Genomic DNA, 72,089 nt, shown 5'->3' on the forward strand with positions numbered 1-72,089 from the left:
GAGCCTTCCTGGGATTCTCTCTCTCCCCCTTCTTGCTACCCTTGTCACTCTCTCTCTAAATAGAAAGAAAGAAAGAAAGAAAGAAAGAAAGAAAGAAAGAAAGAAAGAAAGAAAGAAAGAAAATACTGTCCTGAATATTCAAAATCTAGATCTTACTACTAACAATGCGTTCACCCAATTATTGAAATACTCCTTCCTATTTTCTCCCCACTACCTTGTGTTGACCTTTCAAAAAGGTCAGTTATGAGGAGATGTGAAATGCATGAGAATATTATTTTTAAAAGAAAAATTTGCTTATGAATGTTCATATATGCTTTTTTAGAGATTATAATACTAACCAATAATGGAAAAAATTTGGTGAAAAAAATGATAAAAATTGCCAATGTACTTTTTTTAAGTTTATGTATGTATTTTAAGAGAGAGAGAGAAAGGGAGAGAGAAAACACTAATGGGGGAGAGGCAGAGTGAGAGGTGAACAGAGAATCTGAAGCGGGCTCTGTGCTAATGGCAGAGAGCTCGATGTGTGTCGAGAACTCATGAATCCTCAGATCATGACCTGAGTGTCCTGAATTGCCTGAGCTGGACTAGGACACTTAACCGACTGAGCCACCCATGCACCCCTGCCAGCACACTCTTATGGCCACCTTTCACCCTATCTGCTTTGAAGAAGAGGCAGCTACCTATATGGTTTTGTTTGATTGACATGAGATCAAAAGACATCAAAATGCCTTTTCCCCTGAAGGTCATGGAAATTTCACTATTAGAGAATCACTCTTTAGCATGGGAGTATCGTGTTTTTATGAATCCCTGGTAAGTTGCATTTATACCCAGAGTGTTAATGTGTTGGGCTAGAGTCACTTTTGCTCTCATCAGCCAAGGCGTTAATCATAGCAGGTTTATTTTATTTCTTTCCAAGTCCTATAGAAAAAGTGGATCCCCTTCACCTTTATTCTCCCTTTGGCCATCATTGTGTAATTTCTCCTACTCACAAGTCAAATTTTTAGTGGAAGTAATTAGCATGCAATGTCTCCTATCCCCCCCCCCCCATTAACCTTTCAACTCTTAGCTCTTAGACTGCCGTCAAAGGACAGTCATTATATCAGAATGACTTCCTGTTGTTTCACCCAGAGTATATTTTCAGTTCAAATCCTGCTTGAACCCTTTTGGATCACTTGTTTTATTTTGTTTCTTGAAATTCTTTCTACTCTTAAGCCTAAGGAAATCTCCCTCTTTCTCTCCTTCTCTATCACTCCCTCCTGCCACCCCTCTGTTCTCTAACAGAGAACAGTTATTCTCTGTTCATTACTGAATATGCCTCAGTTTTTGTGATAGTTAATTTTGTGTGTCAACTTGATGAGGCCAGAGTACTCAGATGGTCACTCAAGCATTATTCTAGATGTTTCTGTGAAGATATTTTCTGGATGAGATCAAAATTTACATCAACAGACTTTGGGTAAAACATTAACTTCCATAATGTGGGTGGGGCTCATCTAATCAGTTGAAGGCCTTAATTTAAAACAACACAACACAAAACAAAACAAAACAAAACAAAACAAAACAAAACAAAACCAAACAACAGAGGTCTCCTAGGGAGAATGGAATTCTGCCAGCACACTGCCTTTGGGCTGTGCCTGAAACTCTTCCCAGGGTCTCTGGGCTGCTGGCCTACCTTCTAAATTTTTGGACTTGTCAGTTCTCATAATAGCATGAGCCAGTTCCTTAAAATAAACTTTGAGATGCATCTATCTATCTATCTATCTATCTAAATTAATCTCACTATTTGTATCGTTCTGCTTATACTTTAAGCTTAACAGAGCTTGCTTAACAGAGTTGCTAATTCAGAAGCTCATAGAGCCAATAACCCTAGTGTGCTCCGTTTTCTCTGGAGAGCCCTGACTAGTACAGACTTACCAAATTCCCCCTCCTTGCCCATCTCTCTTTTTTTTTTTTAATTTTTTTTAATGTTTATTATTCTTGAGAGAGAGAGAGAGAGAGAGAGAGAGAGACAGAGCATGAACGGGGGAGGGGCAGAGAGAGAGGGAGACACAGAATCCGAAGTAGGCTCCAAGCTCTGCTGTCAGCACAGAGCCCGACACGGGGCTGGAAGTCACCAACCATGAGATCACGACCTGAGCTAAAGCTGGACACTCAACCGACTGAGCCACCCAGGTGCCCCTCTCCATCTCTTAAATAGCTGGGACTTCTAAGTCTCTGTCTCTAGCCCCGTTTTCATCTCAATCTCCCTAAGAGAATTTGCACAATGTCAACGCATCCCAAACACAGGTGCCAGTCCATAAGTCTGTTTTGAATTCCAAATTTCAAATTCCAGTTTCCCACCTCCCAACTGGCCGTACCATGTAAGCTGTGCCTCTGGAAATTTGAAGTCTAAGGGTGCAGGTGCACAGTCGTCTTTTCCACCCTCGGCTTGTGCTTTATCATAGAAACTTAATGTCTGTGAATGAAGTCATCAGCCACCTGAGCCAGAAACCTGAATGATCCTTCGGTTCCTTTGAGCACCTGACCTTTTCCACAGCCTCTTCTCTCCCCTCACAAACCAAGTCAGTTGCCGGGTCCTGACGCGGTATACCTAAAACTCTTCCCTTTTCTAAAATTTTACTCTAGGGCCTCACTGCAGGCGGTCCTTACATATACATTAAATCAAAATACAGTCTGAGTCCTGCCTCCCATTCCATCTGGTGGTTGTAGCCTCTCCTTCTCACTCTGCTTCAGAATGTGGAATTGCTTACAATCCCCTGAACTTGCTTGTTGTTTTGTAGGACTCTGACTTCTACGAATAGCAGTCCCGCCTTGCCCAGGGTTCTGCTTTCTCTTTGATAGTTGTATGCAGCCCCCTGCGCATGGGAAGTGGGTGCTCCTCCCTCTGATCCAGTATCACAAGGTCAGTAGTAGCCTAACACTAGTCACAGCACCTGTGGCATTCATCACCCTTCATTTCATCACCTAGGCATTTTATCATCTCACGGCATCACAGGAAGAAGGGTGAGGACAAGAAAATAAGATATTTTGAGAGAGAGAGAGAGAGAGAGCAAAAGACCACAAACACATCACTTTTATTATAATAGACGTTACAACTATTCTCTTATTGGTTATTGTTGTTAATCTGTTACTGTACCTGATTTATAAATTAAACTTTATCATAGGCACGTATGTATAGGAAATAGTGGTACCTATTCGTATATGCATTATTTGCACTATATGCCTGGTTCAGGCATCCACTGGGGGTCTGGGAATCTATCCCTTATGGATATGGGATGAGAGGCTACTGTAATTCTCTTTGTTCCTAGAATACCTTTCTCTGTTATTTACAAACTACCTTCCTGTGCTTTCAGATGCTACATGAACACACTTCTTTGTGGACCCCTGATAGATCCACCTTTCTGATTCTTGAACTGATTACCCTGTATTAAATGTGATTACTGGACCTTTCTGTCTACATCTAATGCTACTATGTTTTCTTCTTATTTAAAGAGTCGTTTATATCTTTATTGCTCAGGAAGACATTTAAAGATAGAAATTAATTTTTATTTATCACTACACACCCTTGTTTAGCAGTCAAGACATCCGTGGTACACAGCCATAAGGGTTTAGATGCATGGATGATCAAGGAGAAGAAATTTAAAATCATAATAAAAGGGGTGCCTGACCAACTCATTTGGAAGGGCATGTAACTCTTGATCTCTGGGTCGTGGGTTCGAGCCCCACGTTAGCCGTAGAGATTATTTAAATAAAAAAATTTTTTTCAGTCATATGAAAACATTAACGCTATAATAAGTAAATGGAATTGAAACTCTTTTCATGTATGTTATAGGCAACATTTCCTGGCTAGACCACAATAATATTAGAAATGAAATAAACAACATCCTTAAAGTTATGGGAATGTAAAAATAACTTCATGAGTTTTGGATTGAAAAAAGAGGCAGTCAGAATTATAATTAGGCTATTTATAAAATAGAATGAAAGGAAAATCAAGATATAATCCAACATACCATGTGTGAACCAATAACACATATGAGTTTGTATTTAAACGTGCACGTGTGTACTGCAAACAGTAGGCAAGAGTTTAAAAACCACTAATTAATAGGGCTCCTGGGTGGCTCAGTCGGTTAAGCATCTGCCTTCGGCTCACGTCGTGATCTCACCGTTTGTGGGTCTCATGGTTTGTGGGTTTGAGCCCTGCATCGGGTTCTGTGCTGACAGCTCAGCCTGGAGCCTGCTTTGGATTCTGTGTCTCCTCTCTCTCGGTCCCTCCCCCACTCTCACTTTGTTTCACTCTGTCTCTCAAAAATAAATAAATGTAAAATTAAAAAAAAAAATTAAAAACCACAAATTAAGTCATACAAGAAAAATAGGTATCATTTTTTTCCGTGTAACTATATTTTGAGCTTCTATTCTGCTACTATGCAATTCAGCATAATCAGAGCCAATTCAGAGTGTTTTTAATAAATTCAAGGTTCCTCCCCCCCAGCCACGCCCCTTTTCACCTCTAGATTGAATGCAAGCATTGGAAGGAGGGTTGTATTATTGGAAGGAGGGTTGTATTATTGTCATGCTCAGTGAAATTATCCTTGTCATAATAGCTAACATGATACATGCCTTTTGAAAGTGCTTTGCATATATTAACTCATTTAATCCTTGCAAATGCTGCAAACAGAAGTCCTATTATTACTGCCACTTTAGAGATGAGGGAACAGGCACAGAGAAGTTAGGCAGTTTCCTGAAGTTCAAACAGCTGATCAATTGGGGAGCAGGAATTAAAACCCTGGCAGTTTTGCTCCACAGTCCGTGTCCTTTGCACCAAGGCAGGTCTAGAGCTTTCCTGTCCCAGGCTAACCACTGCATCCTGGTTTCCTTGTGTCCGTTTCCATCTTGGCTGTGCATTCTTTACCCCAGTGGAGAATGCTTATTTCATGTTTAGTACTAAATAGGCAGGTAACTGTGCTCCTATCTTGAGTCTGGTCCCCTCAGCATGCCACGTATGCCTGTAGAATTGGGTGACCGTTCAACCATTTGGGCAAAGTTTATATTCAGATTGTGTGTGGATTCATGACCCCCGTGGATTCCTGGCATCTGGGAAATCCTCTTAAATTTCCATCTTTTCCGCCGATTTCTGACTCCCTCTTCTGACACCTCAACCTAGGAAGGCTTCAGCTTTCTGCCACAGGAGCCACACGTGGATTTGACGGTGCCTTCCATTCAAAATACAGCATGTTCACAGAATTTCTCCTGGTGCATCTAGGTCTTTTAGGGTCACTTTCTCTCTGGGGTCTGCCTGCCTTACCCACGCCCCAAGCTCCCTAGGACTTCCCTGCGCTTTGAGTCTTGAAGTCTACCTGGGGTCTGGGCAGAGTTTATATTCAGATTTGGGAGCTGTTCTCTTTTTCTCTCACTCCCAAAATGTCCGCCCTCAAATTCCCGGCTTCTCTTTCTACACTGCATTCTCTTTGCCGTCTCTAACCACAAGCGAAGCTGCATTTTCTGCTGTCACGGCCGTGGTTTTTAGGGAGCACACTTGGTCAACAAAGCTAAAAACTCACAACCCTCAGCCTTTTCATAGTTTATTCAAGAGTACTTTGATTTGGTGACTTCTTCCTGGTTTTAGATACTTTTCAGCTACTTTTCCAGCTCTGAACTCTCTGTGCCACTGCAAGCCAAGAGAGTAGGGCTATGTGTGGTGTTCTGCCCACCCAGTAATCCTGGGGATTGGGAAGTGTGCTTGGGCAAAAAACTATAAAATCCCTTCTCCAGTGGCATTTTTTTTTTAAAGAATCTATCCAATTCTGTATGCTTTCCCAAACCTTTAAATAGTAGTTAAAATTTTGTCTAGATTTCATCATTGGCATCTGTGAATGGGTCTGCATAACGACTTCATTTTTCCTTGGAAGTCCCGAGAATGTATTTCTATATTAACGAACAGTACATCTGCAAATACATACGTATAATAGGTATAAATCGCAGTTTTAGAAGTTAGGAGATATGAAACGATATGAAAAGCTGTCTATATTCACGTTGGATGTCTTTCATGTGGTGAGATCCAACTACCTATGTCTTATAGCTGGGGTGCACGTAAGTCCCAATGTGCCAGGACAGTCTCTATCATGCCTGCTATCGTGGTATAATTATTGATTAAACCCTCCTTTCGGATCCTGTCTCCAGCAATGGTTTTATTCTGAGGTACTGCGCATTAGGACTTCAAACGGTGAATTGAGGGGTTATGCAATGTAGCCCCATAACAGTTATGGATAACAGGGTTGTCGGAATCATGACCGGTAACTCCAGAGTGGCCATAGCGATACCATACGACAGAGTCAATAAAAAATAGCATTTAATTGTCACTTATTTAGTGCCTTGTATAAGCCAGATGTTGTCAGTCACCCCCCCCCCCCGCCCCGTAACACGTAAACTACTCTGCATTTGTCAAATTGACACAAACAACAATGTACACCCAGGATTCCTGACCCTGTAATTAACACCACACTCTATCGCCAACTCAGCTTCCAGCTTCTTGGTGCCTGTGTTCGTCAAAAGTGTGGGCTGTGGCTGAATAGCATCAGAACCACTTGGAAGACTTACTTAAAATTTAGAGTCCAAACCAGATCATGGAACTACAAGTTTGAGCATGCCTGACCCAAGAGTTTTTGTTTTTGTTTTTGCTTTTTTAAAGCTCTGCAGAAGTTTCTTACTGCACAGTATAATTTGAGTAGGTAATGGAGTATAGACTTGCACATAATCCACCACAAAGTCTATGATGCCTCCTGCACGGCACTTGAAGATGGAGACAAAGTGGATTGGTCACTGTAATCCCTTCCAGATCCTCTATGGCAGAATCTATAAATACTGGTCCTCTGTGCGGCTCAAGATAAATAAGAAGTTTAACATTTAGTTTACTCACTCAGCAGAGAGCTGGGCTGGCTTTGAGAGAAGCAGTAGTATTGTAACAAGTCGCATGGGCTTTCAAAAAGTTTTACCTTACAAAGAGAAATTTGCATGCTAAAGATATCTAGATAAACATTTTTAAAGGCAGACTTTCTTACACAAAGTTTGTTTGGAACTTAGAGAATGATACAGTCTTTTTCACTTATACATCTTGGCTTTAAATAAACATTTTTAAGCCCACCTAAATAACTGTGGCACGAGTGAAATCAGATCACTGTCCTGTAACAAGATAACGCAAATGTAATCGTAACCCCAATCCAATGGCTGACTTTTAAAATGTTAGCATTTTTCCTTAAGTGAAATTGACCTTGTCGCAAAGCATGTCACAATACTCTCCTTTTGTTGCAATGAAATATTACCGCGAGATTATTAACATTTATGTGGAAAGGTAAATGTTTTAAGGCCACTGACTCCATGATGCATGCATGAAAGTGTGGTTTGATGTATATTATGGAGATTCAATAATTATTACTGGATTAGGTCAATAAATCTGGAAAGATGGAAAAGGATTACAGAATGAGAGCACTTTATATTAAAAAAAAAAAAAAAAAAGATCTAAAGCCCTCTTTGGCTAATTCATCCATGACAACCAAATTTGGCCCAGAGTTCCACATGCACAGATTCCATTGACATCCATAGAGTTTGTGCATGAGTTACTGAGGTCAGAATTAAGCCCCAAGGAAATAACTAAAGATTTTTGGTGAGATATACTTGTGTGATTAAATAAAATCATTTTTATGGGCTTCGTTTTCTTGTTTTCAGACTGTTTCTTATGAAGATAAATAGCCTAAGCACATTGAGGTTAATATTGCTTTTAAGCTATTTGTCTCCATTTGGGAACTAAATGCAAAGAAAAATGAATCTTTTACCTTTCAGAAGCTTTCTTCACTTAAATGCTTTCACTAAGTCCAGAGTCCAGCAAACTTTACCAATTTCCCAGGAATAGGCATTAATCACCCCCAAATATTTTGGAAAACACTGGAAAAACCTAGGCAGTAGAAGAGTAGTAATAATTATATAGCTATTTGTTCCCTTTTTTTTATATTCCTGGGACTGTAGCAAAACCGGCTTCCTTCTGTAAAAGCAAAGAACATATCATTTGACTTGCAAAGAAAAATGTAAATGACATCTGTACCTCTAAAAAAGGACAAATTGAAGATCTAAGTCTTGAAATAAAGCTTTATTTGAGAATTTGAAACCATTAAGTTGAAAAAGAACGGAACACTGAGCTAATGTAATTGTTTTCAACTTATTTCTCATGAATGCACTAAAATGTGTAGTTTATCAATAAGGGGCTACGTGGAATTAAATGGTCCAGCCTGGTCACTATGCTAAGCACTTTATATTTGTCATCCTGGTTTATCCTTAAAATCTTAATTTTGCAGGTAAGAAAACTGAAATATATTGAGGCACATGGGTGGCTCAGTCGGTTATGCATCTAACTCTAGATTTTAGCTCCGGTCATGATCTTGCGGTTGGTGGGATCGAGCCCCGCGTCCGGCTCACGAGCCGACAGTGGAGAGTCTGCTTGGGATTCTGTCTCCCTCGCTGTGCCCCTCCCCTGCTCATGCTCTCTGTCTCTCTGTCTCTCTCTCTTTCTCTGAAAATAGATACATAAAATGTTAAAAAAATTTATTTTGAATTATAGTGAGGTTAAGAAATTTATCGGTTAGACCCAGGATTGAAACTCTGGTGAATGCTATAGCTATATACAGGGACACTCTAAAATTAAATGTAATAAAAAAATATTCAGTTCAGAGACAGAGTTCTCAAAATTCATTTTCAGTTAGACTTGGATTTCAGAATGAATCTTGGGGAAGCAAATGTGTACATAAATGTGCAAATTTCTCAAATCTCTGTAGGGCAATGAATTTATCTTCTCTGAAGAGTTTCAAAGAAAAATTAAAAATACATTATCTACTAACAGAAAATGCTATAAAAACAATGAATAGTTCAAACATAAACACAGATGAGAAAAAGATGTGATGTGGTATCTGGGTTAGCTTTTACTGGATTTTGTACATCATGTGAAGAGTTCTAAAAATGGGTGACAGAGTTCTAGGATTCAAATGAATACACAATCAAGAGATGGATGGTTAACTCACAAAATATTAAACACAGCAAAATAAACATTCCTAATAACGAAACAAATGTTAAATTAAAAAATCTGACTTAGCATTTCTAGTTTATAAAATGAGTAATTTCGAGAATTAAAATAATATATCCTTGAGGTCACATGATATACTCATTTTTACTGACATTGTTTCATCATTTATTAAGTTCATTCAACATTATTTTACTCTTAGCTATTTAGTTGTTTAGAAGCCAATTTCAGAAATAAAATGGACTCACTGTAGGTCAATGTTTATTTGCCTTATATAAAACAAGTCCTGAGGCAGCCATTCAAGGGAAGATGTGGTGACCCCATGGTTATTAGGGATCCAGGTTTCTTCTTCTCCTCCCCCTCCCCCTCCCCCTCCCCCTCCCCCTCCCCCTCCCCCTCCCCCTCCCCCTCCCCCCCTCCCCCTCCCCCTCCTCCTTCTTCTTCTTCTTCTTCTTCTTCTTCTTCTTCTTCTTCTTCTTCTTTTTATTTGCTTGTTTTGTTTTTCTAGTACTTGGATTCTATTCTCAAAATGAACTCGTTGTCTAAAATGGCTGCTGGATCTCTAGCTGTCACCTCTATATTCCAGGCATCCAGAAAGATGATTGTAGGAAAGGAAAAAGGGCAACCTGCCAGCTAGGTCATCTTTCTTTAAGCAGCTTCCCTGGAAATCTTGTATAATACTCATTGTTCAGAATTTAATCACATGTGGCACTAGCTACATATAGCTTGCACGAGAGGCTAAGAGGTTACCTTCAAGGTGGATTCATGACCTGCTAGCTGAAATCTAAAATTTGTTTCTCAAAATGGTGCAGAATGGATGGTTACCAGCAACTGTCAATCAGACACACTTGTTTAACAAATATTATTGAGTATTTATTGAGTCCTCGATAACAAGTATTTTTGAGTATTGAGTCCTCGTAGGTCCAGGAGTCCATTAATTAAAAGAGCATCATCCACAGTCTCAAATAATTTAGAGACTAGTTGGGACAGAGATACTTAAACATTCACGGTTTATAGAAACAAAGATTTTTATCAGTAGCTATTAAAATATTTACATATTTCGACCTATTAATTCTCTCCTAGGAATGAATCATAAGGAACTAGCTCAAAACGAAATTGCCTAAACAGGTTTACTGCCACATTGTTTATGATATTACTTATAAATTAAATAGACAAAACCCAAGTAAATTTTGGCAAAGCTACTTAAATGTTATCCAACCTCAAAAAATATTTAAAACTTTTATAGCATATACACAGATTAGAAAAAACATCTTAAGGAATATATATGTCAGACATAAGGCGTATGTCAGACATATGATCGTTATATTGTTAACTGAAAAAGGAAGATATTGAGTGTTTCTATATATTTATGTAACCATCCGAAAAATGTGTATATATGATTAAGGACTCGAAAGCATCAGGACAAAGGAAAACGGTTACATTTGTTGTGGTAGAAGCGCTTTGAGTGGGTTATTTTATTTAGACATCTGTTACTTTTGGTGTACTGTTGATTTATATTTTGTAACTCAAAAATTTCTAAAGATAGAAACTGAATGCAAGGAATAGGAATGTCATTTTTTAGACTCTCCAAGCTTCCTGTCTCCCTCCTCTTTCCTTCTTCATTTCTATATTTGTTAGCAACGTGATATACATTATTTCATCTCCTATTGCTACAGAGTTCTCCCATTTGAGATTTCTATTTTTTTTCCCTTTCTGATGGTTCAGATACCTTACTAATAATCTTAGATATGTTAACCAAATCTGTATGTCTAGATCCTATACTCTCCTAGTTGAGACCCCAAATGCCCTATCCATTGGAGAATGATCTTTTCATCCTTCAAGCCAATATGGCTTGGGCTTTTCTTATCCACTTCCTCTCCCTTTGTCTCTGAGCAAAAGCCATTCCCCTTACTTGGACATTATTTCTACATTTCTTTTTATTGCTCTTACCATGACATACTTCAATTGTTTGTTAATATATCACACCAGCCTGGGAGATCACTGAGAGCAGGAACTATATCCTTTTCTGCACCCAGGCTCCTAGCATGAGACTGACAGATATTAGAAGCTCAATAAATATTTATGAAGCCCTTAATGAACTTTCTTTGGTCCAAGGGGAGCATCTTTTTTTTTTTTTTTTTTTTTTTTTGCTGTTAAAAACGGATATATTAGAACAAATAGAAGGCAAATAATTACAAGATTGATTTTATATTTATAAAAAAGGCATATATTTGCAGGGATTTAACACAGGCTTTAGAGCAGAATGCATGAATGTATGTCTTCACCAGTTACTTGGTAATATTGATGAAATTATATGATCTCTCTTCCTCAGTTTCCTCTGTTTTGAAGATCAAATTACTTTTTTAAAAAATATAATATATTGTCAAGTTAGCTACATACAGTGTATACAGTATACTCTTGGTTTCAGGTGTAGATTCCCATGATGGGGGAGCATCCCAGTTTTCCAGTCACTGCAGACAGGAAGTATGCTGATTGTAATTTAGGATATTGTGAAAACAGTCAAGAACTTAAAAGAAACGAGTCTCTTATCTCTTACCTTATTAATCGGTGATGAGTTGGTGATCAACATTAGCTGAAGGCTTGATTATTTTTTAGAAATGTTTAATAAAAATTAGGGGTGCCTGGGTGGCTCAGTCAGTGAAGCGTCCAACTCTTGATTTTGGCTCAGGTCATGATCTCACGGTTCATTAGATCGAGCCCCGCACCAGTCTCCGTGCTGACAGCATGGAACCTGCTTGGGATTTTCTCTCTCCATCTCTTTCTGCCCCTCCCCTGCTTGTGTGCTATCTCTCATTCTCAAAATAAATAAATAAACTTAAAAAAATAATTTAATATTTCATAGAAATTAGTAATACTTCGGTTGTTTGTTAGCTATGACATTAGTAAATATATTTAGACCGTTATGTGTATGAACTAAGACTTTGGGTGAGAGATCTAGAAAAATCCCATGACTATTTCTAGGTAATTAATTGTACATATATTGCTTTAAAATGGCACATTGAACATAATTTGTTTTTTAGGTATATTTCTATTCTTGACACAATTAACTTCTTGTATCACAGCATAGGTTATATATGAATTAATACTTTAGACACTATTAACCACCGAACCACATGTTCTGAATATCTGGTAAACATGTTTCCAAGGAAAGTTTGGTAAAAAGAAGATGAAAAAGAAACACTTTGTCAGGCCACAACTTTTTTTTTTTTTTTTTTTTTTTTGTCTATACACTTAAGTTCCCCTTTCTTAACCTAATTTATATTTTTATGAGCCTTTGGAGAAAAAGAGAAGTTTATTACTCGCTGTGCACCGTGTTTGGTCCTTAAATACCATTTGATATTGATATCAACTTAAAAGTTAGAGAGGTAATTTATTGGCAACTCGTTATCCTCTAAGTTGATAGGTGATTCCTCACCGATTGGCCTCTGAAGATACTCAGAGTTGTTGCACTAAAGGAAAAAGAAGGGAGCTGTGCTCCTCCCCGAGAAATGAGCTGCAGACCACAGCAACTAGAATGTTAGAAACCAGACCTGATTCTTGTCATCACTTTCATCCCATAATTTTAGATAAGAAATTGCCTTTTCAGAAAAGTTTTCCATGTGTGCTTAGGAAGAGCAATGAAGAATTATGATAATTTTTCTTCAATATGCCTCTGCATTGTTAAAGATATCTGGCCTCGCCTATTTAACTGGAGCAGAAAGTAATTTTCTGGGACGATTTAATTTGTTGTTTACAATCGCTTCAACTGTTAGGACTGATTTGCATTGTTGTCAAATTTCTAATCATATTCAGTATTCGCATCTTCAGAATTTTGGAGAAATAAATATATTCTGAGAAAAGTTGGTCTCCGTATTGACCAATGTATTTTCTGTCTAATAGGTTATTACAACCCAATCTGAGAGTTAGGAAGCCAGTTTGAAGTCTCTATTTTATGTTGAGAAGAGAAACATTTTAAATGTAGACGCCATTCAGATGTGAGTATGGTAAGGAGGCATTTGTGTGACAGCAGAAAAAATCATCTTTACCTTTTGAGGCTGGTTCGATATCATTTCCAAGTTATTACAGGGTTTATTTCTGTCTTCAGAGATTTTTTTTGGCAGGAGCATGTTTATTACTTTTTTTTAACTGCCACTGTTCAGGGGCATTTTTATTATGAATTATGCAATATTATTTCACAATGAATTGTACTAATGGCCTGTGAGAAGCTGCAAACACTTTGTCTCACAAACTCAGTATGTCTTCTTCATAGAACTCTGTCAGCCTTGGGTGCTCCTATTTGTAATGGGAAACGATTCGTTGTGGCAGATCTGCATGAAGCCATCATTTTGGGATGCGGTCACTTTACAAGCAGGGAGCACCTGTTAATCGGCTTTCTCAGAGAACTGAGCATCAGGCTTGAATACGACCAAGGGAAATTTCCCTCAAGTGCAAATATTCTTTAGAGGGACTATATTAACACATCTATTTTCAGGACTATTTATTGCCTCTCAGAAAGGAAGAGTTCCAAAGAGGCTCAAATCGACCTCAAATGGTTGGGCACAGATCTGTCTACATTCTCAATCGGGGCACAGCTCTTGATGGTATTTAAATGAATCGCTTTCCATCACTCATGTGTTCTACCCTTTTGAATGATTTCAAAGCATTCTCAAGTCTGAAGAATCCCGTTACCTCACACACCTACCTCACCTTGCCTAGCCTTACTGGAAAGCCTACCTTAGGAAGCTTGCTTTTTAGGGGTATGCGGGTCTCAAGTCAGAGTCTCCTTGAATGCCCAATACAACTTCTGACCTGACACCTCTTTTAGTTTTACAGAATTATTAATCTGATTGTAAAAAGCCTTCCGTTTCCATCACTTAGCCTATCTTTTTCTTGCGAGAAAACTTTTCATTGTCCTCAATTATCACATAACGTAGTGAGTAGAGACAATGAATATATTTCTCATTTTATGATTAAAGACACTTGTGTATAGGTGTGAGCTAAGTTTTAGCATCAAGTGCCAAATCAATGATAGATTGCAGAAAAGAATTCAGTGTGTCTCCAAGGGGGTACCTCACTGTACCTTAAACTTCCCCTTTCTTTAATGAGCATCCCGTTGGCATTGGTTTAAATACTGTGTGAATTCAGACCACCCTCTCAACTTCTCCTCAGTATGTTCATAGCCCTACACCGTGGACATATAGCCAGTAACCTGGCTTCCTACAATCACAGCCATGTTCTGATGGAGCAAAATATGTGCCGCCAAATCCACAGGCTTCTCTGAACCCTCTCTTTCTCTTTCCTATAGGCCTTTTATCGAAGAGAAGTTGAGTCTCGCCATCTTGCCCTCTGAATGCCATTCCTTAATTGCCTTGTCAGGAATCATAGTTGGGCCCCCAGATCCTCTGGCCATTGTGTTTTCACTGTTCCTCCTTCTCTAGTGATTTGATTCCTTCCCATCAGCCTTCAAGCATTCTAAAAATCAATTCTTAATCTAGAGTAGTGCATCACTGTCTCCCTTAATTGTACCAGCATTACTGTGAGGTGCACAATGCGGATAATATATAGAATGAAAGTAAGAGTCACGGATTTGCCAAAGGTTGCAGTCACCAAACAGCAGTTGAGGGCAGGACTCCAACCTTCCTACCCTTTGTGCAATATTATTTACAGATCACCCTCTAGTGGTTGGACTGCGGTTCGCCACGTTGTGTAACTGTGTTTCACGTAAGGTGAAGCAGATATATAAAATTGCATATAGAAGGGTACATTCACTGTTGAGACCATCCTGTGACAGATGAGCGTTCAGTGCTACCTGAACTCTATATAAAACAAAAAGCAATATGTAAGAATGTGTTTCACTTTAGATTAAAACTAACAAGAGCCTTTTCAGGAAGACTTAAGGAATGGAAACTCTCCTCTTTATCTGCCTTTTATCTCTGATATATTTTCAGGAATAAATCAAAATGAAACGGCCCCTTCTGCATGCTTCCTTTACTCCTGGTGACTGCATTACATGTGACTTTTCAAAATGTGAGACTTCTTTTATATAACTGAAGAAGCACTATTTGGAAGTGTAAATTGCATTGCTCATTGGGTTTTCTTTTAAAATTCTACCACCACCTCTTAAAATTGTCTTCCCTCTGGGGCACCTGGGTGCCTCAGTCAGGTAAGCATCCAACTCTTGATTTCTGCTCAGGCCATGATCTCACAGTTCATGAGGTCAAACCCCTGCATCAGGCTCTGTGCTGACAGTGTTGAGCCTGCTTGGGATTCACTCTCTCCCACTCTTTGCCTGTCCCCGACTTGTGCATGTGTGTTCTCCCTCGAAATAAAAAAAAAAAAAAAAACTTTGAAAGATAATTATAAATTGCCTCCCTTCATTCTTTTTTCTCTCAGCTTGGTTTTCTTCCCCTTCTCTATTTCATGAAGGGTGGTTTTCTTACCCTGTTCAGTTTTGCTCTCAGGGTCTCTCCCCTCCTGTTTTGCAAGCTTCGTCACAATCTTCTTGACTGGTGTTTTGGGTTGAGTCTGTTTTCAGTGGGCCTACAACTTATTTTAAATCCTGTCTTCAGCTGTTGTCTGGATTCTCTAGTCTACTAATTCCTCATCCGGTAATATTGTTAACCCTAAGACACTCACATATGAAAATGAATTAAGAAAATGGTGGAGAATTGCTGAATGAAATGGTTAGAGACGTTCTATAGGAATAGAATCACAGAATCAGAAAACATTACACCTGGCAGGGACGTGTGGCTTAGATATAGCATGTTTAGATAAACCAAGATCCAGAGACACTAGAGACATATCTAGGATTACCCATGGCAGTCTTAGAGCTAGGTGTTCAGATATACAACTCCAGCTTAGATGCTCTTTCCAGCATTGTAGGCATCCTAAGGGTATTATTCATAAAATAGTGACTATCTATAGCTGGGTGTCATCAATGCCAAGAAAATCTTACAGCAAAGAGAAAGTATTTGCTCACAAACAAATACCCCCCAAACAAGGTATATGGATAATTGAAATATGTCTCTTTATTGAAATTAAAGTAGAGTGGGGGCGCTTGCCTGGCTCACTTGGTAGAGCGTGTGACTCTTAATCTTGAGGTTGTGAGTTCCAGCCCCACGTTGGGTGGAGAGCGTACTTAAAAATAAAATCTTTAGGGGTGCCTGGGTGGCTCAGTCTATTAAGCATCCAACTCTTGGTTTTGGCTCAGGTCATGATCTCCCAGTTTCGTGGGTTCGAGCCCTGCGTCGGGCTCGCGTGACAGTGTGGAGCCTGGTTGGGATTCTCTCCCTTTCTATCTGCCCTCCCCCACGTGTGCTGCCTCTGTCTCAAATAAATAATAAGTAAATAAATACAAATTTAAAAAATAACATCTTTAAAAATAGAAATAATAAATGAAATCTTTTTTTTAAGAAACTAAAGTAGAATAATTCTATATCCATAATATCGAATGTTGGGATTTAAATGGCTTTAACAATTTTGACTAGTTTAGCACCAGGTCAAGACTGGAGGCAATTGGCCTTCCAGTGCTTTAATAACCTAGATTGCCACAGAGAGCTGGTTTCAGCTGTTTTAAGCAAGAGTCTCCTTAGTGGCCACATACCTTGACAGTGGTCCAGATGCTATGCTAATGGCAGGTGAACACAGGGGATGTTTTCTAAAGAGTAAAGGAGAGGTAGCATTGGACTCAGCAAGGAAGTCATTTCTGTTTTCATATATGCTCTTGATCAATTCATCAAAACAGAAAAGTTCATGTAGAACACATTTCTGATCTTTGTGAAAACATAGGCATGCACCTTCTGGCCGGTTGAGTTGAACTCTAAACCTTAGAAACTGCAGTATGAATACAGTCAGGAAAAAAAATGGAGAGAAAACTTGCCTTTCTCAGTCATGGATGACAAAGGATTCCGAGTGGTTTATTCAGTTCTGTCAAAATGATCACTGAACTACTAGCTTGCCCAGGCCTTCCACGGAGACCTGAGGTTTCGGTCAACCATTCATTCTCCCTCTCATCTGTGCCTTTGGAAAGTGGAGCTCATCTGTGTGACTTTTTTTTTCCTTTTTTAGCTTAACACTTCAAAAGCTTAACGTGAATAAAGGGACGAAGGGGTTTTACTAATTATTTAACCAAAATGAGATGGTTATATAGTTGTTTTGCCCAATAATACCTAGACTCGATTGTGGTGACAGGCTTTCTCTGGCAGCTAGTTGTAATTTTGAAAATAACATATTTATAGTAATGGAGCAAAACTGTTTTCTTTTTTTCTCACTTCCGAATGGTTCGAATGTGAACGGAATTGATACAATACAAGATGGTTATGAAGTTCTGATACCACGTGGAAACTTAATAGCTTTGAATGAGGACCTGCTAAAAAAGAACTAAAAGCATAACAGAGAAATGTGTTTCACTGAGTTTTAATACTGGCACTGAGTTTTGATATTTACAAAAAAAAATAGTCTCATTTAGGGTGTATCATTTCAGAATGGTTTCATTGCTGATCTTCCTCGGGTGAGCACGCTGTAGAAATATGAGCCACTCACTATACTGGTAATTAGATTAAATTGACATATATTTTGTATATATGTCCATTTAAAAACAGTGAAGATACAAAATTCAATACAGTGGATTTCAGTTCCATGAAACCACTATGTTGGAAGGCCACAAACTGTGTCGACTGGCACGTTACACTGATGTAACCATTAAATCTTCACAGTTCTCTGAGATAGGTACTGTTATCTGCCTTATTACGCAAATAAGAAAACAGAAGCACGCAGAGGTTACTCAGACCTAGATTTAAGCCAGTGCAGCTTGGCTCTAGAGGACATGACCTTTGCCATACATACAGGTAAAATGTTGGAAAAATACACAGATTTAGTATGTGTTCACCTGGTGGGAAGATAGTTTTTCTTTGGTCTTATTGTAAATTGTGTATTATAGGCTATTTGCAAAGTGAAACCTGTGTCTGTTATAGACTGAATGTTTCTGCCCCAACCCCAAATTCATATGTTGAAACCTGTCCCCATTGCGATGGTCTAAGGAGGTGGGTCCTTTGGAAGGTGATTAGGTCAAGAGGGTGGAACCCTCATGAATGGGATTGGTGCCCTTATAATAGAGAATCCAGAGTGTTTCTTCTTTATTTTCTCCACATGACACAGTGAAAAGACAGGTGTCTACCAACCAAGAAACAGGGCCCTCACCAGACACCAGATCTTCCAGGCCTTGATATTCTACTTCTCAGCTTACAGAACTGCGGTAAATGTTTGCTGGTTAAGCCACCCAGTCTGTGGTTTTCTATTATAGCAGCCCAAATGAACTGAGATAGTACCTAATTTAAAAAGATAAAAATTCTCCAGAAATGTCCAACCAAGAGACTACATTAATTTCCTATGGCTGCTACAACAAATTACCACAAACTTAAAACAACATAAATTTACACTCTCACACTTGTGGATGTCGAAGACTGAAATAGAGCTATTTTCAGACCCATGCTTCCTCTTAAGAGTCTGGAAAATCCTTCCTTGCCTCTCCCTAGCTTCTGGTGGTTGTTCAAAATTCGTGACATTCCTTGGTGCGTAGATTTATCACTCAGATCTCTACCTCCACTGTCGCATAGAGTTCTCCTTAGTTGTCTATCTCCGTGACTAAATTCCCTACTTCTTAAAATGGCAACAGTTACCGCATTGAGCACCTAATCTAATCCAGTATGACCTCATCTTTAAGTGGTTACATTTGCAAAGACTTTATTTCTTTATTTCCAAATAAAGTCTCACTCCCAAGTTCCAAGTGGACATGAATTTTCGGGTGACAATATCAGCCCTATCAGAGGTGGGGATTTAACACAGAGACTTGCTTAGGTAGATGTTAAAGGACAACTTGCTGTCACCAGAGCTAACTCAACAGCCATTTTTGAGCTGTCCCCAAGCTGCCAAGCAGAAGTCAGTCATGAGCCCCAGTTTGGGGTATTGTCTACAGACAGCAGCCAGTCACATGATGACAGGTTGTTTACACTTGACGCATTCCCTTTGATTTTGTCCGTGGGTTTGCCCTTCCTGACTACAGTACCTCTGTCTGCACCACCAAAGGTGGACACAGGAATGCCAATGATATTAAGTAAATATCCTTGCATCTTTCACAAAATTCAAGTGTACCTACTCCTGATAGGAAATAGTACAGCAGTGGAGATTCAGTATGGAAAACAGAATATACCGCATGTATTTTGCACAGAGAAGAATTTAATACAGGGATTTGTTGCAAAAGTGTTGGAAACACTACAGGAGGAAAGAACAGATGTTGGTGTTAACTGGAGATAAGCAATTGCAGAAAGCAGCTACCCTCATTCTCCATCCTTGAAAAGTAAAAGGAATAAAGAAAGAGGCATTACTCAGAGCCCATAAGCCCACACTCTGCACTGATATGCTAGGGTCTGTGTCTGTAGCAACTGATCAGGAACATGGGTCCTGCACTCCCTGTGTGTGCTCCTGAAGCTGACTTTGATGCTGCTCCCACTGTGACTTCTACAGAAGCTTTAAAAATAAATTTCAACATGGGGTGCCTGGGTGGCTCAGCCAGCTGATTCTTTTAAATACTAAAGGATAGTATTCAAGCCTATGTTTATCTCACTCTGTACGTATTAATGCTGCACCATGTCCTATAATACACAGACTTCTGTAAGTTTTCCTGCCTTATATTCTATAATCATCAGAATTTTAATAATATAACCAAAACATGATATTATGCCCATACTTAGATGCACATGTAGATCCATACACAGAATCAATTGGAAGGCATTTGAGTCAACTTCATGAGAAAATCTATTTCTATCAACCAATACATATTAGAGGAGACTGTCTATGAGACATTGAAAGTTTTAATTACCCTAGGAAACTATAGAGAGGGGAAAGTTTTGGGCATAAAGCAGGGCCCGCCTACTTGCCTAGTGTTCTGACAAACTGCAAATCCTTGCCAGACCTCAATCCCTAGAGGCCTGGATCCTTTCCCAGATCACTAGCCACTGGGCATTCTGGCCCCATCACCTTTCCTCATGATTCAGAATCGTTTGACTGTATGAATGACTATTGCTTTGAAAGGCGTGTAGTTTTGCCCTTACCTTGTATATTTGATTTGATCTGCATGGGTCCCTGCGAAACACATTTTCTATGAATTATTCTAGCTCCGAACCAGTCTCTTTCTCACTTATCCCCTCTTCCCCTTCAAGCACATAGAGGGCAGAGAAGCCCTCAGGGTCTGTTTTCCACCTTGGAGTCCTTGGCTTTTCAGTTTTTATAGGTTATTGATCCTAAGTGCCTTGTCTCTGAGCTTATATCTTTACCTCACTCAATAATCTAATCGCTTGGCTCAGAACGATTGGCATCCCTTTGCTTCCCTGAGATAGCCTTGGGTCTTAATCCCTAAGATTATTTTTTTTAAACTCTGTCAAGATAAACACTGATATTTACTGAGTGCTGATTGTAGGGCATACAGTGTTCTAAGTCATTGTTTCTGTTAATTCATTTGGTCCTGGCATCAACCATATGAAAGCGATACCGTGGGTCTGATAGTATTCTAGCTGGTCATGCCTGTCTTCTGAGAGGACAGCAGATGTCCTAACAGCATCTTTCCACAGTACAGATTCAAAAAGTCCATGCTCTGTCTGCAGCAAGTCTGGCCTGGTGGTGTAGTACCACGTGGCCAATGAGGCTACTGCCTTGGCACACGTACTTTGTCCACACAAACTACCTTAGCAACTGGTTAAGTTTTTTGTTTGCTTTTTTTTCCCACAAAGTTGGAAATAATATATAGATAGATAAAGATAGATAGATATAGATATAGATATAGCTATAGATATAGATATAGCTATAGATATAGATATAGATATAGATGATATAGATATAGATGAGATTCCCAGATTCCTAATGGTGCTCACGACTACATGAAGGCCATGAGGTCTCAGAATCCTGAAAATGCTTCCTGAATTTATGGCGAAGTAACTGACTCAGAGTGGACAAAAGGAGGGAACAGCAGACCCATACCTACATTCTCAGAGCACTCCACTGTGTAACAAGAAGGCAGTTTCCCAAGGTACCTTCATGTTCTACTTTCTTTCCTAGGATGTGATATGGAATAGAAGCCCGCAAGTATTAATCTCAAGAGTCCAAATCATTTTCTTCTATTATTGGGTTTGTGTTGGCCTGCTGGTGGGTTCTCAGGATGTCAAACATCCCTGAGAAACCCTTCATCTGAATTTCTGAGTATACCAATCTCAGAATGGCATCTAGAAATGTGAATTAAGGAGTCTTAAGGCTAAGGCTACCGGTAAGACAAAAGAGTAGATACTGAAATCTAAAATATCAAGCTGCAGCCCTAGGTTTATAGCATTTAGGAAGCAATATGGAGCAGTATATATGACTACTATTACTAGTTCCGGCTAAAATTGTGTAATTGTTGTAATACACTGAATCTTTAAATTCAGTGAAAGGCTGGTAGCATTTAGAAGAACTGGTCAATAGAGCCATGTTGGGACTTCATACCCAGGACATTTAGCTGGAGGACAATACAGACTAGAACCACAATCCTGCATTCAGGAAACTGGCCTCTGGGTTCATGAAACGCAACCATCCTAAAGTACTTCTTTAGTCTTGGGGGGGCCACTTGCTAAGAGAATAACTGTAGTCTGGGAGAGGAGGCATAGGTCAAAATATTGATACTTTAATGTCCTCACTGTCCAGGAGTACCTCCAAGACTTGTGAACGGGGTAGGTCTAATGAACTAGTCGACTAGTGTTATGTTTCTAAATGCGATATGATTTAGTCCCATGACCCTGTCTACGAAGATCAATATTTGAAGTGTCTGAGTGAGCGCCAGCAGGTAGCCAAAGCTGAGAAGCAAAAGGGTGTCCCAACACCCCAGGTTGTATTTTATCCTCACGTGGAATCCAGTGAGTTATGAACAAGTTAGTAATGTGATAGAATAGTTCGACGACATGAAACACGAAGGACCAGCAAAAATTCCATGCATTGTGACTTTTTATTTCTCGGTATATGGCACTGGCATTTTTTTACATGTCTCCTCATTGAATTTCTGAAAAAAGAATGGCTATTTCAGTTAAGGAAGCTTTCCGGAGATTGCAGTGGCATTTAATTTTGGCTCTGTGTATTTTGCCTGGACTACAACCAACTATTTGCATTTGACACAGATTTATTGATTTTGGCGCTTCATAATTTCTTATCATAGGAGGCGTGTGAAGCTGGATCCCACCTCCGCTTGCATACAGTTTAAGGAGGTCCTCGCTAATGAAATGTATCGACCCTCTCTGAGGGGAAAATAAAGCCCTGTGTATCAAGTACAAGCTTGAGGACTGGCATTGTGTTCATTTGGGTCTTCCAGGACATGGATGACAGAATGGAATTATGTGTGCAAAAGATTTATTGAGGCAAATATTAGTGGAGAGTAAAGGGGAGAGAAGGCAGGAGGGGGCAGGGAGGGCGTTGAGACTGTGAGGCAAGCTGGACAGATACAAAGAGAAGGGAGAGTATGGAGACAGGAGGATCGGGTAAGGGGAGCCTCTCCATCCTCGCAGCTCTAAGACCACCCCAGCTGGGCCGACAGAGAGCCACAGGGCAAAGGGTACTCCTTTGAAGCATCCCAGTTGGGGAGAAAGAGCCAGAATGCAGAAATTCCACTGTGGTCAGGCTTAAGCCGTGAGCAGCCAAGGGAGAGCATGGCCTGGTTGTGAACGTTGTGTGAACCCCATGGTTGCAACCATGGAGGCTTGTTAGCTATACTGTAGCTTTACATTGAGACCTCTCTCGAATGGAAACGTAAGTGGTCCATGATGCCATGGTCATGTAATGGTTTTAGCTCCCATGAAGAGTGTCTTCCACCAAAACTTGTAAAACAGAAATCCTCTCAAATGTGGACGATAGTCCAAAGTCTAGGGGCATGAAAGTAATGATAAATGTCCCTCACACAATGCCAGATATAACAATTAAAATACAAATCTCTGTCAGTTAAGCCGCTGATTCTTGATTTCGGGTCAGGTCATGGTCTCAGGGTTCTTAAGTATGAGCTCTGCATGGGGCTCTGTACTGGTGGTGTGGAGCCTGCTTGGGATTCTCTCTTTCCCTCTCTCTCTACCCCTCCCCTACTCATGCTGTCTCTCTCTCTCTCTCTCTCTCTCTCTCAAAAAGTAAATAAACACTAAAAAATAATTTTTTTAAAAAAGAGAGAAACCATCTTTGCATTCCCTAACACTTTGCAAAGCCTTTAGTATGTTTTACTTTCTCTATATGTTTTTACTGAAATGAAGGACACAATTGTAATTCCTACTCCATTTAGAGGGGGTCAATCTATGAAAACAACTCAATGCTTCAGTAATGAAACAATCCCTTCTTTGTTTAAACAATAACCAACCACACCCATACGTATATACCTTGACAAATAGACATTCAGATCAAAAGCAGTTCTGAGTGTCAGCAAGGTAACTGAAGCATTATAATTTGAGAACTTTCATGCAACATGGGCTATAGACTATGTTGTAATGATCACTCTTACGGTTAATCCCTCATTCTTAATTCGTAGCAGAGAATGTTGTAATGGTTACTGGTTCTAACCAAGCTTGTTCCAAACCCATACATTGAAAACGAAATGGGACAGGGAAGGAGGATAAATAAAATCAGGTGAGATGATTGGTTATGATCCAGAGTGTTAGAACTGTGGCTCGGATATTCAAGTCGCTTTCAATTCTGCTTGCTTCCCCCTGAATCCTTTTTCAAAGAAAGTATTTCCACATAATTTAACCTAGAGGGCTCTACTTACATTTTACTGCAATATCAGAAAATGAGATCCCTCTTTGTTCTGATTGAAGAACACACATATCTTAGGGAAGAGCTTCTGGGGAAGTCTTCTGAAAGGGGTTAAGGTGTATGAGGGATCAGCAAGGTCTCCTGAACAGATTACAGTCTCCCTTTAAATAGGTATCTTGACATTATGTGTCTTATTTGACTTTTTCAGGCAGAGAAATAAGTTTGTTGTGGTTATAAAGTATTTGCATTCTTTAAGATGAGAGGAAAACTCAAAACACTTTAAATGCATCATACAAAACGTATCATAAAAAGCAAGCTTAAGTAAAATGAGGAGCAGGAATGACCCAGAGACTGTGCAAGAAAATTTGAAATTCGTTTAGGTCTTATTATTAGAATATTCCAACTGTTGCCAGTAATTGACCTTGAACAGTGAGATGGGTATTTATATTTCTGTATGTTAAGAAAATCTTCTTGCCTATCTCTAATGCTTATTTGGGTCCAATTTCCCAGTTGCCTTTCTTTAAAACTCAAAATAACAAATTTTCGTGGCATAGTTAAAATCGACTTTGTTAGCGCATTTGTTGAATCGTTTACTTGAAATACTGCTCAAGGTGCTTGAGTCTATGTTTTTCCTTTGGGTTGATATACTATTTTCCTATTAGACTAAGATGAACCAACAATGTTCTTGCCTCTTGACAAAGCTAGCTTTGGGTCTCCAAACCTACCCCCTAGATCCTTGAATAGATTTGCTTTTTCTCCCGGACCTTCACATCTTCTTCTTCTGGGACCTGGTGTCTTCATTTCTCTTCTTCCCATTTTGAATGTGTTTGAAAACAAAAATACAACCTCACTTAATCCCATTGATTTCTTTATCAGCTACACATTGTTCTTCCCTTTACTAAAAATACCCCAAATGAGTAACTATGTTCTCATTGTCTATGTTTTTAAAAGCATTTGATCCATGACCCCTTCAGTAACATCTTCCTCCTTAAGCAATAAGCTGTTCACCAACAGATTCCACCACCTTTTTCTTAGTCGGGGTCTCAGGATCTTTCAGTATCTTCTACTTGTGAGGCCCCTTCCTTCTTCAAAGCCAACTTGTGGCTTCACAGACCCCATGCTGATTATCTACTATTTCTTTTGCCTCCCTTTATAACCTATCTCCCTGGCCCCATTCCTCTCTGTTTGAATATTTTCTACTTTATTTTTTTAAATTAATGTATTTAGTTTGAGAAAATGAGAGAGCACAAGCAGGGAAGGGGCAGAGAGAAAGGGAGACGGAGAATCCCAAGCAGGCTCTGGGCTCTCAGCACAGAGTCTGACTCGGGACTCGATCTCACAATCAGGAGATCATGACCTGAGCTGGAACCAGGGCGCCCCAAATATTTCCTACTTTAAGCATCACCTTGCATTTAAAGTAGCTAAAATAAAATTGTGCCACAAAATATGCTCATTCACCTGAATATGTTACATATTCCTGGTAACGATATACTACAAAATCCTCAGGCTTAAAACACTGACTATCCTCCCCTCGCCTTGATCAATAATCTCTATTTGGGAAGCCAGATAAGTCCTACAAACGAAGCAGGCTTTTAGAAATCACACACATAAACACACACACACACACACATGCATTCAACCCCTCATTCAGTGGGTAATGACAAAATGTTTAACGTTCATTCCCCTTCTCACACCTACCTATCAAAGATTGTATTTCAGACACTAGAGAGCAATTAATAACACCAATATAAGTACTTTCTTACAAAGATATGGACCAAGGAACACAGGCTCTTTAGAAACTCTTCCCCAAGGATATCAATGTAACACTTTTTATTTTTTAAATAATTCCATAACACTTGAAACTGATTATTCCTTCTCATTCTGTTTTTCTAAAAGCACTCAAAATGCTTTTCTCATTTTAGCTAATTAACAAAGGACTTTGAAACTGTTACTGCATTCGTTTTTAGTAGTAATGATCCGTCCGTACAATACTAGGGGACTTATCAAATTGTTACGATGGCATTGATGTTATGAATACACCGTATGGGGGAAAAAAAAAGAATGTACTGTGTGGTGCCTAAAAATGCAAACACAGATTAAACTTCTTTAATTTGTGGGGGGGATAGATAAATAATGATTTGCAGCAACCAGGGATCTCATATGGCTTTGTTCATATTTTAATAGTGTGCTTCCCTTTGCAGTCTGAGTAATTAAGTCTTATGACATTCCAGAAACCATAAATCCTGCTGCGATGTTTAAGTTTAGAACAACCTCTTGATGTACAATCAAAATAATAAAAATAAAAAAGGACACTTCTCTGGTTCTTAACAAGCTATTTTGCTTTTACCTTTGAAACACAATTGAATGTGGCCCTCTCAAACTGTTTGGTCTCATTGTTCACTGAAAGTTCCTTTTGAAATTCATTGCCTTCAATTACATTTTTTAAAAGAATTTTAATTGCATGGCTGCAAAGAATAAAGATGCTCTAGGCTCCATTTGTTTATCATGGAGGGGCCTAAAAAATGAGGACAGAGCTTCCCAGCTCGTGAAGGGGTTGCAGAGAGAGGGAGATGACTTTTAATTCGACAAGTTCAGAGAGATTTCTTAGTTTGACGCGCTCAGCAGGGGGTCTTTGAGCGCCTGGCAATGCTTCAGCATTCTGAGCTTTGAAAGTCTTTCCCTGCAGCAGAAATTGTATCAAAAGCCAATGATAATATTCCCTGCAAGGTAAAGCACCCTATTGAAGATTTCGAGAGCTGTTTATTTATTCATCACAGTTTTTCTTTTAGGACATATCAGGCATCTAGGTAATAATTCACATAGATGATAGAAAATGCAAAAAAAAAAAAAAATCCCCTCATTAATCTTTCACCTTTTCCCTCTTCTGCTTCTCTCTAGGCCACATGTAGATATAAAATGTTCTTTCTGCTTGTCCCAAGCATATATATCTTTATTCCAAATCTCAGTTTCTTCCCTTCTCTTTCCATTTTTAAACAAAATTGTCATTTCAGCCTCCCTTCTACCACCAGCTGAGCATATAAGATGTTTATGGCCATTTCCTCCTGCTAAATCCTCAAAGTGATTAATTAATTTTACAGAAGTATGTTCAGTTTCCGAGGCTCTTTTGGAATCTTGGTATTTTAAGTATGTTTCAGAAAACTGTTTTCAAAGCTAATGTTAACAATCATGTTGATCTTTTGAAGGATATACATATTTTAATATTTTGTATTATGTTTTGTATACACGGTAGGAGAAAAAAAATGTTTCCCCCTCTTTCACGGTTTCTAGGGCAGAGCTGGGAATAAGGGACCATGACAACCTTTCCCTCTTGTAACATCAATGTCTGCTATCGGTTTGGCAGAATCAGTGAAGACAAAAACAGTTTCCTTCATTTTTTTTCTTCCATCTTCTATGGCATTAAAAGTGACCTTGCCTTGCAGATATCGGTGAGTGACCACCAGGGAAGCAGTTGCTATGGAAGAGGAAATTTTCTTGATTTTTGTTTTAAAACTATGGGAACTTGAGGAATGTCCAAGGCTTAAAGCTGTAGCTCTTTTTTGTTTGGTTTTGTTTTTGTTTCTCTAATGGAATCGATGAAGGAAAACTACGCATGCAAAAAAAGAAACTTGGGAAAAATTCAGTGCCTCATCATATTCGGGCATCTTTAAGTACCTTTCACTTTTACAAACATAACCCTGGCTGTAGACTGTATTTGAATATCAGAAGTGTGAGAGGAAATTGCCAGGCCAACTAACCCACCTCCCTAACAAAATATCCGTAGAATAGCATCAGCAAATATTCCGTCCATCCATTAATATTAATTGAACTTCCATAGAATGCAAAGCAAGGCACAAGGCACTTTAAAACTGCAAACTGATCTTTAGGATTTCACACTTTATTGTTGGTTCTGGATCATTTCGACACACAGAGAAGAGCAGGACCAAACAGAATCCCAAACTGTACATAGTCCCACAGTGAACATATCACAAAACAATCATTCGTTAACCGTTTTTGTAAAGGGATAGATTTTGTAGAAATATTTGTGTAGTTTAAGCATAATAATTTAATCTTACAATTTAGACCTGGTACAGGAAGTTTCAGGAAACTTGATTTCACCTAACTCTGCTTCTATAAAGCCATTATGACCACATACCCACAGCACCATGGTGACATAAACTAGTTATTTTTCCTAGACTGACATTAGGTTGTGCTGTCTTAAGCCATCCTTGGGATGGGAGAGTTAGTTGTTTGAGTGCCTCTTAATGCAAAATGGGCATAATTATACTTTTAAACCGATGAGTTATAATTTGAATAAGGTCTATCGGTAAACTGAAAAGTAAAAGAAGTTTGATACATGAATATAAATAAAAATGCCTTTATTTAACATTTCATATTTGTTTCTCAATGAAATAACTACCTGCTGAGATCTCTTGTGAATTTTGCACTATGAAGCAGCCTCTATTTAAAAATTCAGTGAACAGGGGCACCTGAGTGGCTCAGTCGCTTAAGCGTCCAACTTCAGCTCAGGTCATGATCTCATGGTCTGTGAGTTCGAGCCCCATGTCGGGCTCTGTGCTGACAGCTCAGAGCCTGGAGCCTGCTTCAGATTCTGTGTCTCCCACTCCCTCTACCCCTCCCCCACTCACACCCTGTCTCTCTCTCTCTCTCTCTCTCTCTCTCTCTCTCTCAAAAATAAACATTAAAAAAAATAAAAATAAACACAAAAATTGAGTGAACAGTAGAGGTGAATAAGAAGATACTGGGATCTATTATGCAAGTATGAGTAATCTCCAACATGGGTATATTGAAAGCACATTTTTGCCTCTAATGTTTAAGAAAAGCTTATTGCCTTTTCTTACTTCATCAGGATCTCCAGGATTTCTGTGAATTTGGCATTCATAGAAGTGGTCCAATGAAGTGATACATAGGAAAATTTATTTTTGCTCCTGTCATTTTATGCCTCCTCCTCCCACCCCTGCTGATATAAAATAGTGTCTGTAGATATTTGTGTTGTGCCCTCCAATCCCAGTTGAGGTGGTTTCTTCATTTCTGTTTTCATTTTTTTTTTCCAAAAGCTGCATGATGGCAAGTCAGTCATTCATGTGACCAACAGACAACTGGATTAAAATAGTTAATTGAAATAATATTCCAGATCATTTTAAAATCGTACACTAAGGTTCTGAGCTCCACAAATATTTATATGAATTGTTTCTTTTGTTTTCATCAGATGAGCATAAAAGAAAATGTTTTCTCCTTTAGGTATAGAACAAAATTCTTAATGGATTATATTGAGAGCATACTATCTTTTCCTCTTCATAATCATATCAAATTGTGACTTGAACACTGAAGTCAGCATATAGTTTGTTGGTAATAGATTTTATTTAAAACTTGATAAATCTGATTTTATATGATTGTATTTGAGCTTTCTCATAATTTCTATGCTAGTATCCTTGATGAGTGATCTAAACATTCCTAAGGTGTCTTCAGGAGTGGTATTATTTAGGATCAAGTGAACTTTTAGGGACCATGCAAATAGTCTATATGCCAATATAGTAAAACAAAATAGTAAGTCAATTCAAGCAACCCTAGCATTGTAAGTAAGTTAAGTCTGCTTTATAGCTGTTAACATCAGAAGGAGAAGTCAACTTACAGTTACCTGGGTTGTTTGAAAGTCACCATTTTGGGAAGAAGCATTTTGTTTCATGTAACAAAATTAGATACTCAGTATGTAATGGGATGAAAAACAGTCATTCAGTCATTGTACATCTTGGATATATCTAGTCTTTCTTTCTTCATTATTGACTGCAAGTACAAGAAATACTTATTTTTTTGATGGGACGAGGATGCCAATAAATGCATTTTTCTAGGTTGGCTATTTCCCCATTTGCTAAGGAGGATTCTTTGTCTCCTCAGTTTTTTCTTCTCCCTCCAAGGAGGTACTTGCCACATCATTTGGGGGAGCTTTCAGATGGCAGAAACTATTGCAAAAAAAGAGAAAGAAGGGATAATAAAGTAATCAAGCTATGGGGGGGGTTGAGTTTCTTAGGTATTGACAATATTGCAGAGGCAAATAGAATGGAAGAGAAACAGGGCTATTAAGAAATATTTCAGTGATTTATCTGTCTTCAGTATTTTGTTGAGAAAGACAGGTGAAGCAATGTAGGACTATATTTTGACTATCTTGTGGGTTTTTTTGCAAATGGACCCTATGGGTGGCCATTTAATAAAGGTCACAATTTACATTAGCATTAGGAGTCATCATGCAAATATATTGCTTGAGTAGTTGTTTCCTATAGGTGAATCTGAGGACCTGAACTATACTCCTGTGCAGACAGTAGTGTAATTAACACTCAACTTGGCTTTTTAAAATCTTGGCAGAAGCCAAAAACATTAACCTTGAGGCCTTTGCATCTTTTCAGACACTGAGGACACTAATGGCACTGTTCACCCAAACAACTGAGCAATAGATTGTAGATAGAAATGTAAGACAAAAGGCGGAGACATATGTTGTGTATTTTTTTCTTGTTTTTTTTTTTTTTTTAATTGGCCATGGGAGAAGAGAGGTACAAATGGTGTCTCTGGCAAAGCTAGTAGAGAAACCATCAAGGGGCCAACCCAAAAAAGCAGGAAGAAGTACAATGAGAGAGAAGATCAGGAAAGTCTTAGAGTTACAGCAAAAGAATTAAGAGGCTTGCCTTGGATAGAATCACCGATTTGTACAGTTCAAGCAAGTGAAGTTTGGCACTCAGGGAAACAAACAACAACAAAACTAGGCTCCCAGTTAAAATGCTTTAGAACCCTCTAGAAAAGAGGATGGGAATTAAATACCTTGGGGAGTTTGAGAATTTAATCCTTACTAATAAATAACTCATACTTTTCTACCCTCTTTCCCCCAAATTTTCCCACAAATGACAATATATCACATTTAATATAATGAGGTGCCCTGTATTTTAGGGCTTAAGGAGGGTAGTGTATGGAGTGCAGTGTTTGAGCGTGCAAAGACTATATGTTTCTCAGGTAAATATTTTGAAACTTACTAGTTTTGGTTGAGCTCATAGGAGACAATGATGACAGCTCACACACTTAACCCCCACCCCCACCCTGGATTAATGGAAATCTGAGTAGTCTATTAAGTTTTTCCACTGCATCAATATCTGTAGGAAAGGGAGCTGTTTGTGTTTGTCTTCAGATTATCAGTAAGAAAAATGGATATATAGAGGAGAACTGGGACATCTTTCTAGAATCAATGAAAATGGAAAATAAGTCATTGACTATAGTAATTTTTCCCATACTTGAACTGTCCTTAGAGACCCATTTTCCTTTCTCAGTTCTTTTTTCTCTTCCACCTTTTTTGGGGTCTATCTTCATAAACTTTGTTCTTTTACATTGTGTTTTGATTCCTCCTTCTTCACTTTCCCACAATTTTCCTTACCTCCCTCAGCTCCCCTGCCAAAAGAAAAAAATAATAATAATAATAATAATAGGGAATGGAAGGTTTCTGAGAGAAAAAAGAAAGGTAGGGAATACCAGGTGAAGAGTGGGCCTTCACATAAAAGGGAGATAATTCTTTAACTAGATTGAATGAACCATGAATCTGACCAATATGGAAATCCTTGGGTTCTTAAAATTCGGCATCTCATGTGGGGATATTGATTTATAATGGAAAGCCCAGAAACTGGAAGCTTCATTTTCCTGGCCAAAAATAGAGTATAAAGAAATGTGCAATGAATATATGTTACAAACAGGAAAGAGACCGTGACATTTATCTGCAACCCACTTTCCAGAAATGAACTTGCAAAAAAAAAAAAAAAAAAAAAAAGTTTTATATATTATATATCCAAATGTTGGGCAAAGTTTTTAAGTTCTAAAATTGATTTTGAAAATGATCATTTTCAACTTATTTGGGGATTGAACACGTTATTAGAATTTTTTTCACAAACACGTTTGTAGAATTTAGGGTTCAAGTCTACAGTCAATGAGTTTGTATAAAATATAGTTGAACCGGAGGTACTAACGCTTATTTGTAATGTTATTTCTCATTGAAGTCAACGAACAGATTTGAATGGCACTTTGCCGTTTCCCGGGTACTTGATCTCATTCTCTTCCACTGCACAACGGGGATGACAATTCATCCCTCTTAGATTTGTTGTGAGGAAAAGCTTCTTGCCTGTCATCTAGGTTTTGGATCCTGTCGTAGCTGGTGGTATTCTACCACAAATTGCAGATCAAGGTGGGGTTTCTCAAGATCCTTAAGCTTTTAAATGCAGCTCCAAACCAAAATTGATCACTACTTGGTGTGAGAATAACTGCATACATGCTGAAAAAGGAGAAGCACACCCCAGGCACACACGTATGTGGACTAACAAAAAATATTCATCAGGATAATGGTAGAAAAGATAGAGAAGCAATATAAGTCTCCATGTCTTGGGAAAATTAGAGCTGTAGGCTGGCACTCTGGAGCAATGACGAGGACATCCTACTGGTACTCAACCATACAGGACTTCTCGCCTGATGACATTACTTCGGTATCATTAGTCTTAATTATAAAAATATTTATCTTCTCCATACTTCCAGGAGCAAGGAGCTGATGTTAAGGCACAAGGGAACGATTGCCAGACTGACCTTTGTTAAAAAGTTATTGAAGAATTAGAAGTTAGAATCAGTGGCTGAAGCTATCTTTTTATAAACAAAATTCTGAAATTCTGTTGTCCCATATCCTCATCCCCTTATCTCCAAAAATGCCCGTTAATACATATATGTTCCGGGCGCCTGGATGGCTCCGTCGGTTGAGCCTCCGACTTTGGCTCAGGTCATGATCTCGCAGTTCATGAGTTCGAGCCCCGCGTGGGGCTCTGTGCCAACAGCTCGGAGCCTGGGGCGTGCTTCTGATTCTGCGTGTCCCTCTCTCTCTGACCCTCCCCCATTCATACTCTGTCTGTCTCTGTCTCAAAAATAAATAAACATTAAAAAAAATTTAAAAAATACATATACGTTCCTTTGCAAAATTAATGCGTGTTACTGCTCAGTAAATTTTATAATGGTTTGCATTTTCTCGTATTCCGTCTTATGTCCCTTGAAATTTCAAATTTATCTTATATATTATTTCAACTTCATAGTTGACTTTGATCCTGTTTTAATTTTTATATTTTATATTAATCGGAATTCGAGAAAGCATCTGAATAGAATCACTATATGTTGAGTTCTACTGCTCTGATTCCTGAATTGCTGCATAGACTTTGCAGTCAGCTTTCTCCCCGATACATCTGAAAATGGTTGTTTTGTTTCTATTTTCATTGTTAACATAAAACCGGTATTCGTGTACTTTCACAACTGTCTTTATCTAACATTTCATTGTGTGGTGCCCTGAGAACAGCTTGTGTTTTGAATGTTCATGATTACCTACAATTTCTTCTGGCGTTCAGAGTAGAAATTTTTACTGTATCTCATTTTTGATAAATAATTATAAAAATGCATTTTCAAGAAAAAGGTAGCTTTCAGAATACCTGAAAGTGTAAAAAAAAAAAATGTCATTATAAAGCTTCATAACTATATGGTCATCTTGCAAGCAAAATAGAGAAAAAAAAATCAACTCAACTTCAGTCTTTCAAATAACAAGTAACTCCTCTGTCATCCAGACAATATGTGACAGGTTCTTGTGTCTGATTACCAAAGGAAATCTAAAATGAGTTTTATGCAAATTTCCCTACAATGAAACATTTTGTAAGTCATTATACTAAAAGGAACTTTGACAAAGCACTTGCAAAATAAAATCCTCCGATAATTCAGCAATATCTACAGAAAGTATGCGACCATTAAACTTTCTCTTCACTTACAAGAATTCTACTTAGGTATTCCTGTATCATTGTGGATGGGGAGGTAGGTATTTTCCCTTGATTTTCCTTCCTCAATTGCCACTTCCCCACTTAAAAGTGATTTTTAAGGCTATTTTTCGTCTGTTTCCTACTGCTACTGAGACATTTAACTTGTGGAGCTTGATTTTTATTTTAGTATCGTGAGAAATGGTTTCAACTCGGGGAAGCCCAAACTTCAAATACCTATGGAAGTAAGATTAATGTAGTTTGAATTTTGCAGGAAAATAACTTCAAAGGTGACATTTTTGTTGGAGGTACTGAAATATCTACAGTAATACTTTTAACAAGGGTTAGTCTAGAGCACTGCTCAGAGCAAAGAAATCTAACATATCCTATAACTGTCTAAAGGCAAGCCAGAGATGGATTTATGGTCCGTAGTTAGCACTGTCACATTGAAGTGTAGCACTTTGAAAGGCAGAATGAAGATGAACAGTGGATCTCTTTTGAGGAACATCTTGCCATTTATTTTTTTATTAGTTTTAAGAGTGATACCATCTCGTGTCATGGGTTGAACAGTGCCCAATAGGAATATTGACTCTGCTTTATGAAGACTAATTTATTCATGTCCGTCTCCCAGCAGAGAAGGGCTGGGGCTAAGAGGAGAGTCAGGGGGGATGTGGCATGTCTGGTCTCTCAGAGAAGCTTTGGAAGATACCAACCCGCTGGGAGTGTTCCTCCTGCCTTTCCCTCCTATCTTTTGGTTCTCTTCTTCTCCTTCTTACTCCTTCTTCCTTCTCCCTTCTTCTTCTTTCTTCCTCCTTTTTTTTTAATTTTTAATTTTTTTTTCCTATAACTCTCCAAAAGCTAAAGAGCCAGGTGAATAAGTAGGTTGTGGTTTGAGTAGCTGAGGTAAGAAATACAATATCATTATTCTTTCAAGGCACATCAGATTGTGCTGCGGCCTGGTGAAAATTAGACCATCAAAAAACAATATGAAGCCTAAAAAATGTTGACATGCCTTTAAAATTAGGATGGTGTAACCTCCTACGACTAGCAGTGCATAAATCTGAGAGATCTAAGCTACAAAACAGTGAATATAGGCAACAATATTGTATCATGATCATCAAACTTGCCAAGAGACTAGATATTAATTGTTCCAATCACAAAAAAGAAATAGTTATGTGACGTCATGTGATAGGCGCTACCTCTGGCTGTCATGGCAGTTATATTACAGTACATAAATGTATCAGATGAACTTGCTGCACACCTTAAATTTACACAATGCTGTGTGGCAGATATAGTTTGATTTAAAAACAAAAGTGTGAAATGGCATAATCACTGCTTAAAATAGAACGTGTTGCCTGTGCATCTTGTGAAATTGTCCTCCTTTTGAGGTGGAGCAGGTAGAAAATTCCTATTAAAATATTTTATTGAGCAAGAAGCTTTTCAAGGCTTGATTTAACTAGAATACGAGTGATAATAATGTTTATAAACAAAGCATGATGTAAATACGTAATACACAAGTTATAACGCGGGTATAATATAATGATTGGAAAACAACAAAGTACCCAACACTTTTCCCAAACAACTATGATCTGTACAGGGAAACTAATATACATCATACATCTCAAAAGGCTGTGGCTATGGAAAATGCCTTCTCGGTGAATTCAAAGCTTTGGCTGAGCTTTGGATGCTGTGGAGGATTGGGGTAGGTAATTGGAAGGGAGGGGGATATTTCAGGTGGGAAGGGTTGTGTAAGCAAGTTTCAGGGACAGGAATGAGAAAAGACTGTTGGGAATCAGAATGCCTGAATCAAAAAGTTTCTGTGTAGCAGTTGTGAGCAGTCGGGCTCAACCAGGTTGTAGAGACCTTTAACTACTAGGATGAGAAATATGTATTTTGCACCATAGAATTCTGGCAGAGCATGAATATTGCTTCAGGAAGATTAACTCAGCAGCAGATTTAAATTTTGCACTTTAATAATGGTCAGGGAAATAGAAAGGAAGTGGAACAGGCAAAAGACGTGTGTGAGAAAAATAGATCGGATGTGGCCCCGTCTTGATGAGAAGTCATGGTGGGAGAACAAAGAGTGACAGATTTAAGGACTGACATCATTGTGCATCATTTGAGGATGGAATAGATTAGTTAGCCAACAACTGCAAGCAGTAACATGGCTTCTGGGAGTTTCTAAAACTGAAACCATTTATTTGCTTTGAAGGTCCACTAATATTTATGGAACACATTCCATTGCACGAGTGCTTTAAATACAAAAAAAAAAAAAAAATCTGCTTTAAATACAAAAAAAAAAAAAAAATCCCAGAAAGTTTTAAATAGGCTAGCTCCCTGATATCTTCACAAAATATCGTAATATTTGAATATCTTTTAAAAGAGTTTTGAAGGAAAACCATTTAAATATGAGTACAGCAGACATGTACACTGACAAAAAAAAAATCTAAATTTCTATTTTTATGTGGAGGCAAGATGATTACCTTCCATGCCCCGCACAGTCACGAGGAGTTTTGATTTCAGTCATCCCTTTCTCACTACTTCCCTGTGCACACGTGTGCTAAAATGAAACGTTGATTGTACAACAAAAGTAAACCATCAGTGCGATGCAAATGTGGGGCAGAGCTCTACTTTTTTTCTTTTTCTTTTTCTTTTTTTTTTTTTCTCCCCTCCCTGAAAAGAAAGGATTTCAGGCTAGGTAAATGTATGCATCAGTGGCTTTCTTCCATTTCCTCCTGATAACGCCTGATTGACAGCACTACAGCATTTCTTTTAAAGAAACCAAAAGGAACCCAGCAGGCTCATGTGGTTGGGTCTTAAACTGTCAGTGCATTATGACCACTGAGGCCTGACTGATGTCACCAGCCACCGCATAAAATGTTATCTATCGCTTAGAAGATCCATAGTGTGGTATATTTACTTGCATAGTTAGATATTGTAAAGTAAAATCAGGAGTCAAGGTAGTTCTAAATGTGTTTCCTTGCTCCCTCTTGGTGTCTGTATCCACCTAAAGAGGTTGTCCTAATGAAAATTGGTTACCCCTGCCTTTCTTCTACATTGCTTGAAGCCAAATATTATGATTTTACATTGATCAGCCACGGAACTCTCAATTATTCAAGTTGTGATTTATCCAAGACCCTTGATTCTTCTTCATGGGTCTACTCACTTGCGCCCTCTTGGCTGTCTTTTAAAGGACAGATAGAGATAGAGGGAAAAATTCTCAAATCATTCAATTTTGCCATCCTTTAAAAAATAAAAAAGATTGCTCCTACTTCTGCTCAAAGGATGTATAGGTGAAAAAGATGGCAACTACTAGCTAACATGGGGCCCTAAATCTATGTAGATTTAAATTATAAGTGTTCTCTCTTCCTTCGTGATCATGGAGAGCTAGAGTGATTTATATGAATGCAAAGATTATATAGTTTTCTTCAGTGTTATCATATGATAAATTAATAGGGTACCATGTGAATTTAAGCATTTGGTAACACATAAAAGGATGACAAAATTTCAAAGCTCCACAAAGACAGACAATAAATTTAAAAACAAGTCATATGTATATACATACGATGCATGTAATATAAATTTGTCCTGTAGAATTTTTAAATGGCATAGATTCAAGTTTATGTACTGTATTGAGACTAAGCATCCTGACTGTCCTTGAGTGGGCTTTGGTTTAAGAAAAACATTGCATTTATTTGTTACAGGGATACACAGTGACGGAAAACTGAGGAAGATGGGTCTAAGCAAGGAGAAAGCATCAAGCTAAAAGTAGAGGAAAGAAATGTGTTCATAGAGAGCTCACGAAGCATGCCTAAAATTAAAGAACTTTGTGACTTGTTGGAAAGAAATGATTACAGGGCCAGGTCCTTGAAATTCTGCCAAAATGGTGGTAGCCAATGTGCCCGTCTCTGGGGAGGCCCGTGAAATGGAAAAGACAGAGGCAGGATACTGTCTACTAAGGCATGCTGTATCTTAGCCTGAGGCAGGGAGGGTGAGGCACATGATAACAGCTTTCAGGTTTAAGTACCCAGCCCAGGTGAGGAATGAAAAGAGAGGCAGGTAGACTTTGCTACTTTTACCTTGAGTTACTAAGAATGACTGAAGTCAACAATTGCAGACAATGAAGAAAACCAGACTCAACTAAGTAGGAGTCAGGAGCTGAGATCCAAAAGCATTTTGAGAAATGGGAGATGGTTGAATGTGACAAACACTGCGAAGAGATTGAGGAGAGATGAGGTTTGAAAATTGCACTGGCCCTTGGGCTTAGTTGTAATGAGGTAGCCATAGACCTCACTGAAGGTCAATTCTTCCCCAGCGACAAGGGCACAGAGTGGACTAGATGAAGTTGAAAAAGGAGTCTTGTGAGAAGAATTGGGGGCAGTACGTACAAGAAAACATAGTTTGTGACGAGGAATTAAGATCAGGAATCTACTGGTCAGATCATTTTTAGTGCTTGTGACAATTTAATCAGACTTTTAGGTTATGCTAAAAAAAATCACTGGTCTTGAAATAACTTCATTTGCACTAGAGATCTACTTAGTCTATAATTTCCACTGTATTTCTTTTAATTCCTTGTTTATCTGCTTGTCATTAGGCTAAAAGCACAGAAACAGATACCTCTAGGAAATCTCAAACTAACCCATATACCTAGAACAGAGAGGACTTAGAGAGAAATCAAGAGAGCAAGGAACTGAGGCAGTACGAAGAAAAGAGGGAGACTATGAGCACACAAGGATGTGCATGTGCATACACACACATACACACACACGCACAGATGCATGTGATCACACACACACACACACACACACACACACACACACACACACAGCAGGAAGAAAGGCAGAAGATACTAGGACCAATAGGTTTGCTGTTCTTTAAACTTTGTTTATATTCATGACTATTTTCTAACTAAAAAACCTAAATTTTGGACTCGGGAATTTGCTGGTTAGTCAGCAGAAACATGTTTAGTATTGCTCACTGTATAATCTATTACTCTACGATATAATATTTGATAAAAAGCAAGCGCTTTTAGTAACATAAAAATAATTACAAGGAGAGAGAACGATTCAGCATCTAGAGAGTTAATGATTAAAAAAATACTACATTCGTTTAAAATGTGCCAGCAGGCATTAAATCTAAAATCCAGTAACTTTTAAATCATTCCTCTGTGCAGACGCTATTAAAGGTAAACTTGTTTTCCGACTGGGGTAAGAGACCATTGTGGAACATTCCATCCTGTGTGAGGGCAGAGTTACATCAGGAGGCTATTATGGTCATGCTAGCACCAGGCATTGATAAGTGTGAAATTATCAGCAAGTGAACAGTAGGGGAATACATTTTTGCATCAAAGGTGCCCTTTACTCCTCAACCAGAAAACCAAACTGCTGATTCAAATGAGCAGACCACTTAAAATTAAGCAATTCTTCATCTGAAAACTCCATATGCTGTATTTAACTACCTCTTTCTAGGGATTTGCCCTTTATTATTTATTTATTTATTTATTTATTTATTTATTTATTTATTTATTTATTTGGTAGAAATCGCTTTTAATGTCCTAGGGAAATTTTAGCGTTAAAGGTTTACATGAAACAAAAAGCAGCGGTAGGATGTCCATGGTATTTGGAAACGATGTTTAATGCAAATTTACGAAAAGGGTAGATGTCACTCTGGGTCACTCCTGAATATTCTTTTTGGGCTTTCTCTGTAGGCTATGCAGTCTCAGCTAAACGTTTTGAAGAGGAGGAATCAAATAAATTGCCCTATTTTGGGTCTTTCTCATCTGTATACAGTTGTACAGCTCTACTAGACCTGAAAATTGCCGAGAGACAAACTTTAAAAAAAATAGAGTGCTTTTGAGGCAGAAAATTGCTTTTCTGCAGTATGGTCTAAAGGACAGGAACTGACAGGAGGACAAGAAGTTGTCACCATGCAGTGATATTGTAAAGCATATCCTCCATAACAAAGAGAACAATTTGTTTTTATTTTCTTCCTTATTAGACTACAAAAGGATTCGGCGCAATAACGCTATGGCTTTGACGTAAACCCCAGAAAGGAGATGCACAATTAGATTTTTGAAAGTCCGTCTTTAACCCACACGTGGCAGTTAGTTTCTTGGGAAAACAAATAGCTTAATATACTAGATCATTCAGTATTTCTCAATTTCTTCACTAGCCCTAAATGTTTGGGCTTTGGGATGAAATATAAACTTACTGTAGATCGCCTTGGTTTTTGTATATGTAAGTCAGTTCCTTAGTAGCATTTCAACACGGCTCTTGTAGTTTAATATACAAAAAAAAAAAAAAAAGTATTTTATGTATTTGGATTGTCCCCTTGATATTTTTGGGAGATTTTTTTATGTGGTTTAATTTCCATTTTTATGGTAGTAGGAACGAAAAATGGGAGAAAATATGTCTTTGGTGTGTTAAGGGATTTGAAACTCCTTTGGGCCTGTTATCATGTTAATGAGACAGTTGAGCGATATCAGGGTTTTGTGTATTAATCTTAGCAGGCATTTGCACACCAGAACTGCTCATTTAGAGTTTTAATGGCATTAGCGGTGAATTTGCACAAAATTAACAAAAAAATGGCTGCACATTATGGATCCATAATACCAAATGTTTATTAAAACCCATTTGTAGTATATACACAGTGAACCTTATCTAAGGATAAAATATTTCAGTTAAGAATTTTTTGTACAGCTTTGAAATATTTTGTTTACATTGTTCATACAAACGCTTTTCTAAATAGTTTTTTTTTTAAACCTGATCAAGAGATCTATTCCAATGTTAATATTCTCTGAGCTCAGTAATTCTTTTCTAAGTTTAACAGAAAGCTTACATTCCTTTTAAGACCTGTTTGTCTCACCCCACACTGATCCACAGATGTGCACAGGGCAGTCATACCAGTAGAGTTGACTAAGTGGAAATGAACACCAGCTGGACATTCTTCACTTCTCAACTTTTACTAAATTATTGAACTATAAATTCATAGAGTGGAAGGGCCTTGAGAAATCATCCCGGCCTGCACTCAGATTCCTTGTGAAGAATCACTCCCATATAAACAAAGAGACTCATCCTTCTGTTTTCTCATGCTAAATTATATTAGGTGTGCTGAGTACCAGTGATCCCAATTTTTTTAAGTTTACTTATTTATTTTGAGATTGGGGGTGGGAAGGACAGAGAGAGAGAGAGACAGAACCCCAAGCAGGCTCAGGGCTGTTAGAGCAGAGCCCAATGTGGAGTTCAACCCATAAACCATGAGATCATGACCTGAGCCGAAACCAAGAGTAGGACGCTCAACCAACTGAGCCACCAAGGCACCGTAGATCCCTTTTTTTTAAAATTTCTTTCTTCCAAAATATCTGTCGTTTTTGCAGCACACATCTTTTTTTTTTTATAAAAGTCATTATTTTTTCATTCAACCAATATTTCTGGAATATCTGCAAGATATGGTAGTAACCACATACTACAGATACTCTAGAGACCCAGTCTACTCTCACAGAGATTATAATTTAGAAGAACATGAAATTAGAGCTCCTAATGGACAACTTTGTTCATCTTATTCCTCGCTGTAGTGAGACCGAAGCTAAGATGATCCATAGGACTTAACGTTCACCAGTCACTCTCCCTGGGGACAATGCGTTGACCCTTCTGTTTCTAGATATTTATTCTGACCTACCTTCATTTTCCTGTTACAACAACAATAAAAATTCCCTAAGACATATATCCTCGAATGGGTATAACTTTCTATACATAATTTTATGAGTTCAAGTTTCTTTAAACTATACCCTACCCCTTTGTTGGAAGCATCTGAGTCTTATCAGTGCCTACTTTCTAGACTTCATCCACGGGCAGTGGATGCATGTTTGGTGAATAACTAATGATCATGTTTCTATTCTGACTCCTGAAGGAGAGTGCCTAAGAGATAACTACTTATTGATGGGACTTTCATTGGAGTTCTGAGTGACTTAGCTATCATTTATAATGAGTCCACATTTTGGATGGCAATTGCAATTTTTCCTGTACAATTGAATGTTTACATCATTTCCTCTGAAATGTTAACAAGTGTCCCCTAAATAAATTTTGCATATGAATTTCACATGGAATCCATAATTGGACCATCCTATAAATGCTACTCTGGGATTCTTCTAAAGAGACATCCGGCAGGCAGGCCTCTGTCTTCATTAGACACAGACGTGCTGGGCTGCAATGGTCCCAACGCTGTGGGAGTCTCGCTGACATGTTGCACTGCCTGTGGCCTGCTCACCTCTTTCCTGCCTGTCCATTGTAGTTGTAGCCTCTGAATCCTTTGGTGCAAAATGCTCCATTATTTTCAATTTGTGCTATGCCCATCTCCTGCCTAGGCCTATTAATCCATGCCAACCACAGGGACACATGGAAGCAGATGATTGCACACTCAGCATCAACAGTGTTGAGTTTCTATCACTGATTCTGAGGGCTTTGCCAGAAGTGTACTCAGAAGACTCAAATGGTGTAAGCGGCTCTCAGTTCACAGATGGGCCATCTCACATCAGGGTTTCTGACAAACGTTCATGTAATAATATCGGAAAAATCACGCAATGGCTCTCCGTGATAGATAATACCAGCAACTTTTATCGACCATTTAAAAATATTAATTCAAGAGTAATTTACCTTACTTAAAAAAGTCTTACTCTATAGAATGAATTTTTAGAAATCTTCACTTTTTCTGAATCTACATTTACTCATAATTATAAATGCACTAATAGAAAATTCACTTTTAGAATGATCTCTTGAAGGTTTATCATTGAATTTTAATCCTGTAAAAGGAAGTTAAAAGCCATAGTTATTGAAAATCTCGCCATTTTACACTCTTAATATTCTATATCATGATTTTTACATAAAGGATAAAATAGTCACTAAGGTAATAATGTTAATTTAAAAATGCTGTCAATGAGAGGCGCCTGGGTGGCTCATTTGGTTAAGTAGTCAACTCTTGATTTTGGCTCAGGTCATGATCTCACGGTGGTTAGTGAATTTGACTGCGCCCCACATCAAGCTCTGTGCTGACAACATTCAGCCAGCTTGGGATTTTCTCTCTCTCCCTCTTTCTACCCCTCCCCTGCCCACACTATTTCTCTCAAAATAAATAAATAAACTTAAAGCAAATTTAAAAAAAAGTCAAATAAATGAATTTATTAAAATTATATATTAAATTTATCTTAAAATATAGTTATATATTAACAGTTATATATTAAAAATCCTGTGTAATTTATGTAGAAATTGATCAAAAAGCAAGAAAATATGCACATAACTGTCACTTTTATTAATAGTTGTCTCAAACTATGTTTTTTTTTAAGTTTATTTCATTCATTTTGAGAGAGAGAGGGAGAGAGAGAAGGGGAGGGGCAGAGAGGGAGAAAGAGAATCCCAAGCAGGCTCCTCACTTTCAGCATGGAGACAAATGTGGGGCTTGAACTCATGACTCACGAGATCATGACCTGAGTTGAAATCAGGAGTTGGGCACTTAACTGACTGAGTCACCGAGGCACCCTGTCAAACTGTGTTTTAAAAAAAATCAATACTTTTAGAAAATTTTTCTTTATGCAAATAGATTTAATACATTTTGACAATTTTATATTTAAAGTCCAGTTCTTCATATTACAAAGTAATTCATCTCCATATATTTATCAGATTACTGTAGGGTTATTTTATAAATTAATTGATTTGATTTATATCCATTTATATTAAATTTTTGGAATATTTAAAAATTCTGAGCAAGTTTGTACCAAACTTAAATCTTTACTACGTGAATCAGCAGCTAACTATTCACGTCAGATGTTTCAAAATTTTTACACATATTGTGATCCTGCTGTTACTTGTCCAAGGTGTATTTGAGGTATTTATTTGAGTGAATCTATAAATGTGGGCAAATGCTTAACCACTTGGACACAAATATTATCGCAATTGATATGTATGAGTTTGTAAGTATTATATGTTTTCCTACCTCAACTTGACATCCTAAAGGTTGGAATGGAGAAAGTGAAACAATATTTCCCATTAGTCAATGACTGAACTTATATTGACAAACAAAAATTAAGGGTCGTTGGACTACGTTCCCAGTTATTCTTTGCCCAGAGTGCCAGGTGAAATTTTATTTATTTATCTTTTAAAAGTTTATTTATTTGCTTATTTTGAGAGTGAAAGAGAGACAGAGAGAGTGAGAGAGTGTGAGACGGGCAAAGAGAGGAGAGAGAATCCCAACCAGACTTCCCACTGACAGTGCCGAGCCCAACATGGGGCTCCAACTCCTGAACCATGACATCATGACCTGAGCTGAAATCAAGAGTTGGATGCTTAAGTGACTGAGCCACCCAGGCACCCCACCAGGTAGAACTTAAGACCTGCTCTCTTTGGAGACAGATCATTTTTGTTGGACTCAAATACTTGTGTCTGGTTTGGGAGAATTTCCCATAACCTGTCAAATAGTATGTAATAAATATACTCTTTCTATTTTTTTTTTACATTTAAAATGTATTAAAATCGGTCTTTCAGATATTTTTAATCCGTTGAATTTTCTGAGAAGTATTCTATAAAATTTATTCTCCAATTAATATGTTAGCCTTGCTATTATTTATCTCAAGTTCCTGACCCTTCTCTTGGCCGCTTTATACATGACAAATAGCTTGCTTTCCTACTAGAAAGATTAAGGGTCAAAATGAGATCCTATAACTTTCTTCTCAGTATACGTGCTGTTTCAAAATTATCTGTATTTTCAGCCCTCTTCTTCTTTTCTATTATTTTCTTTCTTTTTTTTCCCCCCTCTCTCCCTCTTTCTCTTATGGTAAAATTGTCCCTCTGGCCTCTCCTTTCTATGATCATGAATGCTCTCTTTCTTGCTTACTTTGGGATTTTATTCTACCAATGAGCTCCCTCTATTAGCCACCATTTCCCTTCTTTGATGTTAAACTTGCATTATTAGAAACAATTCCAGATCCTACTTTCAATGGTAAGTCATTAAGAATTAAGTGTTTTATTACAACAAACACTCCTTGCATGTTTGAAATTTTGGGAACATTGGCACTACATGTTTCCTTGTAGTTTGTGGAAACTAGATTTCTTCCAATTAAAAGAAAAATAATAGAATTTCATATTTGTTTACTTGATAATTCTGATTTAGGAGATTTAAGTATTCTGCCCTAAGATAAACCCTTCTTCTTAAAATCATGAAACTAAGTAACTCTTATTTAAAAATTAGTTGAAATCATTTCAAGGAGTAAAAGAATACAAGCAAACTTGGGGAAAAAGTAAAACAGACCCACCTTTAAAAAGATAAAGCAGCTAACCAGCATTTTTCTTGAAAACTTTCTATCAGAGTTAAATGACACTACTTTTCTTCATATCTAACAAAGTGCCCGCATACCTGCTCAAATGTCCTTCATAGTTTAATTAAAACAAAAGCAACATGCTACCTCTGTATTTACTTACTGTTTGCACTAACTTGGTAGTCACCAAGTGACTATGTAAATTGAAATGTTAATTAAAATTAAATAAAATTTAGAATTTATTTTCTTAGATGTACTAGCCACATTTCACATGCTCAATAGCCATATGAGGCCAGTGGCTAACATACTGCAAAGTACACATTTATAGAGCCTTTATATCATTGCAGAAAAATTCTATTGAGTAGTTTTTCTTTAAACTTGTCAGAACCTTTATGTCCTCTTCTGCATTAAGTGATGAAAAAAAACTGGCTTAGGGAATTGTTAGGGAGGTTATATGAAATCATATACATGAGGGGTACCTGGGTGGCTCAATCGGTTAAGTGTCCAACTCTTGGTGTTGGCTCAGGTCGTGATATCTCAGTTTTGTGGGTCAAGCCCTGCTGGGGCTCTGCTCTGGCAGAGCAGAGTCAGCTTGAAATTCTCTGTGCCCCCCTCTCTCTCTCCCCCTCCCCCACTCGCTCTTTGTTTCTCAAAAGAAATAAACTTAAAGCACATACGTGAAAACTCATCGTCAAATAACATATTTGCTGTGAAGTTTTTATTCTTTGTTTTGTCATTTCTTAGTCTGGAATCTTCCATATTTATGGCTATTCCTTAAATTGAGAAGCAGGTAACTGGAGTAAAAAAATGCATGCAATTATATAACAAAACTGTTCTTCTGATTTTTTAAATTATTTTTATTTGAACTGTTTTTTACAATTTTACTTGCTTACTCTCCTCTTTCTCCAGGTGGTAGTCACTGGTTTTGTTTTTGTTTTTGTTTTTGTTTTCTGTTCATGAAAAATACCTGAAAGTTCTAGAATAATCCATAGGGATGCCAGATCTTGATTTCTGTGAAGTATCTAAAATAATGTTCTGATAGTGCTTGTTCTGAAAGAAAAGACGAAGATACTATAGACTATATAGTATTAAGATATTTATCTGCAAGCATTGTACCAGTGACCAATAATCAGTTACTTTGTAAGGCCAACTTAATTTATCAGTCTTTGCTTCCATTCTCACTTGTGCCAAGAATGAAGAGGAGGAATATATATTCCAACTTCTTTATCAAGACAGAGAAGTCTAATGCATAGAACCAAAGCCCTACAAAAACCAACAGCGAAATAATAACCCTTTAACTTTGTACTAAGTCAGTGATTTGAAACTAGTTGGAGATGTTAACAGCTAAAAAACTGGCTTCTAAACTACTGAGGTTTGACTTGGAAATGCTACTCTTTCACCATAAGTAATTGGAATTCTCAGAAGAGTAATAAGGAAGAAAGGGGGAGGGAGGAAGGAACAAAGGGACCAAGGAAGAGAGACAGAAAGGAAAACAGAGAGAGGAAGTGGAGAGAGGAAGTATCCGCAGTCATTTCCAAAAGGCTAAACTGGTCCTAGCCAATCCCTGCCTGACAGGGATCAACACTGTCTTCAGGATAAACTAGGTGGTTCTTTTAGTCTCTCAGTCTCTTATTTTCGCAGTTCTCTGAGCTAAGCTCTCAGGGTCAAGTACTCCCAGGGGAAGCCAAAAAATTCATACATCCCTGTCATAAAAGAGCACAGGAAACCAATGAGTCAAACATAGCCTAAAATTAGCCTTACAGGTGCTAAATACCCTATCTTGGGCAGCCGCCTCTTCAAGTAGAAAACAAACATTGATTAAAGAACCTAATAGAATGTTTTGCCTTGATAATTGCAGAAGCTGTGGGAAAGAATACACATTTTCCAAATCGAACTTTGCTAAATGAGGGTCAGTAGCTTTAAGCTTTTTATAGTAGAAGCTCAACCCTGTAGTAAGTGAATATTTTAACCACAGGAACACTGAAAATTCAATGATATTTTCATAATTGCAATTCGGATAGTCAATAAACACTGTAACCTGAAGTAGCTCACTTTGAAGAAAACTTGATTGCCTAGCTAAAAACATTGTACTACATAATATTAATAAGCCTAACTACTGAACTCTGAATATAATAGGACAATTACCTCCAGGAAGCATTAGTATTCATTATACCCAAAACATTAGTTTGTATAGACAGCTGCAGACACAATCCATGTAGAACAATTATAGTGCATCAGAGACATTCCGTAGAATGTTATTTGAAAATTTCTGCACATCTTTGTTATCTGTCTCAGTTCTTTTCTTTTAATAATGCCCAGGCTAAATAAGAAAAAAAATATACCTATATACAGATATATATATAGATATAGATAGATATAGATATAGATAGATAAAATATAGGTGAGGAAACATAATATTGAACTCTAAATGAAATGTGGTAATCTACAGGATATGAGTTTATGCATATTTTGTTTCTTGTGTAGTTCAAATAAGAAATATTTCAAAGAAATAATATTGTCAAATAAATGTTAGACATTAACGGAGCCTTACACTTGTCACTAAAATTTAAAGCATCCTCCTCAATTCTTTGACTTCACTTTGGGCTCTCAGTTGTTCTTTGTGCTTAGTTGTGTATATTAATTTCTAAATATCGTAAAATGACTAAGAAAAAGGAAACATTATAACATTATAACCATTGTTCCCTATAGCCTTAGAAATAAAAGTTGGGGGTGTTGTTCAAAAAAGTAGTAAATACCACCCCAAATTCCTCAAATATGCGTGTTGCTTTGTAGAAACCAAACGTAACATGCAGCAATGACATCTCTCAAAAGTTCTAAATAATTGATCAAACCACAACGAAACCCCAGATAAGTAAAGAACTATTTAAAGGGGGAAATGAGATAGCAGAGCATATTAAATGAAGAGAGTAACCAAAGACAATGTCTGTATCAGAAAGATCAAAATTATGCAGAGCTCCTTCCAACCTCCTTCATGCTCAGTGCTAAGGTATTGTAGCAGTGACTGGACTCTAATGGAGACACCTCAGATTTTGCCAACTGAGGGATTCTAGAACCTAGACTCTTTGAAATATATATTATAGGCCTTCAAGCAGGGCAACAGCACTGATGCAGAGAACAACTGGCATTGAGAAATCAGACAAAATCAAGTTTGAGGTTCTTGAGATGATGGCTATTCACTCTTTGTGTTCTTTGAAAGAGCATGTTTCTGCCCAGTGTAGTTAATTGTGTTTCATTTAAATCAGTTCTGTAGTTATTTTTGTTGACTTTTAATTTGTGTTTTGTTGTGGTCCTTTCAAAGGTTTCTAATGCTTCAGAATGAAAACCATGAGAACATGATGAATTTGGTTTAAAAATAACATGCAAAATATGCACTATACATCATCTCTATTTCTAGACACAGGTAAAAACAAGCTGACATGTGTTTTTTTATTTTGATTATAAAACAGTGATGCCAATTTTGGAAGATACAGAAATGTAAAATTAAAAATTGTACATCACTCTAATTCTAGCACTGAAGAGAATAATTGTAAACATTTTGGCAAATTTTTAAGAACCTTTCTCTAGGCATATGTGTATAGTATATGTTTATTTAATTTGTTTACTGAATATCATATTTTGAGCATTCCTAAATATAGCAAACATTCTTGAATGCTTGCTATTGACTTTATTAACGCCATAATTTATTTAGGCAAGGTAAGACAATGAGTTCATTTTCTAATTTTTGTTACTCTTTAAGTCATTCTGCAAAGAGTATCATATACATAATTTTTATGCCAATTTAATTTTTACATTTTTAATTGAGGTACAATTGGTATATAACATTATATTACTTTGAGATATAAAACAAAATGATTTGATACTTGTGTATGTTGCAAAATGATCACCGCAATAAGTCTCTTACCATACACAGATATGGGAGATTTTTTTCTTGTGATGAGAAGTTTAAGGATTTAATCTGACGGCAGCTTTGAAATATGCGATGTGGGTTTAACTGTAGTCACCATTCTATACAGTACATCTTAGGACTTATTTACTTACAACTGGAAATTTGGGCCCTTTACCCCCTTTCATCCATTTTGCACATCCCCAAAGCAACCACCAATCTGTTCTCTTTATCTATGAGTTTTTTTGTTTTTTTTTTGTTTTGTTTTGTTTTGTTTTAAGATTTCACATATAAGGGGCACCTGGGTGGCTCAGTTGGTTAAGCATCGGAATTTGGCTCAGGTCATGATCTCATGGTCGTGTAACCTCTCTGGCCTTATGTTTGTAGGATGAGAGCATACTTTTAGCTATATGATGCAATTTTAATTTTTTTATGATTTTAAGTTTGTTTCTAATTCACATAAAATTCATTACTTTTAATTGATTCTCCATTATTCCATTACAAAAACAACGTAGATTTAAATAAAGACAAGTTGGTAGTAAGCTCATACCCTGAGTAGAAAAAAAATGTGCAGATGAATAACTTGAGTTGAATAATTTTACATTTTTGGTTTCCAAGTTAGCAAAGTGAAGCAGAAATCACACCATACCCTTCTCAACAATATTTCTGTTAGGCGCGATATTGGTTTTCAGCAAACTTAAAGGTGTTTTACCTTCTTTTAGTTACTTGAAACTTGTAGGGAGAACAGATAAGCGGCACTCCATCCATCAAAACATACACAGAAATTACTCTTCTCTGATACTTGATTTCTACTATTGTTCAGTTCTTCTGGGTCTGAGAATGGAGATATGAGTATTCTGTACAAATTTGCTGAAGGATTTTATAGTAGCTCCTATGTCTTTATTTACTTTTCTTGGAAATGTCTGCATTTTACTTTAGACTCTGAGGACATTATAAACATAATTAATATGCAGCTACAGAGAAGCATATAGGAGAATAGCCCTGTTAGCCACCATTAAATTAGGAAGTGAAAACAATGAATCAACAAAGTAAACCAATGACAAACTTGCTTAAAAGTACTTGAAGAATAAAATGGGACTCATAAAGGATATAAATCAGAAGACAAACATTCTTGTTTTATACATTTTCTGTATGTATTTTCTTACATGTATTCAGAAAATCAACCATTCAATGTTTCAGGTTTTCCAATTATAAATAAGTTTATTATACTTAGTATATAGAAATACAGTAATGATTAAAATGATATGATAAAAGTAAAGTATCTAATAAAGTATTTGGAGTAATTATGAGAACTACATAGCATTTAGATCCCATATATTATAGTTTGTGCACCTGATGCAGAGATCCTCTCTCAAATGGTACATTGATGTAGTTATATTATCTAAGGTCAAAATACTTACAGGGAGAAAGAACTCACAACCTCTTGAGCTATATGTGTTTAATTTAAAAATGGGGGCACCTGGGTGGCTCAGTCAGTTGAGCGACCGACTTCGGCTCAGGTCATGATCTCAATGCTTGTGAGTTTGAGCCCCACATCGGGCTCTGTGCTGACAGCTCGGAGCCTGGAGCCTGCTTCTGATTCTGTGTCTCCCTCTCTCTCTGTCCCTTCCCCACTCATGCTGTGTCTCTCTCTGTCTCAGAAATAAATAAACATAAAAAAAATTTAAAAATGTCATCTGTTGGGGCGCCTGGGTGGCTCAGTCAGTTGAGCATCCAACTCTTGATTTTGGCTCAGGTCATGATCCCAGGGTCTTAGGATCAGTTCCTGCATTGGGCTCTTCACTGAACAGGGAACCTGCTTGAGATTCTGTCTCTCTCCCTCTTTGCCTGTCTTCCCCACACACGCATTTTCTCTCTCTCTCTCTCTTTCTCTCTCAATAAAAAATAAATTAAACAAATAGCATTTATTACTCATCTATTGTGTATCCTCAAAGGGATACAAAAGAATTTTAAAGTCTTACTTTTATTTTCAAGTTTCTTACCATCCTTTTGAGGAGACAAGGTTGATACCTATGAAAGGGGGAGAAGATACCGCATGGAGGTAACCAGACTGACACCTTCTGGTGAAATACTAAGCACTGTGGGAATTTCAAGAGCTGCTCTGGACCCATGTGGGCCAGTCAGGGGGCTTCATGATGAAGGTGGGCTTGCGGCAAGCCTTAATGAAGACTTTTCCTACTGAAAGAAAATTCAGAGAGGCAGAATTAATAGACTAAATACAGTAGGAAATATCAAGAATATTGACTATGTTGGAGAAAAAAAGAGAAAAAATCAAGTTGCATAGTTAGAATGGGACCAAATTGAGCATCTGGAATATATATATATATATATATATATATATATATATATATATGTATATACACACACACACACACACACACACACACACATATATATATATATACATACATACATACATACATACATACATACATATACATACATACTTTCAGCCATAAAAAATTCTTAAACCAGTGGGAATTTTCCAGTCAAATAGAACTTCTTTGGGCTTAGTGACTTTAAGGAAATTGGTTGAGACGGTCTGTCACAAAGTATAACATCTATTTGCCATGGATAACATTGTTCAAAATGTTGCTATGGGTGAATTTTGCCTATTTTCCATAGTGAGAATGAATATTTGTCTTTAAAATAACCCCCCCAACAAAAGGTAGTAATATTGATGCTGTGTTATAATTCGTTTTTTATACACACAAGTCGATTAGTTTTTATTAAATGAAAACATTCAGCATTAGCCATTCCAACAAGATTATATCTAAAGTGATATTTAGTGAGTAAAGTAATGCTAAATCATAATAAACAAGAACCTCTTTTCCGTATTGTATTAACGCTCCAAGCTTCAACAGTAGTCAGTTTATTTAACGTCCTAAAGAAACATAAGGTGACTAGATATGTGGTATAAAAGAACAAAACAACCGAGGGGATGTATATATTTATGAAAAAATATATTTATATATATTGGTAACTAACTGGAGACAGAGCCAAACATCCCCAATTAATTCAGCACTCTTTGGCACAATTGGCACTCCCTGCTGAGAAGAGGCCCAGATCTGAGCTAAGCAAAAGGTCTGAATCGGCTCTTCATAGTTAGAAAGATGCGCCTCCCCAGATGAGTATTACCGCACTGCATTCTGGGGGCAGCTAACATTGCAAGTTGCTGGTATCATACTCAGCTAGTCAGTAAAGAAAGATCAAAGTGTAACCTTCCCCTAAATTTAAGAAGAATCTGGCAATCGTGGATTTGAGATTTGTACATGTGTTTGCGTGTGCATGCATGTGCGTGCATGAATGTTTATGTATGGGGTTTATGTGCCAAATTGCTGAGTTTGGTAAAAAGAAAAAAAATCCGTAAATCTTTACTTTTGCTTTTATGTGGGAATGTGCACATTCAACATTTGTAGCCAAGCGCGTGCTTTTCCACTATCCATTTGTATTAAAATCTGTTAAGGTTGCCTTCACATCTCTTAAGGCCTTCCTCTATTCTCCTACACTTGACAACTAAGTGTCAATTATTTTGGAACCAAATACATAAGGAATTTAAAAGAATCTTCCCGAGTTTTAGTAAAAGAAAAAAGCAAATTTCTTAATAAGAAGCTAAGAAATCAGTAAATCTGGATCATATTTGACTAGAAGGCAGATAGCTCATTTTATTCTTACTATCATATTGAAATAATAATTTGTTGGTATTTATTATAAAAATGAATTTTCATTGGTAATCAGGAATCTAATAGATTACTCTTTGGTAGTCAACAACCTCCTAAAGCCCTTCACCATTTTGTTGATAGAAGTAAGTATTTCATTAGCATGGATATTTGTAAGTTGTTTAAGATTTTTTTTAGGGTAGAGAAGTTTTAGGATAAAAACTTTGCTTTAATTATCTTAAGAATTATTGTGTGTCGGAGAAGTGTTAGAATTTTACCTGAAATTATTTTCAGTACTATAAAATGGACTGCTTCCTTTCCCAATTCCTATGATTGAGTGTTGGATCGGATAATTCCTCTGCTTTTCCATAAGCCCTCCAGGCAACATATGTTATTAAACCACAGACAGTCACCAGGGAGAGCCGTGAGCATGTGGGAAATTAGGGTTCCTAAGTAGAGAGAAGTTGGTAAATCTATAAAAGTGTGGATAATCGCTCTCTTGGGCCATCTCTCTACTTTAAATTATCCCTGTTAACCAAAATAAACTTAAGGAATCATTCCATGGTTAATGTGCTTTGATATATTTTGCTCAATTGTTGTCAGGAGGTCTGTCTTACATTTCTATAACAAATGTTTTCTCTTGGTACTCAATACTATTGATTTTGTGGGAAAAGGGACATGATCAATGAAGTGACAGTTGCAGCCTAAAAATGATTGGGGCAGGAAATATAGTAATGATGAGCTAACCTCAAAAGGCTTAGCTTTGAGATGCTTATCTGGACCTCTTGCCTCCTCAAAATTGGGAGGGAATCCTGGGAGAGCTACTTTTTGCAAGGATTCTGTTGACACATACTTCATGTCAGGTCAAAAACACCATAAGAGCATCTTTTCCACTGTATTTTAGCCGAGGGGCTATCAACTCTTAAAGGGCACCGTTAAAATAATAAACTTATATTCGTTATATAATGGAGAGAGGTGACTCCAAGAGGTCTTAACTTCAAGTTCTCTGAAAGGATCAAGTTCCATTTCTTACTCATTTTAAGGCAAAAGGTGGCCATTCAAGAATTAAATGTTCTCTGCCATAGAAACATTAGTTGACAAGTATACTTTTCTGTATTTATATTTATGGTAAAGTTTTTACAGTGCCCAATTTATACTCATTATAATTCTTGACCACATTTATACTCATAGAATTCTTAAAACTATTTCATTCACAGAGAAGATACTAGAATACTACAGTGTTCAGTAGGGACCATACTAGGTGCTAAGGATTAAACGGCAATGGTATGTATATAATCCTTTGCTTTAAGATATCCCATAGTTTATTTGTCCACACACATGACATTGTGATTTGTTAATTAAATCAAGTATAATCCATTCAAGAAGTGGGAGAGCAATTTTATATAAGTGTAAAAGGCCATTTGGGAAGCTTCTTAAAGAAGTACAGAGATGAGCATGAAAATTTGAATAGACTCTTGTAGGACAGGCAAAAGGTAAAGGCAATACGCCTGCACAGGCACAAAAAAGAGAACTCTCTTGGAAATGTTACCATTTGGAGCTCAATAATCCTAGATCATATAGGGTGCTTTGTAAAAAGGAGAAAATAGAAATTCGGCTAAAATTGGCCCCAAGTAAGGGTCATGATTGGTGTACAATCATCAGTGAAGGGTGTTAGGCAAAGGAGAAAGACAGCTGGACCGATAGGTAGGCTGATCTGGGTGTACTTTTAACCAAAGAAGCATTGATGACTTTTATTGTATATCTCTATCTGTACCAGTTTGCCCCAGAATATACTTGGAATAGCTCTGAGAACTGGTGCACCTTAAAGGATGCTGAACTATTAATAACCTTCTTTCCAGTGATATGTTTGCATATTCTTGGAAAATATGAGCCATTTGACAAATTATGTAAATGCAACCAGCACGTGCCCATTGGATTAAAAATGGTATCATGAAAGAATTGATAGATGCCCCACACTAACCTCGTTTACTTATTTTAAAAATAGGGGACATTCTAAGATATGAAAACATACTAACTAGTACTGTGTTATCAGAATACATTGAACACTCCAGAAAGTTTGGCTTATCCTAGACAAAGGTTTGCCTATGTGGTATCCATCTTATAGCATTAAAAGGCATAGCAAAAAAATAAGGACCTTTCAAATCTATTTATTTAAAATTGTGTCTTTGGATACGTGCTTTATAAATTGACTTTTCTCATTAATACATTTTGTAGTATGTTTACAAAATGCTACTCATTAAAAACAACAACAAAAAAAACTTCCATTTGTGAGCTGTGTGTCTGATACCCTGTCTTTTCAAAAATTAAGGAATTTTTGAGTATTATTTAGATATTTCATTGATATGAAAACTAAACACTTGAGATTGCAGGCTCACAATGCCTTAGGCGACCAAGCATATCAAAATATAGTGCACAGAGAGACTTTTACTACTCCTGCTATTTAAAGACCTATTTTCATGAGCTTATTAGCTACTAGTGATCCCGAAGGAGAAATACAATTAAAACTTAATCATACCAAAAGCCAGGATTCTTCTGATTCAGCGAACTTGTAATCTATTATATTTAGTAGTTTACTTGTAAATGTCTGAACGCTGCGAATGAGAATCATATAAATGGACTTCATTCTGTGGCAGTATCGCTCCTTTGAACTCACATCACAGGATTTGCCTCTTCTCTGTGCACTTCCCTCTACCATGCCCCCTCCCTCCTTTTTCACACTTTTCTGGGTTTTTAAATTGTGGCATCTCTCTTTTCTTTTGTGAAAGCAGAATAGCTTCTCTTCCCTTTAACTATCATATTATACCATTCCCTAGGTCTCAGATATGAAATCAAATCCTTATAAAATAGATGATGCTGAAGAATTTGAGCCCACATTAGCAAGTCAAGTAAAGAGTTTAGAGATATGTAAAAACCACACTCAGATGATCCTGTATTTGCCCAGGAGCTGGAGGTGAACAGGCAGATTTTATTACTCTGAGGACCAAGATGACTACACTGTTTCATTTGCAAATATTGATTCTCATGTACGTTCCTGCCCTACCTCCCTACCCTCACCATTGCCTTTTGTTATGAGATAGTCTGGGCTTTTTTAAAGCCATGTAAAACAGGAAGAAGCAGTGAGGTGAAGGTTGGGAGGGGGTGTGGGAACAGTTGGCATTGACTTCTGCAGCGAAGAAGTGGTTTCCAGTGTTTTTATTCAGGGGCTATTCTGCTTTCTTGCTGCAGAAGGAAGTCTGGTCAGGGCATATCAAGCATGATCAGAGACCCTGGGCAACCAGGGATCTGCTGGTCGTGTAGCCACTTTCCCAATTAGCTTCAGTGTGCTGCTTCTGAGGGAACTTTGACATTCAACTTTGCTGGCAGCTGGTGCCACAGAAGTGGTCTCTTTATCCAGCAGAGACTCAAGACCTTCAAAAAGGAAAGGAACAATTTAATATTTTTAATGTTTATTTATTTTGAGAGAGAGAGACAGAGCGTGAGCAGGGGAGAGGAAGAGAGGGAGACAGAATCTGAAGCAGGCTCTGAGCTGTCGAAGATCATGACCTGAGCCGAAATCAGACACTTAACCACCTGAGCTACCCAGGGACCCCAAGGAAAAGAGCAAGATCATGACCTGAGCCGAAATCAGACACTTAACCACCTGAGCTACCCAGGGACCCCAAGGAAAAGAGCAATTTAAATGGTTTACGTGTTTTGAGAACAAAATTTGACACTCTCAACGGTACTTCTTATTCCATGTTTCTTTTATTTTGAGTTTACTGGTTTTACCAATTGGGTTATTTTGAGGTGATGCTTTGCGGTATTTTAATTTTGATTCAAATTGTAATTATTTTTTGTGTTCACTCCTATATTTCAATCGAGAAAAAGAACAATTCACTCTGGAACAGAGGTATCTCTCTACCAACTGAAGATCCTGTCTCATAATTGTGAATAAATTAAATGAAGACAAAATGCCAAGGTCTATGGCCATAAACGCAGACCTGTAGCCAAGATTATACGTGCCACACAAACATATAAAGCTAAAGTAACTCATCATGACTTGTTTTCTAGGCGGGTCTACCAGTAGTTCTCCAGAAGAGTGAAGGAAAATCTTGCAGCAATGAGTCTCCAGGATTCTCTTGCTTTATTCTCACACCTTTTAATTTCTACTTTTTCCTTTTGGCCTCATTTTTCTTCTTGTTCTCACATTATGCCTATTCCATCATCTTGCGATCTAATGTTTGGAATGTTTTGCCATTTAGCATTGGAAATGTTTTGGTCCACCTTGAGGTAATTGCAATAAATTGCCATATATATGTATATATATATATATATTTTTTTAATTTACTTATTTATATTTATATATATTTATATATTTATATCTATTAAGTAAGTGGCACCAAAATTACCCAACAGTACTGAAGAGCTCCAATCTCTCTTTCCTGTACAAGAGAGCTAGTCGTTTCCCAAAGAGGCACCAATCACTTGTCTGGTTGTATATTCCTGATATTGTCCATCATCTACTTTAGGCAAATTGGTTCTGAAAGTGACCCAACTGTGCATCAATATATACTTAAGTGTTCAAAGATCAAACTTGCACAAGAGGGAAAAAATCCCTGTTCATTCCATGCACCTTGATTACTTCTCTGCTGTGTGCTGGATGCTCTTTTTGAAACTTGGGAGAATCTTAAGAGCAAATGAAACATACAAAACAAGCAAAGCTATATGCCTTTATGAGGCTGACTTTTCTGGCAATATGTAATAAACCATATATATATGGACATACTATATTATATATGATTATACATTATATGTATATGGTATATTACACTATGAAATATAATTCTATGGTGAAGAGAAAAATAAGAATATGGTAAAGAGGATTGGTAGTGTTGAGGACAGAATGGAAGGTAGCTCTGTGTCATTTCTTAACCTGAAGGCAAGAATTCTCTACTCTGAAGGTACTGTTCCCTTCATTTGCATTTGGCTAAATCTGCTCTCCTCTCACATGTATAAGTAGGGTACCCAAGGGTTCAGTGCCGCTGCTGGAAAGGGATGTATGATTCAGATCTTTCCTCTCACTCCTGCTTGGGGGCATGTAAGATTAACAAGCCTTTTTTCTTGATAGTTCGTTCCTTTGGGGCCCGGCCAACAATATGGCTGGAATCTGGGCATTCAAGGTATGGTCCTTGCCCATGATTATCATGAGAAAACAAGCCCCAAATCTGTACAGCTTGCTTCCTAGTTATTTTCCCACAACAAGCAACCAATTAAGAAATAGCTTGTGTAGAAGGCTTTAATTGTTGTTGCAAAGAGAAACAGAGAAGACCATGTATAGGCAAATAGTTAAGACGGGTGTGTGTCTATCCAGTGATACTTAGGGAGTGCTTATCAATGAACAGGCAGTGCTCTAAGTATCATCTCTTACATAAACTCATTTCTCACTTGCAATAACTTCTAAAATAGTTACTACTATTGGCATGCATTATACAGGTGAAGGATTTGTAGGTGAAGCATTTGTGTTAAGCTACTTGTCCTTAATCAACGATTATAGAAATCACTATTTCTATAATCTAAAATGAAATTAATGGTATTTTCCTCACATATATACATTAAGGATCAAGCAACTTTCCTATTCAAATAGCCCCACTTATAGTCTGAGTCATGGCTGTGACTTCTAAAACCTCACTTTTACCCTTTTACCCCTTTCTGGAATATTCAGGTTACATGAGAGAATTATCTTTTTTCTTTTTTCTTTTTTTTTTTTTTCCTGTGCTGTAGCTATCCCAATTTATCCAATTTCTCATGCATGTAATGTATCTCAGAGTCTCTTATTAATTAATTAGTAATCTGGGAAGCAATATCTCCATTTATACAAAATACAAAATAATAGCAAATATTCACACATTTCATATAGTCCAGGTACTGTCCTAAAGTCTTTACGTATGTTAACTCATTGTGACCTTTTTTGTAAGCATTACTGTTAGGGACTCCTTTTGTAGACAAAGGAACTGAGACAGAGAGCAATCAGAGCCCTTGCCAACACTTGTGTGTCGTGAATGGAGCCCAGGTTCAAGTGGAGACATGGGAATTCAGAGTCTGTGCATCTATGTCCTACATGGACCTGCTCGCATGCATTTCTGCCATTAAAAATGAGGACACTTTAGGGGCACCTGGGTGACTCAGTCAGTGAAGCATCCAACTCTTAATTTGGGCCGAGGTTATGATTTCACGGTTCACGGGATCGAACCCAGCATGGGGCTCTGTGCTGACAGTGCAGATCGTGCTTGGGATTCTCTGTCTGCCTCTCTCTCTGCCCCTCCCCCGCTCTCTCTCTGTCCCAAATAAGTAAACAAAAACAAAAAAAAAAAAAGGAAAAGAAAAGAAAAAGAAAAAAGAAAAGAAAAGAAAAGAAAAAAGAAAAGAAAAAGAATGGTTTATAAAGTTAAGTTTCATTATGGTGCAAATTTGATGACCTGTTCCATAGCTTCGGGTTTTGGGGGTTTTACATATCTAGACAACACTGAGGCCAGGAGCACTATCAAACACTGACAGTCAAGCAGCTCTTTATCGGCTGACTTTTTCTGCCAGTCCAAATCACAACTGCTGGGCATGTCTCTCTGGTACCACGTTTTAGCCACATCTTAAGAACCGCCTTAGAACCCCACAAGTTTGAAGAGTCATGGCCATGCTAATTAGCCACAATTCAGCTCCTAGGCCTGCAAAACTAAGCACAAAGTATAAACTTACTTAGGCATGTGTGTGTATGTGTGTGAGTGTGTTTTTTTTGGTTTGGTTTTTCATAAACCGAAACTCAGCTGTCGAAATCATATTTTTTGCATGTGCAACACTCGATCTCAGGTTATTATTTGTGACATACGATGGATTTGAAAATGACACCCAACTGCTCCTGGAAAGAAATATAATTAAAAGACTTGGAAAACCTTTTAACTTTTAGTAATTGTAATCAGCGATACGTCTCTAGCAGTGTATTTTTCCTACAAGCTGTTTACAAAGGAATTGTACGAGACCCACTTCATTCTGATTTGTTTTTCTCTTTTAATGCTATTGAAACAGAATCTCTTCTCTGCTTGTGGAGGAAAATCTAATACGAGGCTTTTACAGATATAACAGATTGCCTATTATCTCATTCTTGCCTTCAGACATTTAAAAAGTACATAAATATTGAAAATGTTCAAGTGCCCGTTGAGACGTTATTACTGAAACCTTAATATTGGCAGGTATTTCATGCACTGTATCCTGCATTTAACAAAATTTGTATACTTCAGATTCACAGGTAATCTTAAAGGGCAGAGGAAGAGGTTGGTATTTTTCTGTTTGCCTTACCTTAACTAAGAAGGAAGTGATATGCCAGGGACTTTATTAATCACCAGAAATACTAGAACATACAGGTTATTGGAAAGATTTATTTAATCTAAAAGTACCAACATTATCTAAAAACAAATGATTGTGAAAAACAGTTGATAGATATTTTCAGCTTGTGATCATTTTTTCTTTTGGAATCTTTGTTCAGAGCCATTGGGTGTGACGGCAAGGACATAACAGAGGTTTCTTATCATCTCCATGGACTTTGCTTATCCACTCTGCTCACTGACCTTGACATCAGACTGAACTACAGATAGGACGATTAGTGACAGTGGTCATAAAAGCTAATATTTGTTGAATGCTTAACATGTGCCGAACTCTGTATTAGGCACTTCACAAATGGTACCTCAGTCAATACTCTCAACAACAGCCTGAGCAAAATGCTATTAATATTCCAATGTTACAAATGAGGAAAATGAGGTCTTGAGATGTAAGTTACTTGCTCAAGGTGCCACGGTAAATGTCACCCCTGAATACAATCCTGGTCAATTTGACTTTAGAAGCCAAGTCTTAGCCACTAAGCTATTTGGATTAAATGTCTTTAAAGCCGTCCGTAAGGCTTTGTACATCATGGTTTATCTCTGTAGTGCTACTTAATGTAATAATATCCGATAAATCTCCCAATTGTTTTCCCACAAAACATAAAAGAAGTACTGGGAAACCTGGGTGGCTCAGTCAGTTAAACATCCAACTCTTGATTTCAGCTCAGGTCATGCGATTGAGCCCCATCTAGGGCTCTGTGCTGACAGTGTGGAGCCTGCTTGGGATTCTCTCTCTCCCTCTCTCTCTTTGCTCCTGCCCCCTCTCAAAATAAATAAATAAATAAATAAATAAATAAATAAATAAATAAACATTAAAAAAATGTTTAAGTGCCAACATATTTTAATTCAGTCAGGAAAAATAATCTTCACTAAATCATAGGTGCTTCCGTGAAGTAATTAGAGGTCATTGATAAATTAGGTAGTAAGCTATTTTTATTTACTATTTCCTCTTTCACAGTGTTTAACCTCTGCCCCAGTATGAGGTGAGCTATTGTAGACAAGAGCCTATTTGAGAATAACACCCTACACTTAGCAATGAATTAACATATCTCATAGTAAGCCAGATTTATTTACTGATTGGCCATAAGAAGTGGGCAGGAATATTAATTTCCTAGGGCAGCCATAACAAATGACCTCAGACTTGGTGCCTTGAAACAACAGAAATTCATTCTCCTTCTGGAGGCCAGAGATCTGAAATCTGGTGCTGGTAAGACTGCACTCCCTCCAAAGGCTCCAGGGGAGAAGCCTCGCTTGCCTCTAAGAGTTCCTTCACTTGTGGCTCTATAACCGGTCTCTGACTCCTTTTTCACAGGGACTTCTCCTTCCTTATGTGTGTGTCTTTTATAAGGACACTAGTTAATGAATTTTGGACATACTTCGATAATCCAGGATGTTCTCATCTTGAGATACTTACATTAATTGCACCTGAAGAAACCCTTTTCCAAAAAAGACACAAACACAAATTCTTGGGGGTAGACCATAGGCCTATATTTTTGGAGGCCTACTATTTACCCAACCACAGGGGAAAATGAAATATGAAGGGGTCCTTAGATTTCTAAACTGTGGACTAGAAGTTAGGTTGGGCCATTAACCGAAGTAAAGAATACAGAAAGGGAGACGTGTGAAGAGAAAAAGAAAGAAAGTAAGTGATGTATTTTATTGGAGATGAATTGAGGTTGAGATACTAGTGTTTATATGTAGGAGTGCATTCACATTTTTGTTTTGGAGCTCAAGAAAGAGGTTAAGACTGGAAATACTGGTTTTTGAAGACTCTTCGGCATACGAGATGAAGCCATATGAGTATTTTAGTTTGGCTAAGGGGAGAGTGTAAATAACCATAGTGGGAAGAGAACAGGGTCAGAGAAAGAACACCACAGAACTTACTTTGCTTCCATTTGTTAAATAGGTAGAAAAGGAGCTATTATGAGAGACTGAAAAGGAATGTGCAGAAATCATCTATTGTGTTAAGTACCTGAAAGGTACAGGCGAGGAATATGGGAAATCCAACAGAGGAAAAAAGATGCAGGAAGATGCCAGATAGAAATTGCCTATTTCATAATATTACTGGAAATCAGGTCTGTGTCTTGCTAATAAGAAGAATCACAGCAACATTTCACTTCTTTACTCACTTCGTTGAATGTGAACTTGTCAGAATAATGTATGGATCTCATACCTTTTCATTTATTTCTAGCCTTTTGTTTCGCCTTCCAAGCATGTGGACAATAAGAATCTAGTATAATTTTACTGTGTCCCAAACTGACCAGTATGATAAATATCTGAGCCTGTCACTGTTAGACCTGACCCATGGTCCCTATAGACCAGAAGGTTCTGAGTGACTGATTTCCCTCTCCCTTTGTGCACATGAGCATAGTTAGTGATTCTGTCTATTAGACTAAGCAAGTAAACAAGCTTGGTCCTTTGGGCCGCAAGTATGACAGTGGCGGTAGGCTCAAGTTGTTTCCTGTCATTGTGTCGGCTTTTATTTTCCAACGATTGTTTAGTTTAGTTTTGATGAAAACCCAAAGTTTGAGTTTATAGCTTAAAAAGAGTACTTGTCTATATAAACCTTGCACTTAAACCTAATATTGGCAGCATTTCTCAAATGCGTTGCATTATTGCCCCCTTTTTACATGTGGCAATGAACACTGTAAACACTGTGTTAATAAACACTGTAAAAAAAAAAACACTTTTTACACTTCTTTCTCTGATCGCCACCCATCCATTAGATTTTAATGCCACAGATATATTGCATATGTATTTGTGTATCATAATCTTTGTAGGAATAACACCCATTGTAATATAAGAGTTTTGTTTGAACCAGTCTTCTTGAACTAAATTTTACTCCCCTGGGGGACAATATCATCATGTTAAGAGCTCATGGATTTGAGCCTTTGCATTAAAGTTCATTTTAGCACCTGCAGTAGTAACTGAGCATCTAGTACTTAGAGGTAAGTACTTCACTTCAAATTGGTGATCGTTTTATGTCCAGGAAAGAGCATATTTTACTTGCTTCCCTCCACTGAAGATTTGGGCACATTATTAATAAAGCTAATGAAAATTTAACTTCATAGATACTTATGGCTGAAGTTAAATTTTTACCACTCTTACTTAGGATTTAAATTTAATCAAGTGCCACACTATAGTGGGTGCCTTCATAAGTCCATATCTTGACTCAATGAATTGCTCCTGAATGACCTATGTAAAAGTCATCTGCTGGACTTAGTCACACAGAAAGGAAATTCAAAAGCATTCCGACCTATTAGTATTAATCTTTACTTTTTAAGCTGTAATACTCGAAACCCATTTTGGTCTATATTCTCAGGACTGATGTCTTCTTAATGTACTGATTTTCCACCTCACAAACTTGCTTCTTCAGAAGTATTCAGTAAATGGAAACTGCGTGCGTGCCTGCGTGCGTGTGTGTGTGGTTGTTCAGGCCAAAATCTTTGGGGTCATCCTTGTCATCTTCAACTCAGTCTTCACAACCTGTTGCTCCGCAATCCCTGTCGACTCTGCCCCCTCAACACAGAACCACAATCCAACCACGTCTCACCACCCTCAGCGTAGCCTGAGTCACGGTTGTGTCCTACCTCAGTTACCCCAAAGTCCTCTCAGCTCTACCTCTCATTCCGCCCTTGCCCTCTACAGTCTGCTCTTTTTGCTCCCAGTAGAGGCCAGAGGATCTGTTAAGAAAGAATTCGGGGAGGACCCGGGTGGCTCAGTTGGTTAAGCATCTGACTCTTGGTTTCAGCTCAGGTCATGCCCAGCGTCAGGCTGTGTGCTGACAGTGCAGAGCCTGCTTGCGATTCTCTCTCTCTCTCTCTCTCTCTCTCTCTCTCTCTCTCTCCCCCCCCCCCCCCTCCCCTGCTTGTACTCTTTCTCTCTCAGGATAAATAAATAAACATTTTTTTAAAAGATAAAAATTCAGATCGTGTCACTCTTCTTCCGCTCATTACCCATCACTATCTCCCATCTCACCGAGTGTAAAGCCAGGCCCTTACCGTGGCCTCTGAGGCCCACAGTAATGTGGTGTGTATTTTGTCCTCCACTTTCTTTGCTCACTTGCTCTGCTTCGTCCACACTGACCTCTCTGCTGCTTCTTGAACGGTCTAAAACATTCCCACCTCAGGGCTTTTCGTGTTTGCTCCCTTAACCCAGAATGTCCTTTGCTCATATGTTCTCATGGTTTGTTCTCACTTTTCCTCTCCTCCCAGTTCAAATATGTGCACATTAGTGAAGTTTCCCCGGCCACCACATTTTAAATAGCCGAAAGAAACCCCCCAATCCTTTAAGGGGAATTCCCTATTGCTTTTACACAGCTGTAGATTTGTCTCAGAATTTGCACCAGAAACGTCCTCAGTATTTATAAAAGATGTGTCTATCTCCCTCCCAATTAAACTCCCTCTGGGGCAGAAATCCTACCTTCATGTTCCTGGCCATATGTGTGATATCTGGCAAACAGTAGGCTCAAAATATTTTTTGAGTGCAATCCTTCAAAAATTTTCTCACATATTATCTGTTTTAGAGTAGCTTATGCATTATCTACCTAATGATATCTATTCAGTAGATATTGTGAACTTCAAAATCACTGTTGTATTGCTCTTGGTACTTTCTCCTACCCCCCCCCCCCGCAGTCCCTTTTACTGAAACCCAAAAAACTATTTGCCAGGAGCTGTTCTGTCAGAGCATGTAAAAGTGAGCAAAACAGTATAGGCCCCTGCTCTATAGTTCACAGCCTTTTGTTTTGTTTGCTTTTATCTCGCACATTTTCTTTTTTTAATTTTTTTAATCTTTATTTTTCTTTTTGAGAGAAAGGGAGAGTGCAAGCAGGGGAGGAACAGAGAGAGAGGGGAGACACAGCATCTGAAGCAGGCTCCAGGCTCCCAGCTGTCAGCACAGAGCCCAACGTGAGACTTGAACTCACGAACTGTGAGATCATGACCCGAGCCAAAAGTAGGATGCCTAACCGACTGAGCCACCCAGATGCCCCAATCCCACATATTTTCTTAAGATTTTTAGTTAGTTGAGCAAGCTTCAGAGTGTGTGTATCAAGTTATTTCATAAAGACTAATGTCCCTGGGTAAATACAAATAATAATTCTCTTATTAAGCATTACATAACCACATGACTGTAACATTGATTTTATCATATAATAATGAGCTTATATTTTACTTGGTGAAACATATCATATTATGGTATAAGTATGCATTTGTGTAATTGGGGTCAAAACCTTTTAAATCAGTCATGGCTAAAATAAACTTCTCAAAATGTAAGTCACTAAGTGTTAAAGACCTGAATGATATTTTACCCTGTCCCGCTATTTATTTCTAATACCTAAACAGGAAAAATTTATTAGCTGAGCCTGGGGTTTTCATCACCATGGTTTATTGACAACATAAGCCTGTGAATTCTTTGCATCTTTATTAGGTCGAGTGTTTTACTGTGAATCTACAGGACAGATCTTAGTTTTCATGTTTAGTACTATGTTATAAGCATTATAATTAAAACTTCCATGTTGGGGTGCCTGGGTCGCTCAGATGGTTAAGCGTCTGACTTCAGTTCAGGTCATAATCTCGCAGTCCATGGGTTCGAGCCCCGCGTCGGGCTCTGTGCTGACAGCTCGGAGCCTGGAGCCTGCTTCGGATCCTGTGTTGTGTCTTCCTCTCTCTGCTCTTCCCCTGTTTGCACACTGTCTCTCTCTCTTTCTCTCGAAAATAAATAAACATTAAAAAAATTTTTTTTAACTTCCATGTTAAAATAATTTTTAAGTCAACACTATCTGTATAATTACTTGTGAAATCGTGAGCCAGTAGATCGTCCATCGAATACGTGGAAAAGTCAGAGAAAAATCACAGGTGGCACTCCGTGTTCAGAATTCCCCCCCACAACCCCCTGTATGTGGTCCATCTTTCTAGACCTTGAGCCTTTCTGTGGATGTGAATCAAATTCCCAGTGACACATACAGCTGTTCATTTTATTTCTACAAAACAAATGTGGAATATATATCATGGCTTGCCCTACTTTGGGAGGTACCTGTCCATTGCTGGATTTCTGTAACTATAAAATATGTGTTTCATATTTGGATTGAACCTGCCTTCCCATAACTTATGTTGATGGTGATGCCTATTTTCATGTTATTATAATCATGTCCTCTCTTGGTCTCTTGTTTTGTACTTTGAAAACAGAGTCAAAGATCAAATAAGTAGAAGTTTCTCAGAACAAATGTTATCTCTGTAAAAAATAAGAAATAAGCAAGGTTTTTAGATAAAAATTAATTTTTTTAAAATATTCCATTCGAGAGAATTATCCTACCAGGAATTCAATAAATATATTTATCCTCTGAAAGCTTAAACATGCTAACATTCAACCATGAGATGGCATAAACATTTACATGGAAATTATTGCATTGATTGGGAAAACCCCAAGCAAGAAAATATAAAAATTAATTAGATCGGCGCTAATTTTTTTTCTATTGTTTTACATGCACATCTTATTTTGCCCAAGCCAGGCAATTTAATATAGTAAATGTAGTGTTTTAATGTTAAGAGTCTGGGGGCTAAGAAACCTGAATTGCTCCTCTAAAGATTCTTTTCATGTTGACAGAACAATGCTACCCCACACTAAAGAAATGAAGAGCCTTTTGCTATAATTAATGTAATGAATTTTTAAAGCATTAAAGATTTAAACTGACTCATGAAAAAAACCCACAAGAAATGTATTTTCTTATTCCACAGTTAAGACCTGTCTTTCTGTATTTCTTTATGTGGAATTTAGAACTGTTAGACTGACTTTTTAATTACCTCTCCAATGACCACTGATGTGGCTGACCTTGAAGGTAATATTAATTACCTGATCTAATATCTTGCAGGTGGATATTATTAAGGAAGATATCACCATGCATTCCTTTATCTATGCCATGGCAAATATCTTATCTTACTGTGATATTAAAATGGAAAATTTGAAGTTTTAAAGTTTCAGTATAAGAAAATATTAGTAATAACATGTTGTATACTGTCATGAAATATACACAAATGATGTGCCTGTTACATTTTCTGGATTATCTTACCACAAACAGCAAGGTGAATAGCTGTCTATTTACCATTTTAAGACATTTTTTGTGATTGCTGTACATGGATTTTATTGAGAATTGTCTTTGAGCAGGCTTTAGATCGAGGGAAAATTTGTGTTCACATCTGAATTATGAGGAAAGATTCTAGAGAAAGGGGAATGTGACTGAGAAAGAAATGTTCAAGTAGGGAATAGAGAGACTTATTTTAAACATAAAAAAATAACTAGAAGATGTAGAACTTTGAGATCAGGATTTTTAGAAATACAAGGTGAAGATACATTTACCAGCATGACAGATCTATATTAGTGTGGAATTACAGGAAAGCTTGAGCAGTAAATGAAAGAAAACAAAACAGTCTGAGTGTTAATGCCACTGACTTAGAGCAACTTTCTTAGTGAACTATAATATATTAGAAAATGAATTGGGGGAAATTTTCAAATAATATACTTCCCCAAAAGCAGTAACAGAAGCTGATTTGTTCAATGTATAAGTATACTCAAATCTGCTATAAGTCAGATTGTTTTGGGGGAAAAATAACAGATCCAAAGAGGTGGTATCACAATGATTATAAAAATTCATAGCCAGGACTTGGGGTCCTAGTAGGGACCACCTGGTTGGTCAGTTTGTGATAAAGGTTGAGGGATTATTCCAGTCTCCTTCAGTTGTATCTATGCATTATACAAAAGGACATTCGCAGTGACATATCTGAGGCTAGTCTCTTTCATCCCCGCTAAACACCTTGCAGAGTGACTCTAACTTCTTGAATCATTCTTAGTATAGTGATGAGACCAGAGATTTTGGGCCCCTGTCATCGCAGCCACAAACTCAGCAGTAGCACTGTCTGCCTGTAAGGGGAGGCAGCTGAGTGTCAGAGAGAGACTGCTTTCCAGAAACTGATACCCATGGGTTTCTTGCTTCAGAGGACCGCACGGCCTGCTGTGTCTTCCAAGGAAGTCCTCCCCAGAGCCCTCGGTCCCAGCTGGGTGCCCTCAGCATCTAATCATTTCAAATACTTTCTCTATTAATACCTCTAAAAAGTCATCTGCTGGAGTAGGCCACCTTTCAAGGCCTATTGTATACTAAAGCGGTAGCACACAGATGAAGAAAAATGTTCCAGATTTACGAAAACATTCTGAATTCTATTACCTGTAATGTTAAGTATCACAAATAGTAGCTCATCCAAGACTACAGAGTGGAAGAGGGGTGTCTGGAAAAGCAATGCATAGGGTTTGGAGTCAAAGATTTTTTAAATGGGTAATGGCTACGGGTCTATATCGGTCAATCAATGGCACGGGGACTATACCGTAAAGCAGGAGCTGTGCCTGGTGTCTTCACCCTACCCCTTCCCAGCATGGGGGGGGGGTGACTTGTGACCGAGTCACTTTCTGTAGCCTCAGGCATGTGTTTCAATATAGGAATCTGAATCAAGTGACATATTTAGTTCAACAAGTTATGATCCTATATTGTTGTCTCCTGGACTATGATCCTACAATCCTGTAAGGACTACCAACTAGTTGCTGCCTCCAAAGAATTGCACTTTAGGTAGAGAACAAAATTAATGCAACAAACAAGAGCTAAACTAGATGGCATAGATGGAGATCGATGAAAACATCCATATTAATTGACATGAAATCAGAAGACAGTTCAGAAACAGAGAACTTTTGAGCTGAGGAGGGAGGGGAACAGACAAAAGAAAGGTTTCAGAAGCATGTGTGAAAACTCTGAGGAAATGAACCAGAGTATCAATGAAATAAAGGTGTTTAGATGTGATGATATAACCAAAAAGAGAAGTTTCTTTATTTAAAAAAAAAAAGCAACAAAATGAAACCAATATTTAAGACATCCTAGTTTGACAGTGGTGACGGATTTTATTCACTCAACAAATATTTGAGTACAAATTGCATGCCAAACAGCCTGCTATAAACACTGACAATTCAGATCTGAACAAGTAGACCCCATATTCCTCCATCACGAAGTCCCAGAATGTAACAGTGTGGAATGTAATAAACACAATATTTTGGGGGTGGCGCCTACCTAGTCTGGGAGATAGGGTCAGAGCATACTTCTAGGAGATACAGTTACTTTGCTTTGAAACTGGAAAGTTGGAATTTGCCAAGGAAGGTAGGTGAGATGGGCAGGAGGGTTGGTGGGAAGTGTTTCAGGTAGAAGAGCAAACATCTGCTAATGTCCCAAAGAGAAAGGGAGGTGTGCTGGGAATAGGCTAGGATGTTGGTGCAATTATCCAAGCACGGGCTAATAATAGTCCAGATCAAGTTGGTAGCAATAATAAGGGAAGGTAGATTTCAAACATGAGAGGTATTTGTTTTATAATAAGAAGTTACAAATGCATATTCAGAGGGCTCCAATATTAAAATTTTGCAGCTAAAAATTAAATCTTTCTGAGCCTGGGTGGTTCAGTTGGTTAAGCATCCAACTTCAGCTCGGTTTATGATCCCACGCGTGGGTTCAGGGCCCCACATCAGGCTCTGTGCTGACAGCTGAGAGTCTGGAGCCTGGTTGGGATTCTGTGTCTCCCTCTCTCTCTGCCCCTCCCCCACTCACACTCATTCTCTCTCAAAAATAAACATATTTTTTTCTATTTAAAACATCCTCTATGATTTTGTTACACAAATATGTCAGGGAAATACATGCAAAATGCCTTGCCTTCTGCCTTTATTTTCATACACACATTAGGATGAATTGGGGACTATAAAATATTTACTTGCCATCTTGAAGATAAATGAAAAATTTTACACTTTAATAAATTATATTTCTTTGGGATGTTATGTAGCAGAGTTGGAAAGTTCATTTTAGTTTTTCTGTATGTTTTATCTCTTAGGTAATTACTGAAACCAATTATTTCACTTTTGTTATGCTTGGCTTCTCTTTCTGAGGACAAACATTTCCTGTTTCCGTATGGCAGATATAGTGGAGGTAAATGGACCCTTTAGAATCCTAGGCTGAATATTCTGAGTAACACCTCCCAGATTTTATAGCTGCCTTTTTTATCTGTGTGTCAGTTGACTGCTGCCTAAATCTGGAAAAAAGTTTAGCTTGTGATTTTTTTTTTTTAAAGTTCGCTTATGGACTTTTATTGCAGTGAATTCAAAAACAAAGAAGTTAATTTTAAAAGCTCATTTTATTGAGTTAACAGTGAATTAAAAAACCAATGAAATTAATTTTAGAGCCATTTAATTTAGTTCAGAAAAGAGTGAGGCTCTTTTATTAACTTAATTATTTTGGAATTCACTGTTTTAAAGTCCAATAAATGTTATGTATTTTATTTCCAATTAACTTCATTGTGCTCTGAGTCATGTTTGCTTTCTCCGTGTGGCTTAATCTCACCTCTCATGTTGCACATCAGCTGACCCATTTACAAATGGGCAGTTGTTAGTATTAGGCCATTAGATATAAGTATATTACATCTTTAAAAACTTAGCATTTTGGTGATTATTATTTTAATTCCTAGAGTTGACTTGTGCTTGTACAGCAGAAGGGTAGCAAGCCAGCAATTCTAATTGTGCCTGTTGTCAACTATGTACGGTTCTTATCTGTGATATCCTACCTGTCCCATTTGCCAATGTATAGGAATTGGTTTAAACAAAATAGCATATCGGGCTGTACAAAGAGGTAATATTTCAACCATGCTTCAGTTTTTTCCCATCATATTTTACAAAATAAAAATCTAAACAAAGGTAAAATTTAAAAAAAATGTATTTTACTTTTACTTTCAATTGCACAGAATCCAACAGGGAGTTTCTATGTTGATTTTGGAGAAATTTTGTAGTAGGTTAAATGAAACTGCTATGTGCCTTAGAATGTGTAGGGCTTCGATTTTACATTTCCCCACCTCTCTTGCTTAATCCGTCATATTAAGTTGAAGAAACAAAATTCTCTATACTATGTCCGGTGAAAAGAGTAATCTGTTAGCTGACATTTATTCAAAGATAAACCCCAAAACCCCTTCTCCTCCTCCTTCTTCCTCCTCTTCTTCCTCTTCCTCTTTTGAGTTGTGTTGTTTGGAGTGAGCAGTCTTCTGAAAAACTTTAGCATCCTGTTATCTGCGATTTTTACTTCCGGGTGAAATGAACGAATACAATTAGAACACTCTTATCTCTCTGGTTGAGGCTGAACGTGGGGTTTTCAGGCAGGAAGACTGTCCAGGGCCGCAGCCATGTAAAACTTCTCCACTAATTGGCTGACATTCAGAGCTTCAGGATCAGCAGCTGTTGAAGCAAATTTGGTCTGAATATAAGGCAGATTTTCCATTTATTTCAATTAATTACCACACACATCAAAATCTCTTCTAAAAAAATTCTCAAGTGAATACCCGTAAGAAAAAAAGAATGCTTAGGTGTGCATAGACTTTATTGACTCTTTCATGCTTTCTATATGTAGTCAACTTATTTTTACTCATGTCGACACTTGCTTGACCTTTTGTAGAATTATGGAAATAACATATATGTACATTGAAAACAATTTCAACCTGATTCCAAGGGGAAATTGCCAATGGTAGAATATATGTATTGTAAAGCATATGGAGTATGCGGGTAATTGTATGTATTTGGTATATATGTTTCTGCATGTGGAAATAATGCTACTATAAAACAATGGAAAATTGTCATTGCTGCATGCTTATAATAGCTATAAAGTATACTACGTGCATTTTGCAATATCTGTGCACTTTACAAAAAATTCTTTATCTGGAAATAGTGCAATTCTGTATGATACAGTACTCTAATTAGAAAAGTGCTTTATTGGACAGAAAAGTAAATAGGCCACCCCAACCTACATATTGTAATTGGTTACTATAGAATGTGTAATGTGTATAACATATGCCTAAAATATATGTGCTTATTAATTTTACTGTAACATTTTTCTTATATATGAGTTGAAGGTAGTCATTTATCGTTTGCCTAACAACTGTTTTGAAAGAATAGGAGAGGGACTTTTTTATACAGTAAAATATTATTTGTGTGTATTTTAGCTTTAAAAAAATTAAGTACATTGTTATAGCAATTAGGTCATT

Source organism: Panthera tigris, chromosome B1, assembly GCF_018350195.1.
Source record: "Panthera tigris isolate Pti1 chromosome B1, P.tigris_Pti1_mat1.1, whole genome shotgun sequence".
In the NCBI taxonomy this organism is placed as follows: Eukaryota; Metazoa; Chordata; class Mammalia; order Carnivora; family Felidae; genus Panthera; species Panthera tigris.